The sequence below is a fragment of the Cajanus cajan genome, chromosome 5 (genome assembly GCF_000230855.2).
Source record: "Cajanus cajan strain Asha chromosome 5, NIPB_CcT2T_4, whole genome shotgun sequence".
NCBI lineage: Eukaryota > Viridiplantae > Streptophyta > Magnoliopsida > Fabales > Fabaceae > Cajanus > Cajanus cajan.
The window spans coordinates 17,281,572-17,353,660 of record NC_138521.1 but is presented as its reverse complement, the minus strand read 5'-3'; the positions used below and the strand labels follow the sequence as shown (position 1 = coordinate 17,353,660).

At 35.2% G+C, this 72,089-nt stretch overlaps 1 protein-coding gene across 1 annotated transcript; it reads left to right on the top strand.

The window, feature by feature from the left end:
- Window positions 1-18,501: 18,501 nt before the first annotated feature.
- Window positions 18,502-36,347, top strand: LOC109810798 (ABC transporter B family member 2). The gene is made up of 12 exons (XM_020374356.3): window positions 18,502-18,893; window positions 20,064-20,118; window positions 20,226-20,401; window positions 28,813-29,013; window positions 29,751-30,010; window positions 30,937-31,477; window positions 32,051-32,430; window positions 32,905-33,317; window positions 33,631-33,872; window positions 33,949-34,196; window positions 34,357-34,769; window positions 35,592-36,347. Exons 1-12 carry the CDS (start codon window positions 18,645-18,647, stop codon window positions 36,137-36,139), a joined length of 3,726 nt encoding a protein of 1,241 aa, XP_020229945.1. The 5' UTR covers window positions 18,502-18,644; the 3' UTR covers window positions 36,140-36,347.
- The last annotated feature ends 35,742 nt before the right edge of the window (window positions 36,348-72,089 follow it).

The following is a 72,089-nucleotide window of genomic DNA, read 5'->3' as shown; positions in this document are numbered from 1 at the left end:
AATGAAATCATAGCACTTATCAATACCCCAAACTTAAGATCTTGCTTGTCCTCAAGCAAAGAAAAATAAATCAACTAAGTTAATACACAACTTAATCTCCTAATTGAACACGATTTAAACACTAGTAATCACACAAAACAGGCATACATGTCTTCTAATAGTTGAACACTAGAAAATGTTTACACTTGATCAGCCAATTAATGTGGTGCCTACAAAATTTGATGTCAGAAGTGTATTGCAACAGTTCCCAAAGGGATTAACAAGCATGGCAATGATACTAATGAAAATTAGTGAACAACCTCTTCCTCACCAAGATTAGTGTTTCTCTCATCACACAAGTGTATTTAGGTGGGAATCTCTCAAATTTACACAAATGAATCACACAAATCAACTTTGCTTTTCATCTCAATCAAATTCAAACAGTCACATAATCATGCATAGATCACAAGGTCTTTCATGGGTTGTAATGTGGCTGGGCTAACAAAAGAAATTGGTTTTTCTAGGTAAACAAATGACACCATAGGAGTAGAAGAGCAAGTCTTAATGATCACCATGTATAATTCTTCTTCCTTTTTCTATCCCTAGAAGTCCCAAGATAATACCTTCAGCCAAAGCATATAGATCATACAACACACTTATTCACACAATTTAATCACTTTTTGATGTTTAATTTTTTTTTCTTTTGCTTTTTCTTTTGAATTTTTTTTTTAATTTCTGATTTGAAACTGAATAATAGCTGACTAATAGCCACAGTGGTACAACCATAACATGTACATTCATCAATATGCTCAGCAACAATGATCACCCTAAAATATCCCAAACTTAAGACTTTTCTCCCCTTATGATCAATTTGACTGCTCTCATATTCCTAAGGTGTGGGAGAATTTTGTTTTTCTTAAGGGCTTCAAGGTTTTCAATGAATTCACTGTTTGGCTCAAAGTAGGGTGCAATGGATTCACTTTTTTGTTAGGTTGGCTTTTTGGTCAAGTGGCTCAAATTTACAAGAAAAATTGCCTTGATCATCTCTAAACAACATATGCTATGCAAACTCAAAAGAGACTCAAGCAAAATCAACCGCATGAAATCAAATGGTAACACTCTTACAGCAAGGGGCCCAAAACTCACATGGGCTAATAAAGGTGCTCAAAACTTTTCAAAAGTATCATGCCACAGTCATTAACCACAAAAGTAATTGTCACACTATCACTAATCATCCCTAGAGTGCAACCACAAACATATTTGATCTTATGTCTTAAAATACCTTTGTTCACTAAGGGATACATGCACACCTGATTTTTGATATTCCAGTTTCCAAAATGCATTAAAACCACACAGTCAGAAGCATTGAAATATGTACACATGCAAAGTTTACTACTAATTGACATCCATACCACTCACAGTACGCAACAAAAGGTAAAAGGTTAATAAAACAGTACACAACAAGATAATCAAAACAAAATAACAGAGCAAAATAACAAAATAAAATAACAAAACAGTTTTCCAAAGTGAAACAGCTTAGTCTTCCTCCTCATCATCTTCAGCCTCGTCCAACTCTTCTTCATCGTCATCCTCCTCACTTGCTTCCTCTTCCTCATATTCCTCCTCAAACTCCTCATCATCATCAACTGCATCACCTCCCCCCTACTCTTGATCATGGCCTCCTGACCATGCTACAAAAGCAGAATAAGTGAATGTAATTAGGAAGACACAAAATCAGGCAAAACAATGAACAACCAAGCTGGTTTTTTTTTGTTGTCTACATAGCCACGCTGAGCGCCCAACCCACGCTGAGCGTGAGGGTTGCAGCAGTGTGCTCCCCTTTTGTCCCAAAAAGGCTTCACCCACCACCAAGAATACTAAAATAACTTGAATCTTGTCCTGGGCATTCATAAAAATAAGGTTTCCAAGGGTTTTAAGAAGACCCATGCACAAATATACCACCACAAATGTGCAAATATCATCAAGGAACATCAACCATGAAAATAAGCTCAAGAACACCATGGATACAGGGGTTTGCACGAAAAATGGGTAAGGGGATTAGATGAGTGGGGAAAAATAGGAATGGAGCCAAGAAACATACAATGGAGGGAACCACACAAGATTAGGGAAAGAGACTTACCTTCACGCCTTTGATGAACAAGAAGAGAGAAAATGGAGCCTAACCACACCAAGAGCAAGACGACCAAAGAATGAAAAGAAAGGAACCTAGGGTTTTTGAGAGAGTTTGTGAAAGGTTAAATAGGGGTAGAAGAAAAGAATGGGCTTCTGGAAAGAGAGTGAGAACATTTATTGAAAAAGTGACTCCTAGGCTAAGCGTGGGTTCTGGGGCTTAGCCTGGGAGCTCCAGGTGCCCCATTTTGCTGCCACGTCCACACTGAGTGTGGATTTTAAGCTAAGCGTGGGAGTTCCAGAGAGAACTCCCAATTTTCAAGTTCAAATTTGAGGCTCAGCGTGGGACTGAGGCTTAGCGTGGAACCTCCAGAGAGCTATTCTTCTACCTCTGCACTGATATAGCTTAGCTTGGAACTTCATGCTGAGCTTGAATTTCTATTTTTCTGCAAATTTTCAAAATTTTCAAGCATAGCTCAACATGAAGTTCCTCAAGCCCTCACAATCACAATGCTTTATCGACTAAGAAGCAAACACAATGATTAACCATGCACCTACACCTAGAACACACTAACACAAAATAATTGAATTCAAAGGCATCCTAATTGGTTTTTGGATTAAGAATGATAGGTTGCCTCCCATAAAGCGCTCGTTTTATGTCACTAGTTTGACAAGCCAAGGCTTCAAGGGTTGTCCAATGCAACGGTGGAATAAGCTCGCTTAATTTCACCGCCTAGGTAGAGTTTGAGTCTTTGGCCATTTACCACCCAGCTCTCTTTGAAGGCAAGATCCTCCACTTGTATTGCTCCATGAGGCTTAACTTGCTTAACTCTGAATGGCCCTGACCAATTTGACTTCAGCTTCCCTGGAAAGAGTCTCAACCAGGAGTTGTAAAGGAGCACAAGTTGTCCTGGTTGAAACTCTCGTTTTAAGATCTTTTGTTCATGATACAACTTCACCCTTTCCTTGTAATGCTTAACTGACTCATAAACATTAAGCCACAATTTAGCTTTCCCAAGCAGTGAGAATGGAAGCGGCTTCAAGCGGATTACATCATCTGGAACTAATTTTTTTAGCTTCTTTGTAGCCTCACACACTACCTCATCCAGCACATCCATTCGGAAACAAGCACCCTTATCATTCGGATGGGTTGTGGCTTCAAATACATTGAAAGTGATCACCTCATCTTGGACCCTCAATTTTAATTCACCATCCCTAACATCAATGATTGCTCGTGTAGTCTTCATAAATGGCCTCCCCAAGATAATAGGAACAGTAGAGTCCTCTTCCATGTCCAAAATCACAAAATCAACTGGAAATGTGAATTTGTCAACTTTGACTAGCATGTTTTCAATGACACCATAAGGATACTTGATGGACCGGTCTACTAGCTACAAAGTTATGCGGGTTAGTTTTACTACCACCTGTCCAACTCTATCCAACATAGACAAGGGCATGAGGTTAATGCTTGCACCCAAGTCTAGCAGTGCTCTTCCAACAGATAGGTCCCCAATAGTGATTGGAATGTAAAGCTTCCAGGGTCCTTGAACTTGGGAGGTAAGTTCTTTTGAATTATGGCACTACACCTCGCTTCCAACTCAATAATCTTTTGCTCAATAAACTTTTTCTTCTTGGTCAAGAGGTCTTTCATGAATTTCGCATAAGTGGTATCTGCTCCAATGCCTCTGAGAATAGAATATTGATCTGAAGCTTCTTAAAAAGCTCCATGAAGCGTGCAAATTGCTTCTCTTTATCCTTTTTGCTTGGGGTTGGGGGATATGGCATATCCTTGGTACTAGACACCTTGGATTTCATCTTCAATTCTCTTGCTAGTTGGTTTTTTGATTTTTTAACAACAACTTCCTCAACCAACTTTTCTCCCTCTATGACATTCTCTTTTACATTTTCTCCTTTTTTTTTTTTATTTTTTTTCATTATTTTCTCCACTTCCCTCTCTCACTTTTGCCTCGTTTTCCTGTTGCTCTTCCTCGTCCTCCAAAACACCCACTCTCTTACCACCTCTTGTTGTAATTGCACTACAATTCTCCTTTGGATTAGTATGAGTATTGGCTGAAAAATTTCCACCAGAATTTTCAGCTAATTATTTAGCCAGCTGCCCCACTTGAATCTCCAAATTCTTTATAGATGCTTCAGTACTCTTGTGGTTAGAGATTGAAACCTGCATGAACTGGTTCAATGTTTCTTCTAATTTAGACTGTCTATCATACAAGTTGGGCCTTTGCATAGAAGGTTTACTAGACTGAGCAATATCATTCTGGTTCCACCCTGTGCTAGGGTGTGATTGCCAATTCTTTCCATAATTACCACCAAAATTTCCTCCTTGTCAAGCTTGATTCCCCATGTAATTCACCTCTTCTCCATGAGATGGGAAAATATCAATGCACTGCCCGTGAGGATGATTCAACCCACAAAGATCACATCTTAGAACTTGATGTTGAGAGAATTGTAGTTGTTGTGGAATCCGAGCAACTTGCTTGGTGAGAGCCTCAATTTGCTGGGACAAGAGCTTATTTTGAGCTAATAAAGCATCTTGAGATACCAACTCTAGAATTCCTGTTTTCTGTCTTTACTCCCTTTCAACCGGTAGATCATAATCATTTGCTGCCATAGCATCAATCAACTCTATAGCCTCTTCTAGTGTTTTAAAACGCATGCTACCTCCAGCTGAGGCATTCAATAGAATTTTCACCCGTGGCTGCAATCCACCCAGAAAAATATTAACCTGAGTAAGGTCATCAAATCCATGACTTGAACATCTTCTCAACAAGGATTTTTATCTCTCCCAAGCCTCAGAAAGAAGTTCATCTTGCTTCTGAGAGAATGTGACAATGTCACTCTTTGCTTGATTGATCTTAGCAAGAGGGAAGAATCTTGCCAAGAACTTTGTCTCTATGTCAGACCACCTGGTTAAGCTTTGATGTGGTAGAGCATTGAGCCACATCTTAGCTTTCCCAAGTAGTGAGAAAGGAAACAGCTTCATCCGAATCACATCTTCAGGAACTTGATGTATCTTCACTGTGCCACAAAGCTCAATAAAAGTATGGAGATGCAGATATGGGTCCTCATGATCAAGGCCCGCAAATTGATTGTTCTGAATTAGATTCAACAGTTCTGGCTTCATCTCAAAATTAGTGGCAGCGATTGCAGGAGTGGCAATGCTAGAAAAATGAGTAGTACTAGTGGCAACTGCATGATCACCAAGAGTAATTCTTGGTCTTTCCTCTGCCATTTCAACTTCCTCTAAGATTTCAGATAAAGAAGGATTGAGAGAGGATGAAGTAGACTCTCTGTGCTGTGCCTGCTTGGATAGTAACCTTTGCTTCCTTACTTCTCCCCTGTTCCTCCTAACTGTTTTCTCAATTTCCAAGTCGTAAGCTAAATCACTAGCAGGAACAGTACCTCGCATAAACCAGAATCACAAAGCTACAACAAACAGTCAGCAACACAGATACAATGAATTAAAAGAAAAGGAATATAATAACTGCAAAATGTAAAAGAATAAATGAATCAAAGCCTAGATTAGTAATCCAAGTGACTTTTCCTAAGTATTGAGATGCAAGTCCCCGGCAACGGCGCCAAAAACTTGTTATCTCCTTTGGCAAGTGTACCAAATCGTATAAGTAGTTCAATGAAAGTATAAGTATCATCTCCCAAGGGACTTGCGCAACACTTTGCAATTTCACTTTTTATACTAACTAAGCTACCAGAAAGCAATAAGAGTTTGATTTGCTGCAATAAATAATGTAAATAAGCAATAACAATTCTTTTTGGTATTTTGGTAAATACTTAGAGTGCAAAACTTGATTCTAATGCAATATTAATAAATTGTTGGGGTTTGACTTCACTAAACCTTCCTCTCATGTTTATCACTTATTTCACAATAGTTATTATTCAAAATTTATCAATCACTCTCAAAAGTAACCAACCCTAATCTCTTACAAGTTGGCATATAAGTTGCTAACTTAAACTATCAATCTCTTGCATAGTTTAACCAAGAAACCAGCTTTAAAAACAAGAGCTTAAGAAAGACCAATGGCATTTACTCTATCTCTAGCAATAAGCATCATTAGCTACTCTATTTCAAGTCAAAGGTTTAAAATAATTTCTCAATCTCTTAAAAACCTTAAGTTCAAGTTAAGGGTGATCAAGCCATAACAAGCATTATGCACAGAAAAAGAGAAATAAAACTGAATAACAACTTAGATTGATAGCTTAGAGTTTACACATGAGAATGGGTTTAGTTACATCAAATCCCAACAAGGGTGAGTTTAGCTACACATAGACATGTAGAACTCTACAAATGATGAAGAAAGGAAGAAGCTTGATCTTGAAGGTTCCAGAGCTCTCCAACCACCACACAAACTCCAAGAATGATCCTCCTTGCTTCCCTCCTCGAAAATCCAACTTTTAGGTCATAAAAGCTTTTGTCTTATGTGAATAATGACATGTCAGCACAATCCACGCTAAGCGTGAAAAGCCACGCTAAGCTTGAGGTTAGGTTTGGAGTGAGAAATGAGGTTCTGGGACTCCCACGATCAGCCTCAGTTCCACGCTCAGCGTGAGGATTGAATTTTTGTTCCAGGGACTCTCTGCCAAGCTGAGGCTAAGCCTGGATTTGGGGCTTAGCCTGGGGACTTAAACCAAAAATTTCTTCAACTTCAAAATCACCACTTTGTGCTTGACTTCCTTCCTTCTTTCCTAGCTTTCTCCAAAACTACAAAACAACAACCAAATACTTGTAAGTTGCCTAAAAACATGATTCAAAGACAAAATATGATCACCTAATAATTTAGATATGTTTTGAGTTAAAAACAAGGTCTAAAGCAAGGAAAATTTATATAAGTGCTTCAAACTAGGCCATAAACTTAATGAAATCATAACACTTATCAATGTTGGATTTTTGAAGAACATCAACCTTTCTTCAACAACTTCCATCAGGTCTTCCTTGGCGGTGTATTTCATATTATACCCTTAAAAACACTTTTATGCACATGATTCATCTTAAACAAAATCTATGCATAACATTTCACATGATCTCATTAATTCACATATCACATGTCTTATCATATCATATCATTTCATCATATGACCTTCACAAGATCCATACACATCAATTGAATCAATGTCAAAACACATCAATCAATTCATATATAGCTCACAATATATCATATCAATGGTATACTCATATGTTGTAACCAGTTATCAACATTAAGTAGTATAATGATTACACAACATCATCCAATACACCTCAAGATAAAATTATTATAAGATCGTCTAATCATATCACTAGTGGAAAAAAGGCTTTTAAAATCGGTTATTTTCAACTTTTAAAATTGGTTTCGTAACCGATTTTAAAAGAGCCAATTTTAAAAGTTAGACTTTTAAAATCGGTTAAATAACCAATTTTAAAAGTTAACTTTTAAGATCGATTGTTTTATAATAGATCTTAAAAGTCTTGGCTTTGAAAAAATTAAACTGGAACGGGCCGTTCCAGGTTGTTAAAAAGGCCTAAAATTATACTTTGGAACAGACCGCTCTAGCATAGTTTGGCATGAGTTAAAACCAATCCAGAACAGGTCGTTCTCCTTACAAAACGGGTCGTTCTCCTTACAGAACGAGTCTTTCTCCTTTCAGAACGGGACGTTCTCCATGTAGAACGGGCCGTTCTCCTTGTAGAACGGGCCGTTCTCCTTGTAGAACGGGCCGTTCTCCTTGTAGAACGGGCCGTTCCAGATTCAAAATTTACCCAAAATGAACCTACAACGAAAATAGAGACATGAGAAGACAAAAAGAGACACGAGAAGAGCATGAGAAAACAAAAACGAAAACGACAACAAAATTTACCTTATGGGAGACTTTAGAAAATGAGAGCGCGAGAGTGTAAAAAAAGAAATGGAGGGAAAGATTAAAGAGAATGAGAATGGAGGGAAATATAAAAGGTTTCTGACATACTTTTAAAATCGATTATTTAAGAACCGATTTTGTATGTAGTATATAAAATCGGTTCTTAAATAACCGATTTTAAACGTAACATTTTTAAAATCGGTTCCTAAATAACCGATTTTAAAAGTACTACTTTTAAAATCGGTCATAAAATAACCGATTTTAAAAGTACTTTTAAGATCGGTTATTTTATGACGGATCTTAAAAGTTATGTCTGATACAACTTTTAAGATCAGTTGTTTTGTAACCGATCTTAAAAGTTGTGTCAGACATACCTTTTAAGATCGGTTAAAATTTAACCAATCTTAAAAGTTTTCATATTATTTACAAAATTGTCACCGCGTCACTTTTAAGATCGGTTACCTTTTAACCGATCTTAAAACTCCAATTTTAAATCCAATTTTTGCACTAGTGTATGTTAACACCTTAAGAGTTTAATCAATAGCTTAATTAATCTAACATTTTATCACTACCACACTTTAAGACCTTAGGCATTGGTATCACCAATACACTTCAAGTTGTTAATAGTTAACTCATATCATAAATTATTCCCAATTGTCCTTTCTCATGACTTCTCTTTCCCAAGTACTAATATAGATATCTCAAAGCATTCATAAGATCAAACACCTACGGGTAAACCATTCCATCCTAACACTATGAATCATAGTCCCAAGGCACACTAATAAAACATTCCAATTATAATTATTATAAGAACATTTTCCACCCCCACATCTTTTTGGATATTAACTCAATTACTTTCTTATACTTACTACATCTTATCCTTAAGCTAATCATCCTTAAGTTATCTCAAACTCATAAGTATAACTTATCCTAAGTAGTAGAAGTGATAAAGAAAAGAAAAGAAAAGACAAGAAAAGAATGAGAAAAATGAACATCAATATGAATGACAATCGTGACTCACAGATCATAGTCGTGATTGGCTTGACAAAAACCAAAAAGGGATCAATATCAAAATGTGTCATGGCCGTGACTCATCGATCACACTCGTGATGGAACCTAACATATGCAATTTTCAATTCTTTGTACCTCATAACTTGTCCCATCATCAAAATTCATCAAAATTGATCATCAATTACATAAATTCAAATGTTCATACCATCTCTTTGTACAAACACCAAAATGCATTCCCTTAGGATTCTCATAGGATCTCATGTCATATGCAAATTTTGATTCTTTGTACCTCGTAACTCATCCTATCACCAAAATTCCTCAAAATTCACCAAAAGTGACTATCTAATCAATAGAAAAGTTATAAAGAACATGTTATATGAAAAAAATGCCCAAGTTATACATACCTATTACATACTCATACTATCCATTCACATAATAACGATTTAGGATTTTCATGGGAACCCGTAGACAATACAAAACATACAATTACAGCCCAAATCACAAAATGAAAGGCCCATACATATCAATAACAACAATTAGAACATTAAAGATTAACAAAGAAGACAAAGACAGATTTTAGGAAAACTCCTCACAAGCTAGACATACAATAGAGACAAGATTGAGGGTCAATCTCATTACCTATTATACATCTCACACCTAGAGAGAGATTAATCACTCCCTCCTTACCTTGATGAATGTTAGAAGATGGATGTAGATTTCTGAGGTGTTCTCCTATAAGCTCTAGTTCTCCTAAACCTTGAGAGTATAAATGCACGATAAGAAAAATTGAGAAGTGTAAAATATAATTGTTTAGAAAACCTTTTTTTTAAAAAAAAAAAAAAACTCAACTCCCTCTTAACCCAATAGTTAAATAATTAACTATAGTTACCAAAAACCCTTCCCTCAATTAATTAATAAATATATAAATAATGAAATACTTAATTATAAAACCTTATTATATATATATATATATATCCATATAAAAATAACTAAAATAATTTTTTAAACCAACTCAGTTAATTATAAAAAAATATAATAATTAATAATTATGCAAATATTTGTAATAGGAAAAACGAGGTGTTACAACGTTTCTTCTCAACTAGCCTTAGTGTGTGCCCAATCTTCTTCCATGGATCATAAAACTTAATAGAATTTTTCAAATGATGGAGGAGAAAGGAGGTATGTGCCACTTCAAGTGAAGATAAACAAGAATGTGAAAAACATGATAAAAGTTCAAAATGAGAGAATTTTTCTAAGAGAGAGAACTAGACTTTTGGAAGAAAAAACTCAATGTTATTTCTCATATATAGCTCAAATATGGCATGTACGTAGAGAAGAAAAGAATATATAGAGTTTGGTTAGCTTATGGTGCAAGAGGATTTGCTACCTCATGTACCAAAGTACTACAAGAAAAATCAGTGTTATCTATAGAAGAAATCCGTAAATAAGCATGAAAATCTGTAGCTAAGTGTTAATTATCTATGGATTATCTACAAAAAAAAAATCGTAGGTAAAAAGGTTGTAGATAACGTTACCTACGGAAAATTTTCTACGGATTTTATCTGTAGATAATCTTCAGAAAATTTTTGTTTAATTTTAATAAATTTATGACACTTCACTTTTCAACGTGTTTTGTCCTTACTGTACATTTTCTAAGAAACTTCCCAGAAGGTCACCCATCCCTATATTATTCCAAGTCAAGCACGCTTAACTGTGGAGTTCTAATGAGATAAGCTACCGAAAAGCAAATGCATGTTGTCAGTATAAGTAGTACAAACTAATTCGTTTAAGTCATCCTCAACTATACAAATCATACTTATACTATTTTTGGATTCCTCTCATTTTGGTGTGTCTAGACCGCTATAAAAATATAAAAATATATATTATAATTATATTACTGATAATTATATTATATTTAACTAATATTTATATATATATATATATGTATATATATATATATATATATATATATATATATATATATATATATATATACTTACTTGTATAATTAACAATCTACTTATTTCTATTTAAAATTAATATTATGATACAATTTAAATTATTTATTATAAATTTAAAAGTTTAAATAATAATTTATATATTTTAAAATGATAAGGGTTAAAATAACACTGGTATAACTTTTATTAAGTATTACACTCAATAACTTTATATTAAATGTAAATTTTGTAAATCCAACCGTTAGATTGAAAGTTCATATCACTTTATATGTTTATATCAAATTTTGTTAAAATTGAACAACAACTTGAAGGTAAACAAAGTGTTCATATTTTAGTATATTTTGAAATGTATATATTACGTCAATTTTGTTTTACAAGACTAAAGTATCAAATCATCTTGAATTAATATAAAATTTTGTATATATGAGCTAAGAGTAAAAATCTTTCAATATAACGGTTGAATTTATAAAATTCACATTTAATATAAAGTTATTGAGCGGTGTAATACTTAGTAAAAGTTACATCAGTGTTATTATAACCCTTCTCTTTTAAAATAATATTTTATAAATTAAATTTTAACATTTTAAATAAATTATATTAATTAACTTAATATATTTATTCATCTTAAATCTATGATATAAAATTCAAAAAATGTATTTATTCTTGTTTTATTTTCTAATTATCAATCATTAATAAAATACTAATTTAAAATCTTATTTAATTATATCATAATATTTTCATACCAAATTTAAAACCAAATATTAGTATGTTATTTTTTATCATCATTAATTTATAAAAATAAAAAATTTAAAATGAAAATTTTTAATAATATTTATATAGGTAATATTCCGTAGATAAGTAATTCCATAGGTAATATTCCATAGATAACTAAACATTGTCTACGAAAAAAATTCTGTAGGTAATATTCCGTAGATAACTAATTCCGTAAGTAATATTCTGTAGATAACTAAACATTATATACGAAAAAAAATTACGTAGGTAATATTCCATAGATAACTAATTTCGTAGGTAATATTCTGTAGATAACTAAACATTATCTACCGAAAAAATTTCATAGGTAATATTCCGTAGATAACTAAACATTATCTATAGAAAAAATTCCGTAGGTAATATTCCATAAATAATAACAATTTTTCTTGTAGTGAAGGATCTTAAGTTTAAGACCCCAAGTGTGAGTAGCTTTTTGTCAGATCCATGTATTAATGGAATAGCTGACTTTTATAATGTTCAACAAGAGCTATCTAGTTTTACTCCCTCTGCCCAACAAGATTTCAAGATCCTTGCAAAGAGTAGATATATGTGGAAGGAAGTTAATCAACCCTCTCAAAAGGCTAAATCTCAAAGTCACAAGAAACCTTCAGTGTCTAGACCAAGAACTAGATTAAGGGCTACAAAATCATCTAAATATTCCTGAATTAGAGTTGCTTCTTCTTAACTACTTTCGATTCCTAATTTCTAGTTTAGTCTTGATGTAAAGTCTATGAGTAGGTGGCTATTATGTATGTGCAATTTTGTTGTTTCAGTTTTATCTTTGGTTAATGTTCTTTGCATTTTTTGTTTGTTTTGTGAGTCGTTTTGGTTTGGTACCCCTGCTATGTACTTTTAATTTTTCTTTTAATATTAGAACTATTGATGTGAAGCATATGATTGATGGGAAGCAGGGTGCTAGCCTAGTTAGGATCCCCCTTCTCATAGTGATACTATACCACATCTACCCTTTTTCAAAAAAAAAAGTGCAACCAAGGTTAGTCAACTTGTACATAAGATAATCAACTCTAGTTACATTTTGGAATTTGAATTTTCCTTCTAAAAATATGACTATCCTAAAACTAAAAAAGACCAATGGGAGCTTGCCACATGACAAGATATCAAAGGTGTGTCTAGACAAAGTCATGTGATTTGTTAGAGTCTTGAATAGACCATGAGATGTCTTATCTCCCCTCTAATGTTGACATCTAACCAGTTGTTTCCCACACAATTGGAAGCCTACCACTTGTCTCTGACACAAGTGGGTGTCTGTTAAGTCTCAATTATACATCTTTTTGGACAAGACTTAATGAACAATTCTACTCATTCTTTGAACCACTGCAATATAATTGTTCTCTTTTTGATCCATTCTGTGTGCAGATATAACTAACCCAAATTTAGCTAACAATACCTTAATACACCTCATTTTTGTGCAGGTATTGAGCTAAAGACTTGAGGATTGAAGACCCATAGGATTGGAAACCTAAGAAGCTAAGGAGCAGAGAAGAGTGACTACGCCGGGCGCAAGATGACCCGTGCCGGGCTTGAGAAGAACAGAGTGCCTTATCTCTACAAGCCATATATGCACCAGGCGCGAGACTACCTGCGCCGGGCGTGATCGAGACAGAGAGTACCTGAAACTCTCTAGAAGACATTGCGCCGGGCGTAAAAGGAATTGCGCTGGGTGTGTACTGAGGCAGAAAATGCTTACCTTTCCTGGAAGGCCCTGCGCCGGATGTGAAGACTTATGCGCCGGGCGCGAAACCCTAATCTAACTCCCCAGGCTCGTATTTGAAGACATTTTCGAGGGTTTCTCCTCATTCACACATTGGGCGCGTTTTAGGAGCTATGGAAGGGATTCCCGGAGCTTGGAGTCGTTCGTGTGTGGGTCTTTCCTTCGGTTCTTCATTTCTCTCTTCATCTCTATTTTGTATTTACCCTCATTGTTTTGAGTGGTTCTACCCATTGTTTTGTGGGGTTAGATGTAACCAACGAATTCTATTGTAATCCTTACGTTTTCAATGATATATATATATATGTTGTTCATTCATTGTTGTGTTGTTTCTATTCTTAATGCTTGCTTTGGATTGATTCTCCTTTGCATGATATAGGTTCCATTGGGTGTTAGAAAATAACCATTGAAACTAGCTCTGAAACAAATGCTTAGTGGGAAATGTATCTAGGAATGGAGCTTGGCCCATTAGTAGTCTTAAACCCTAGCCCGTAATGCGGGTGTAGATATTGGGTACTCAAGGAATTGATATTCAATATCCGCACCTAGGCTCTTGCTCTAAGGGATTAGGCTTGAGTAAACTTATGGGTTGACTAAGCAATGTATGTAACAAAAGATTAAGGATTTATTAGTCTGACGTTTGGTGAAATCTGACCCCACAATCTCACAAAAACCATAATACCATTTCTACCCTTTTCCACACAAAAACCAATATTTTATAGTTTTAACATTCCAATAGTCATGCTTTTCAAGTCACATTTACATGACAAACTACAAAAATGGAATTATTCTTTAGTCACGAATAGTTAATAAATGCTTATGTTACCTTCTAATCCCTGTGGATACGATAATTTTACTACTTGAACGGCCAGTATACTTGCCGTGTTTGAGACCGTTGATAGAATTAAACTGATTTACAATTATAACAAAAGTATTTCAAAGGAAATCTCAACAGTGCCTAACATCAAAGGTTATGCATCCAAGAGATGCTCTTATAGGTCATTCAAACATAATAAGTTCAAAACTCATTTTCTAGTTATACCTTTCCTAAAACACTAATTACAACCCCTAAAAATACTAATTACAAGGAAATAAATTACTACACTACACTACACTACAAAAAATATGCAATTTAGCGACCACCAAAATCGGTCGCTAAATTATAAAAATCGGTCGTTATTTACCTTAGTGACCGAATTTAATCAGTCACTAAAACCCTGGTTGCTGAGCTATTTAGCGACGGAAAAATTTTTGGTCGCTATTTAGCGACCAAAAATTTCGGTCGCTAAATGATTGAAATGATTTTGGTCGCTGAAGCGACCAAATAAATCGGTCGCTAAATATTTATTTTTATTTTATTAAATTTTATAAACGTCGCAAATTTGGTTGTTACGAACCACACATATTTGGCCTCTTAAGGATTTTATTTCACAATACTTAAGTTTTCAGCATGTTTTGCCCTTAATTACACAATTTTTTGGAAACTTCCCAAAAGGTCACCCATCCCTATATTACTCCAAGTCAAGCACACTTAACTGTGAAGTTCTTATGAGATAAGCTACCGTAAAACAAATGCATGTTGTTAGTATAAGTAGTACAAATTAATTCATTTAAGTCATCCTTAACTATCCAATCTCATACTTATATTATTTTTGGATCCTTATCATTTCGGTATATTCGGACCGTTATAAATATATAATAATATATAATAATTATATTACTAATAATTATTATTATATTATATTTAATTAATCTTTATTTATATATATACTTACTTTTATAATTAACAATCTACTTATTTCTATTTAAAATTAATTTTATGATACAATTTAAATTATTTATTATAAATTTAAAAGTTTAAGTAATAATTTATATATTTTAAAATGAGAAGGGTTATAATAACACTGGTATATAACTTTTATTAAGTATTACACCACTCAATAAATTTATATTAAATATGAATTTTGTAAATCCAACCGATAGATTGAAAGTTCATATCAATTTATATGTTTATATCAATTTTTGTTAAAATTGAACAACAACTTAAAAGTAATCAAAGTGTTCATATTTTATTTGAAATGTATATATTACGTCAATTTTGTTTTACAAGAATGAAGTATCAAATCATCTTGAATTCATATAAGATTTCTATATATATGATCTAAGAGTAAAAAACTTTCAATCTAACGGTTGAATTTATAAAATTCACATTTAATATAAAGTTATTGAGCGATATATAATACGTAGTAAAAGTTACACTGATGTTATTATAACCCTTCTCTTTAAAAATATTATTTTATAAATTAAATTTTAACATTTTAAATAAATTATTAATTAACTTAATATATTTATTCATCTTAAATCTAAGATATAAAATTCAAAAAATGTATTTATCCTTGTTTTATTTTTTAATTATCAACAATTAATAAAATACTAATTTAAAATTTAAATATAAAAATTTATTTAAAAATAAAGTTATCATAAGTTAGAAATATATATTATAAATATGGATCAAAATAAATAAGAAATTTTAAAATTCATATACTCTAATTAAAAAATTGCCTAAAAATCCAATCGTAAAAAAAAACTTCTAAATATTTTTCACATAAATAACTATTGGTATTAATTATGTAAGAGTGCATATAAATATTTTTTTATATTATAAATTAATGTCTTGCTCTTACAAAAAAAAAGAAAATAGGATTGATACTCAACAATATTATCATCACTTTTAAGCAATTTATAAATTTTTTTTAAGTTTTACTTAGTGACCAAATAGAATTCCGTCGCTAATTTTAACTAATATTTAGCAATCGAATAGAATTTCGTTGCTAATTTGAACTAATATATAGCGACCGAATAGAATTACATCGTAAATTGTAATTAATATTTAGCGATCGAATTTAATTTTGTCGCTAAAAAAATTAAAATTTCTAATTTAGAGACCGAATTCAATTCCGTCACTAATTTTAACTAATATTTAGCAACTGAATTTAATTCCGTCGCTAATTTTAACTAATATTTAGCGACCGAATTAAATTTTGTCGCTTAAAAAAATCAAAATTTATAATTTAGCAACAGAAATAGCGACCGAATTCAATTCCTTCACTAAATTTAACTACTATTTAGTGATTGAATTCAATTTCGTCGCTAATTTTAACTACTCTTTAGCGACCGAATTAAATCTCGTCTCTAAAAAAATCAAAATTTATAACTTAGCGACTGAAATAGCGACCGAATTCAATTTTGTCGCTAAATTTAACTACTATTTAGCGACCAAATTCAATTTCGTCGCTAATTTTAACTAATATTTAGCGACCGAATTAAATTCTATCGCTAAAAAAAATCAAATTTTATAATTTAACGACCGAAATAGAGACCGAATTTAATTTCGTCGCTAAAAAAAATTAAAATTTATAATTTAGCGACTGAATTTAATTTTATCGCTAAAAAATCAAAAATTCTTATTTAGCGAGCAAAATAGCACCGATTTTCTAGCGACGACTTATTTTAATCGCTAAATCGGTCACTATTTTGATTATTCATAATGGCCGCTAAATCAGTCGCTAATTTCGGTCGCTATTTTGCAATTTTCTAGTAGTACTACTTGACAAAAAATAGAAGGTCACAAAAAGAAAAATATTTACAAAGAAGAAAAAGTAAACGTTAAAAGTGACTCAAAACTCATTAAGAATTTGGACCTTCTTCTTTTAACCTTAACTTACTCCTATTGCCTCATTTAGGACTTGACCATTGACACGATGTTATCACAATTGATGATAAGCTAATTAATTAATGGTTAAAATTCACAAAAAAAAATTATAGTAGAAAACAAAATGAGTAATAAGAAAAAAAACATTGATAAGCTAATTAATTAATGGTTAAAATTCACAAAAAAAAATTATAGTAGAAAACAAAATGAGTAATAAGAAAAAAAACATTGTTGGACCAATTGTGAAAAATTATGAAAGTAATAAAGATATAAATTTTTTTTAAAAAAAAACTACTAATTATTATCCTAAAGAAAAATGGTTAAAAAATTAAAAGTAACTTTTTATTACCTCTAATCCTTAATATACCCAAATAATTAATTTACTAAGATAAAAAAAATATTTTTTTACTAAGATTAATAAATATATCGTTTTTTATATACTTTTTTTTTCCAAACTTACTTCTAAATTAATGAAACTGTTTATATTTTAAAATACACAAATTAAATAAATTTTCTTATCTTTCCAACTCAATAAATACATTTATTAAAAATATTGTGGAAAAAAAAATTGCTTAAAACATAATAGTCTGAATCTTATAAAAAAAAGGATAAAATTGACTTAAATTTTTGGATCTTATAATAAAGATTGAAGGATTGTAATAGGCATATATCACTAGCTAGTACTTAAAAAAACAAAGTCACTAATATATATTTTTTACTACAATGCCAATTTATAATAAAGTTATGTTATTTATTAACTGTTTTATCATGAGTCTAATGATTGTGTCTTAGCATAAAAATCAATCAATTAATTAAAAATATTAATTTGTATAACTTATTATTATCATAAGAGTCAATAAACTGATTATGAAAAATTATAATTGGATAATTATATAAAACTATTTTACATTATCAATGCATATTTATTAAATCTTTTAATTATTATTGGTATAAGATACTTAACATAGTTAGCTAGTAATGAGGTTAGGTATATAAATATATTTAATTTTAATCTTTTTCTTTTTTTAACTAAATTAATAGATGACTATGACATTTTTTTGACTATCGAATAAAAAATTAATAATTATCCAAAATTCAATAGTAACAAAATTTTATTCAACATATGGCCATAAAAAAATTCTTTAAAGCTAAAATTTTCTTTTGTATAACCCAGAATTTTACTTCTGGATCTTTGTAACCATGGTCAAAAAATTTTCTAATGTTAAAAGAAAAAAAAATTTATGAGGTACTCATAAATAACCAAATTCAATTGAACATTTACGGCATAATAATTGTCCCATCATTTTCAGCCTGTGTTATAAATTTATGACTCATCCCCCACCCACCTAGCTCTAACTCCTGTTCCTGCTGCTATCTTTCTCTCATCTCCATCTTCATCTTCACGTTTTAAGTACATTCCTTATTTTCCTTAATCTGCTACAACGTTAACTCGTCGCATGTTTCTTCCCTCGTTTTGAGGCCAATTAATATGTCAGAACAGGGTTCGTTTTCCGGTGTCACGGGCTCAGAACCCAAAGAGATGAAAAAGAAGGTTCCTTTGCTGAAGCTCTTCTCCTTTGCCGACTTCTACGATTGGGTTTTGATGGGTGTTGGATCTGTTGGGGCATGCGTTCATGGTGCTTCTGTGCCTGTTTTCTTTATCTACTTCGGAAAGATAATCAACGTCATAGGCTTCGCTTACCTTTTTCCCCAAGAAGCTTCCCACAAAGTTGCCAAGGTTCGTGTTTCCTTTGTTTTTTAGTTAGACCTAGCTTCATGTATTGTCCACTTCCCATGCATAATTCGGTACCTTTCCAGTTTCCATCCTTTTCCTCTTTAAAATTTGTGAGTTAACTAGCTTGTCGGAAATCACGTTACTGTCCATATATATATATCAAATTCTCTATGTAATTATGTCAAAAAATATTGTTAACCAAATCACACTGAACAATTTATATATATCCTACAATATTTCTATACTTATATATAAAATAATTTTCTATTTTTGTACATAATTTTTTAGAGTATTTTATTCTTAAATTTTTAAATAATAAAAATAACAAATTAATTATTTTTACAAACTTAAGATTTTAAAATTTAAAAATTAGACATAATATTAGTTGATTTAATAAATATTAATGATTTTTAAATAAATATAGAAACATGAAATATCTTAACTCTATTAATATATAATTATGTTAGTTAATTTTATTAAGTTTATAAAATACAATTTTGATATACCAATTTTATCATTTTTTTCGTTTAAGGTTTAGAAATTATTAAATAGTGTCCTTACACCAAGGGTTAAGGAATTAAAAGTAGAATTTTTTCATTCAAAAATGTATATATTCACATTCTCTTGTGTTATTTATTGATTCTCATTTTTTATGGAAAAAATAAAAATATTACTCAATATCAAAACTCGTATATTAATACCAATATTGATAAATGATAATTAAAAAATTTGAATAATAAGAGGGAGGATATATATTTATCAAATTCTCTTTTCATTATAAAAAAAATATATTCTCATAATCTTTAATAAGAAAAAGATGAAAAATAAAATTAATAATTTATAGAAATTACAAACTGTCTTAAATGACAATTTCTTTCTAATTTATAATAAAGACACGAGAGATTAATATGATAAAGTTCACAATTAAAGGGAGTGATGGTCTTTGCTCCCCATAATTGCAACCAAGCAATTCTCTCTTCCTCTCCTATACGTACAAAATTTAATGAAAAGAAAATTATTTTTGCTTTCTCAATTTGTTAGAAATAAAGACTTTTAAATCGATTATTAAATAATTGATGAATAATTATATGATAATCTAATATTTTTATAATATGTGTATATGTGTATTTTAAATAAATTCAATCTTAACCTTGTTTCTTTGCAATTTTGCAGTATTCGTTGGATTTTGTGTATCTAAGCATTGTAATATTGTTTTCAGCTTGGATAGGTATGCATTTATTATACTTGACTTATGGATTTTTTATTCTGGTAAAAAAAAATCTTATGAAACAATGTTGTCAATTCATTGACTATTTGGGTGGTACCATACCATAGAGGTGGCTTGTTGGATGCATACTGGGGAACGTCAAGCTGCAAAGATGAGGATGGCATATTTAAGGGCAATGTTGAATCAAGATATAACTCTTTTTGATACCGAGGCATCAACTGGAGAGGTTATTTCTTCTATTACTAGTAACATCATCGTTGTTCAAGATGCACTGTCTGAGAAGGTATATATATATTCATCGTTTTAATTTTGAAGAAATTATGGTTTCTATAATATTGCTTGCCAGTTTTGTTGTGTTTCTTCATTCAAAACGTGCTGCATTTACAACTTCTGGTAAAATTATTGCTATATTCTGCATAGTCAATATTTTTTCTGGGTGCTGACCAATTTCAGTTTTCACCCCCACTATGTTTTCAAAGGGCCCAATGATAGTAATTCATTCTTTTTTTAAATTAAAATCTTTTATCATAAAATATATTATTTGAATAAGAACTTTGACAAATATTAAAATTTAATAATTTATCAAAATATTTTGATTATTCAAATTGTAGGATATTAAATTTTAAAGTTTTTCATGTGCTCATTTATTTTCTCTCAGTATCTCTCTCTGTTAAATATATATATATATATATAAAGAATATTTCTATTTCATAATTTATTCAATATATATTTAAGATTAAGATTTAAAATTTAAATAATTTTATTAAATTAAGAGATATAAATTATTTATTTATAATTAAGGTTAGGATTGAAACTCTAAATAATTTTATTAAGATTAAGATATATAAATTTTGCTTACTACTTATACCAACCTTGATTCATTTAATTTTGTCTGAGTTTTTTTTTCTCTCTCTCTCTGTGGTCCTCTGTTCTCTCTTTCATTTTCTTTCTTTCTTCTCTTCCCTCTACTCTTGGTTCTCTCCATCTTTTCTTATCTCTGTGACTATCTCCATCTCTTCTTATCTCTCTAACTCTTTCTTTATTTCTATTCTGTCCATCATTAATATTTTTCCTAAAAATTACCAATATAATTTTTTAATTCGAGATTCAAAAACTAACCAATTTTTATTTTTATTTTTTTATAATTTTCAAGATTAAATTTTTTATTTTTAAACACATTTTAAAAATAAATTTTTTATATGGTAAAATTTAAACTGTCTTGTCCAAATTAATAATTTAAAATTTAGAAATTTAAATTTATTTATTCAAAGAAAATATTTTAAAAATTAAAATTTTAAATCAAATTCACATATGAATATTTCAAATTTCTTAAATTTTTCATCCCAACATATACATAACCAAGGATTTTGCTAAATCACTTGCTTGAAACGGTTGAGATAATTATTTCTAAATTTAACTGAGTTTGTACAATATATTGTATACATTTCTTTTATAGTAAATAAAATTTTTAGAATATATAAATTATGTTTTCATTAAAATAAATTATACTTTAGATTTAAGATAAATAATTTATAATACAATATAATATTATTTTAATGGTTATCAGTTATTTTTAAAATATATTAAAATTTAAATTAAAAATAGATATAAAAATAATGAATAGAGAAAGATAAGATGTTAAAAAATTATTAAAATATAATTCTCACCATAGTGATACATGCATAACTACAACACTAAACAACATCATATACACAACTAGTATATCACACAACTTATATCTATGAGCCTCAATACTCACAAAATCAACAACAATTTCACAACCAAGATTCATGCATAACCATATCTTCATACAACACCGTATGCCACAACTTGCATACATCACAGCATCGTGCCTACTTGCACCATGTGTTGTCATACACAAGCAATAGAGATCTCCTATAGAAGAGATTTACTCAAATCAACCTTACCAAACAATACCAACCTTAGTCAATTAGGTATCATTGACATAGACTCAAAAGGTCTTATATCACCATCAAGATAGGACAGTTGGGATGAGCCTCACCACAACATTGGTTTGTAATAATCAAACCCTTTATGGAATCAACTCATTACCTAACCCCAAGATATAGTGCACCCTTCTAGCACTAGGTCGAGGTGAACCCCAGGTGACCACCCTTGGCTTACGTGACAACTCAACATCCAAGTTCATAGGATCTAGACACGACCATTCAACAACTAGTATAAAGTGACTCACTTTATATTATCTTCATAGCACCGTTTAAAAGAGAAACACATATTTTAAAAAACTCGTCCCCATTTGGAACTACGAAAACACTAGGCTCTTAAACATTTAATCATCTAAAATCTGCCATTGAACAACTCAGCAAAATAACGCAACTCATCACTCCCTTTTAAAATGCCAAAGGCCCATTTCAAAACAACATGGATGAGAGGATCAAACCTCCTCAACATCCACTAAATAACGCAACTCATCACTCCCTTTTAAAATGCCAAAGGCCCATTTCAAAACAACATGGATGAGAGGATCAAACCTCCTCAACATCCACTTACAACTGTGAGCTAGGGGCTCAAGCCTTCCCTACACTCACCCTTAAAACATGCATAAAGCATACAATAATTAATGACAACCACTACCGGCTCATGCCAACATCTAGGCACTCAACATTATACATGCATTCTTACATATATAAATAAATAACATAATCAACATCAACATAATCACCATCAACATCATTGACATATGCACCATCAATATCATCAACATAAGTATCATTAATAATTATCATATCATCATTTATATAACACTCATCAAATATACATCACACCATGAATTAGGGGTTCAACCTTCTTTTACATTCACCTTTAACATCATGCACAAGGCATAAACAACTCACCATAGCATATCACCACCCAATATAACTACAAACACTACTAGTTCATGCCCATAACAAGACAAACAACACACAAACATAAAAACATATGTAACTACATATTTTATTATCCTCCACAACATCTCAAAATAGAAACATCATCATTCACACCATACAACACTTTTCAAAACAACTACGATCCTAACATATCATAGGACCTAAGATAGAAGCCTTCTACTCCTAGTCCTTTAGGTTATCTGGAACTCAACACTTATTCTAAGCTAAGACAAGCTTAACATAAACCTTTTAGGGACAACAACATCACTTCCTTGTCCACCTTGGACATAGGAAAACTAGAATTTCTCTCAATAGGCTTTAGCTCACTAAGCAACCATAACTTTTATGGCTTCTTGCTAAACAAGAATAGACTCATTATGCCCCAAGCCCTTCATGGATCCTCCCTAAGTGAGCTTTGGTTCATTGAGTGACCCTGGCCCTCTAGGGGTTCTCTCATGTAGCAAGCCCATCTCACTTAGTGATCACCACCCTCTATGGCAATTCTCATTGGGTGAGCCTTCATTAACCAACCCAGATCACTAACCAAGACTAAACTTGCTGAGTGAAAACACGGTTTCTGGGTTTCCAACCTTTATACCATGAAGGCTTGCCTAGTGTGGACCATTTTTCGTAGCGAGAATGCCCAATATCCCCGTGGTGTTGGCACTCTTCAACCATCTACAATCCTCCAAACTTACATCCAAACCTTACAATCTTACTAATTCAACAACTAGACACTAGTACAAAAGAGGTAATTTACGTCGGTTATTTTAAGTTTTTACGTCAGAAAAAAGTCTGACGTTAAAGCGGGAGACGTAAATTTATGTCGGTTATGAAATCTGACATAAATTTACACCGGACATTGCCAAGATCCGACGTAAAAAAGTTGTAAACAAAAAAAATATAACGAGTGCAAGCAGAACAGGTCATTCTACTTGCAGAACGGGTCGTTCTGCTTGATAGAACAACCCAGCAGAAAAAGTCAACAACCCAAACAAATAGAACAACATAAAGACCAAATAGAACACATAGCCACAATAGCAATGCGAAGCAAAAAGGTGTTAGCGATTCATACTTGAGCTGCAACAATGTGCGAACGAGTAACGAAGAGTTCACCCCACTCTACAGAAGATAGAAAAAACGATTTAGCAACAAAGGAGAGGGCGAAAGTTTATACAGAGAAGAATCTAGAAAAGTGATGAGATCCGAGTGAATGCGTGCGTGCATGTGCCTCCCATGCACTCTTTTGTCCGACGTAGATTGTACATTTTACGTCGGACCCTACCAGGTTCGACGTAAAAAAGTTTACAAAAATTACAAAAATACTACCACATCTTTTTTACGTCGATTTTTCTTAAGTTCGATGAGAAAGAGGTGACGTAAAAGGTTCGTTTTCCACTAATGACAACACGAATTCAGTAACAAACAACACATGGAACTATAATTCAACACAACAACATTTCCCACTTCATCTTCATGAACACCCAAAACCCCAACATGCACAACTTCAAATTCTCAACAAATAATTTATCAATTCAACACAAAACAACGACAACAACATTTATGCAATGTATATAAGTTATCATCAAGCTTCTCTTACCTTAATCATATGAGAAAGAATCAAGGTAGATGAAAACTTCCTTTACATCTCTCACCAGAGATTCTCATGACTTTGACCCTCAAGAATCTCAACACTACAATCTTTTTTAGGCTTCAAGATTTACCAAATCTCTAGCTTCAAGGAGATCACAACCTTAAAGTCACTTAGAAGCTTGAACAACAGCTCAAAGTTCCCAGAGACCTATTCCCAAACTTCTCTCTTGAAATCTTAAGTTATAAACTTATGAAGTTTACTTTTCAAAAACTGCATTATACATTTTAGCCCTCCTCGGACCCACTCTCACACATTTAAGCTATCTTGTTTATAATTAGTCTAGAGTCATCTCAATTATAACTCCCCCACTCCAACATAGGCAAAAACAATGTATAACATTACTAGTAATTACATATGTCACCAATACATAATTAAGAAAACGTAGTGTTACAAATGTAACTAACAATTAGAGGAGAAGCTTATAAAAAGGTACAAGTAAAAAAGTGAAAAATGTCATATATAAGGATGAGCGTATTATTAGTATATTAAAGTTAAACTTTTGGTTAACCATAGGTTTAGTCTAATGATGAGAATTTAGATAACATGTACAAGATCCTAAGTAAAAATCTTGTTGTCATCGTTATAATTTATATTGATAAAAAAAAAAAGATAAATTAAGCTCTTTGTGTCTTAAATTTTAACGCTTCGCAATGTTAATCACATGATGTAATTTTTTAATTATATATTATTGGAGTATTTGCAAACTTCTTAACGCATAAAATTATCTGTTTTGAAAAATTAAGCTACAATTTAGTTTGATAATTTTTTTTTAATTATAAAAGTATCACCTTAAATATTTTTATTTTGTTTCTATTTTCAAAAGTAAACGCTAAAAATAGTGTGACACTTTTTATAATTAATTTTTTTTTTAAATTGAATACATGTGGTAAAAGAAAATAAAAAGATAAAATGAAAAATTAAGGTATATAAGTTAATTTTGATTTATAAAATAGTAATTTTTTTTTCCTTTTATGCTACGAAAGTATAAGTTACTTAATTTATTTTACCTAAAGGCAAAAGTATATATTAACTATTTTTCCTTAAACGAAGAACAAATATGATTTTTCTTTGTCATTTCCGTGTCTTATTATTATTATTATTATTATTATTTTAATTCAAATAGTCTAAAACTTTATTCATCTTCATTTTATATTTGTTTTTCTCAATAATTATATATACTTCGTTCTTTCATATTTTGTCTCACCATCGAGTCCACGAAAATGAAGTGATTTCTCACTGACCTCATCTATCATATCTCTTGCGACAATCCCAATGATACCGATTTAGTGCGTGTTTGCTTTAGTTTTTGAATGTAAAAATTTACGTTTGTGAGAAGTAAAAAATTGTAACTTCTACGTAAATTAGCTTGTAAACATGGAGAGAAAGTGAAAAATCACGTTTCTAAATCTAAAGCAAACATGCATTTAATGAATTGGTTAGTATTAATATACTATGGTTGGTGATAGTTACGTTGTTTTGGAGATTGGACATTTTGCTTGACATTTGGTTGTTTTCATATGAATGTGATTATGAGAAAGCAAATAACTGAAGACGAACGGGACTAGGAATAGATCAACGGGAGAAACCGCCTTATAAGACACAACACAAAAGCTAATTAATATTTGCAGATAGATAAAATACATCACCCCATCTTAATATATGCTCATAAATACGACGCAGGTTTGCCTGTATTGTGGGGTATAGTGCACTAATGCTTTCTTTGACTTTGATTTTTTAAAGAAAGAAAAGAAAGAAAGTGAAAAAGAAGAAAGTGAGAAGATGTGAAAAATAAGTAGAAAATGAGATAATTATTTAGTTGTTTAGTAGAAGAGGAAAGTAAAAGAAAAATTGAAAAAGAAAAGAGAGTAAAGAAATATATGTTTAAAAACATAAATAATTATGTTATGTTTTGTAAAAATTATAATTAATAAATATATATTTTTATATAATTTTATTAAAATAATTCACTCTATTAATAAATATATTATTTTTAAATTATAGTTGAATATTTTACGAAATGAAAAATTAGAAAATAGTTAATTAATATTATATTTAAAAGTGAGAAAATAATTTATTTTAAAATATTTTTTAAATGTTAAATCTACAATTATTGTGAGACAAAGATATTTTATTTTTTATTCGATTAATTTTTATTTTTTTTAAATATTAGTAGTTAAAGTTAGTCATTATTATTTTTTCTTTTTATTAAATATTTTTTCACCTAACATTCATTCTTGGTTTCATACTTAAGAGCATCTCCAATGAGGATTGTTTATAAGTAACTCCCATTACAGATGCTCTAATACGAACCTACGTGTATCACACAATCAAAACGTGTAGTGTGATAATTATAGTTGGTTGATAGTTGATACCGTTCATCATATAAGATTCTTTTCAAATGTTAGGAATATGTTTGATATAAAACTAATATTTTAACATATAATTGAAATTAAATATTTTAAATATATAAATAATATTATTATTAAATTTATAATAAATGATTTTTAATTAAGAGTGTAAATGGATTGTGATATATATAGTTATAAATTCAACCCAAGCTAATTATATTTATGTAAGTCATGAGTTAATTTCAACTTAATCCAACCCTAAATCCTAATAACCCCTTCTCATATGCATAATAAAAATGATTTATAATAAATAATTTTATTAAATGTCAACGTTTATTACAAGAGTAAAATTATAATTATGATTAAAGAAGAGTAACAACACTACCTATGATATTATTCTAAGTTTTATCTTTCAAATAATTGTTAGTGTTGTTTGAGACATTATTATATTTTTCTTATTAGTATTGTTTGGGGTCTTTTGCGACATGTGTTATGTCATTTGTATTTTTTCTAGTATTTTTTTGGGATATGTATTAAAACTTGAAAATTTATGCAATTTATTTTTATGATTTTTTAATATATTTTAAAAACTTAGGTATATTAATATGTTAGCTTAAATTCACTTTTGATCCCTATAGTTTAATGAATGTGCAATTTTGATCCTCCAAAAAATTTTATTGTAAATTTGGTCTTGATAGTTTTCAACATTAAGTAATGTTAGTCCTCCTAGTAACATGTTATAAAAAAATAAAATAGAAAATGCTAACGTGCTTGTGAATGATGTTATAGACAATTAGTTGGACATATAAAAAACTAAAAATATTAAAAATTTTGAAAAAATATTTTAATACATTATAAATTTTAATTGAAATTAATAAAAAAGAAACATAACATATATGTATTAAAAAATAATATTATTCTTTACATGGTAGTCAACATGACTAAATAACTACTAGGCAATGTCATTCACAGGTACATTAGCATTTTTTATTTAAAGGAGCTAAATTTTTAATAAATATCTTTATACGTCAAAGTTGCACAATCACAAAATTATAAATGCAAAAGTGAATTTAAACCTAATATTTAAATAAATCAACCCAATTATCCAATCTAACCAACTCAAATAAAGTTAAGTTAGGTTACTTGACTAAAATAAAGTTTACACACTTGACTCAATCCAAACTGATTATATTTAATTAGGTTGGATTCTCTAATTTTATAGCAAAAGTTGATCTAACTTAACCCTTTTATAATTTTATTTTTTAAATACATAAATTATATTTTAGATTTTTAATAAATAATTTATATTATGATATATAAAGGTAGTTGTAAATTCGATAATTTCTTTTAAAATATCAGAATTTATTTTATTTAAAAAAAATAAAAAAAAAGATATATGGAAGGTGATAATGGATAAAGAAAAATCTTAACAATGCTCATGTTAAAGTCTCTCAAAACATGCTAGCATATCACAAAGAACATCTCTTTTCATGTTATGATGCATGAGTTCCCATAGACAATGCATATGATGAGCTTACTAGCATATCACACATGGAGGATTCTACCTCTTATGGTGTTACGTAAATCATCCATTTAACAAGAAAAAAAAAATCATCGGGAAAGAGAATGCACAATTGTTAGTTGAACTTAAATCATCCATTTTTTTTAATCACTTTATTTTATACTTCAAAAATTTGTATACCAATCATAACATAATGTTACTTTTTCATTTCACTACTTTTATAGCTTAGCATAAACTTACAATAGATGTGTGTAAATACAGGTTGGGAACTTCATGCACTACATAAGCCGATTTATTGTGGGCTTTACCGTTGGTTTTGTGAGAGTGTGGCAAATCAGTTTAGTGACACTTGCCATTGTACCCTTAATTGCCCTGGCTGGAGGCCTTTACGCATACGTGACAATTGGTCTTATTGGAAAAGTTCGAACAGCGTATGTGAGGGCAGGTGAAATTGCTGAAGAGGTAAGTAACATTATGTTTTATACCTCCCAAATGACAAAATTGAGTATTTGATCTTCCAAGTAATAGAAACCATTTTAAAAACTTTTAAAATTAATAACCTTTTGTGATGAACTATAGTCAAAATTCATGGTGCTAGTAACTAATAAACATATTAAACTTTATAGGTTAAAGGTTATTGGAGTATACAATTATTTTTGTTTTAAATTTTAGTTCTTACAAGAAAATAATAAGTTTTTATCTCAATACATGTATAAAAATTAAATTTTGTTCCATATTGCAAATATCATGATTTTTATTTATTAAATATGTTTTTAGTCGTGAACTTTTTAAAATTTTATTTTTAGTTCTTTAACATATTTTATTTAGTTTTAGTTTTTAAATTTTTTTCTCATAAATAAAAAATGTTGACATTAAAGACTAAAATGTTAATAGAAAAATACAGCTCAAGGAGTATAAATAAAAATCAGCAAAAGTTCATAGATTAAAATTAGTAAAAGATTTGTTCAGGTATTAAAAGCATATATAATTGAATATCATAAGGACTAAAAAAAATTTGTGGTATAAACTTAAATTTTTAAAATGAGGACAATTATTATAAGGAAAAAGTGTATATTTTAACCCACGTTACATTATTTTTACAAGAACCATTTGCAGGTAGTATAGTAGGTATTATCATTGAATGTTTATATTAGATGTACAGTGAGTCGATGACCATATATATTCTTTGTGGATTTAAGGTGATAGGCAATGTGAGAACAGTACAAGCATTTGCAGGAGAAGAAAGAGCAGTGATATCATACAAAGCGGCTCTGTTGAAAACATATAAAAATGGTCGAAAAGCAGGTTTAGCAAAGGGTCTGGGACTAGGCTTTATGCATTGTGTGCTTTTCCTATCATGGGCACTTCTTGTTTGGTTCACTAGTATTGTTGTTCATAAGAATATTGCCAATGGTGGCGATGCTTTCACTACCATGCTCAATGTAGTCATCTCTGGCCTGTAAGCAAGCCTTTCTCACCTTTTGTTATATATGCATTGTGACACTGCAACTTATCACTAGACATTCTATATCGGTAGTGTCAAATATGGTGTTTTAATTACATTGGCATCTATTTTGTTTGTCGGTACAACCAAATATGTCATATAATGTGCGCATTCTAGTACTTGATAAAAATAATTAGTTTACTCAACCATACTTAAAAGCCACATTATTTTTTTTTATTGCATAAATGGTATAGAAGCCAAGGCTTAAGCTGAAAAGAGTTTGCAACTATACTTGTTTCGAGGGAGGTAAGGAGAACTAGAAGATATTAAAATAATGAACACGATGGAAGCTAATGCCAAATAAGAACATCAAAAATCTATATTATAGACTTATATTTTTTGGTTTGATAATGAGATATAACTCCTTTCTATTAATCCATTCCTATAATGATAAAGTGGTACTTCTAATCATGATTTGATGTGTCCAAGATGGATTCCGGTGTTTAGTCAAGTAACAGAAATGTCGAATTACTTGATCCAACGACTTTTGGTGAATTAGACTTACATGAATCTGAAAGCAATGAGCATATATAAATAATTTCATTGCAACTGATGGTTCGGTTAGGTTGATGCGCTACAATTCAATGATAATATTTAACTCTATACTACTTACTACATTCATCCAAATTACATGAAGTACTGATAGAATCATGCTTCTTAATTTCACTATGGTCCTTCTTTGGGAAAATGCACGATATTTACCTTGCAAAATGTAAATTCACCAATACTTAATGGACATTGTTTAATGCATTAGTTATAGCATAAGCAAGCTAACGAATATCCTACTATAACTTTTCATTAGTTTTGTTTTATGTTAACTTGCTTTTCTTGGTTAAAGATCATTTTCAAAATTATATGATATACGATGTTTTGCATCTCAGGTCACTTGGGCAGGCAGCACCAGATATTTCTGCATTTATCAAAGCAAAGGCAGCAGCTTATCCCATTTTTGAGATGATAGAGAGGGACACAGTGAGCAAAGTCACCCCAGAAAATGGTCAAAAATTAAGCAAATTAGAAGGTCACATCAAATTTATGGATGTCAGTTTTAGTTATCCATCTCGTCCTGATGTGATTATCTTCAACAATTTTTGTCTTGAGATTCCTTCAGGGAAAATTTTAGCCCTTGTGGGAGGAAGTGGTTCTGGAAAGAGCACAGTTATATCATTGATGGAGCGCTTCTATGAACCACTTTCTGGCCAAATACTAATAGATGGGCACAATATCAGGGAACTTGATCTCAAATGGCTTAGACAGCAAATTGGACTGGTTAACCAAGAACCTGCACTTTTTGCTACAAGCATCAGGGAGAACATACTGTATGGAAAAGATGATGCCACTCCGGAAGAAATAAATAAAGCTGTGAGGCTTTCTGATGCTTACACTTTCATTAACAATCTTCCTGATGGATTAGATACTCAGGTAAGAATGCACCTTTAGCATTTTAATATACAACAAAGGTCCAACTATGTTTTTTCTTAGTCATGGGCAACCATCTATGAATCTTTGGTCTTTAACTGAGCCGAATGGCGTCATGTGATCCATGTAGACAAGCTCACCTAGTGGAATAAGGCTTTGTTAAATGTTGTAATCATGTGCAACCATGTTTCCAGGAAATTTTATTCTTTGTCCCTGCATAAAGTAAATTATTTTCCCTCTTTAAGAATGTTGTCTAGTAGGAAGATGAAACTAGGGAAATTAAGATATGTTGATCATAGTGGATAGCAAATAGGAGAAGGTAAAAATGTTAGCATGTTATCTATTTGAAGAAACTGTTACCGGTAACAGCTATATCTAGGAAATTTTCACTTCTTTAAGAGTATTTCCAGGGCTACAAAATAAACATTGGAACTATAAATATTATATGGGGGAAAACCGGTAAAGAGTGTCAATTTCATACTTTGTTAAGCAAGGGCAAAGAAATGGTTTTTGTAACTCAAGTAAAATTGATGGATGATTTTTTCCTTAGGAGATGATACTAAATTCCCTTTGCAGGTTGGTGAGAGAGGGATACAATTATCAGGGGGACAAAAACAAAGGATTGCAATATCTCGTGCTATAGTTAAGAATCCATCAATCCTTTTACTAGATGAAGCAACTAGTGCTTTGGATGCAGAGTCCGAGAAAAGTGTACAGGAGGCTCTTGATCGTGTCATGGTTGGTAGAACAACAGTGATAGTTGCACACAGACTTTCTACCATTAGGAATGCAGATATGATTGTTGTTATTGAGAAAGGGAAGGTGGTCGAAATTGGCAATCATGAGGAACTCATATCCAACCCAAATAGTGTATATGCATCTCTTGTTCAAATCCAACAAACAACCTCTTCTCAAGGCCACCTTTCTGTAGATCCTTACATTGGAGGGTCATCAAGGTACTCAACCTAAATTGAAATTAACAGAATAGAGAATAATCTTATCTTTTTTTATAGTTGTCACAAAGTTTGGTCTTTGTCTAACTTTTGAGCTTAGTCTTGTGATTCCCTTTGATTATGATACTGAAAAGCTTCTTGCTGTAATTGAAATAGAAAATTGAATGAGATAGTTCATCTATAATCCTTTCTATTACCTGTTGAGGAGTGTTAGCAACACACTCTTTAATATATTTTTCTTAGCACATCCACTCTTATCGGTTAGAATTTATTGAAAACTACAAAATTAAGATAGAGTCATTAAAGAGGGTGTGGGACCCACCAAAATTTGTGTTTTCCAATAAATTTTAACCAATTAGAAAAAGTGTTTTAAAGAGTGTGTTATTAGCATTTCTCGTCACCTTTTTATGGATACTAGGATAACATATCATTAACATCATACTTATGTTTATATGTTTATTTTGATTGGAACATTAGGCGCCTAGGAGAGTCATCATCACGTGGAACAAGCTTTCGTGGTAGTTTTCGTTCTGATAAAGAATCTATTAACCGGGCTTTTGCTGATGGAGAAGAAAGTGTTGGAAGTTCAAGGCGTGTCTCAAATAGAAAACTATATTCCATGATTGGTCCTGACTGGTTTTATGGTGTTTTTGGAACCTTGTGTGCATTTGTTGCTGGAGCACAAATGCCACTTTTTGCTCTTGGAATCTCTCAAGCTCTCGTATCTTATTACATGGACTGGGATACAACACGCCATGAAGTGAAAAAAATTTCTCTCCTCTTCTGTGCGGCTGCAGTTTTAACTGTCATTGCCCATGCCATTGAACATCTTTCCTTTGGAATCATGGGGGAACGACTTACCCTTCGTGTGAGAGAAAAAATGTTTTCTGGTAATTTTGATCAACCAATTATGACTTGTCATTCCACTTGTGTGCTTCTATTTCTAAGAAATTCTTCCTTTTAATTTTCATATTGAAATAATAATGTTTGCTGAAAGTCATATCAAGAGTGATTTGTAACTGTTACACTGATAGTGTATCAAAATAAAATTATTTTGTTTTAAAGATGAGTATCTGCATTTTTAAGTGTTCACAAATTTTTCTACTAATTCTAAAATATACTTGGCTAAATAATTATATAGCTATTATAAGTCATGACTTGATGATCTTTCTTTCACTAACTTCCCTGTTCACATGGGTGCAGCTATTTTGAAGAGTGAAATTGGCTGGTTTGATGAATTAAACAACACAAGTTCTATGCTTTCGTCACGTTTAGAGACTGATGCAACATTCTTAAGAACTGTTGTTGTTGATCGTTCAACCATTCTTCTGCAAAATGTTGGTCTGGTTGTTACTTCATTCATTATTGCCTTCATGTTGAATTGGAGGATCACGCTTGTTGTATTGGCCACATACCCTTTGATCATTAGTGGTCACCTTAGCGAGGTTTCCTCTTGCTCCATATTTCAACATTACCCAACTAGTACATTTTATTTTTAACAACTTGGTGCCAACATTTCAGAAACTATTCATGGGAGGATTTGGTGGCAACCTTAGCAAAGCATATCTTAAAGCCAACATGTTGGCTGGGGAGGCTGTGAGTAATATCCGCACTGTGGCTGCATTTTGTGCTGAACAAAAGGTCCTTGACCTTTATGCCAATGAGCTTGTGGAGCCTTCAAAGCGTTCATTCAATCGTGGCCAAATTGCTGGCATATTCTATGGCATTTCCCAGTTCTTTATTTTCTCATCTTATGGCCTTGCCTTGTGGTATGCTCTTGCTTCTGTTTGGTTTAAAAGTATATCTGTCTTACCCAATGCTAGGGACCAAAAAAGTAAACAAACTTCAACACACAGAATTAGATTAATAAATTACAAGTCTACGTGATTGCTTTTGTTATTGAGAGTGAGACTTGTGCACCCTTTGTAGGTATGGATCTGTGTTGATGAAAAAGGAGCTTTCTGGCTTCAAATCAATTATGAAGTCATTTATGGTTTTAATCATAACAGCATTAGCTATGGGGGAGACTTTGGCACTGGCACCTGACCTTTTGAAAGGAAATCAAATGGTTGCATCAATTTTCGAATTGATGGATAGAAAGACAGAAATATTGGGTGATGTTGGAGAAGAGCTAAAGACAGTGGAAGGGACAATTGAGCTAAAAAGAATCCATTTCAGCTACCCTTCAAGGCCACATGTGGTTATTTTTAATGATTTCAATCTTACAGTGCCCGCAGGAAAGAATATTGCCTTAGTGGGACATAGTGGTTGTGGTAAAAGCTCAATTATCTCCCTTATACTCAGATTTTATGACCCAACATCTGGGAAGGTGATGATTGATGGTAAGATGTTTGAACAGCTTATTCTCTAACCACTCATTCTATTAGCAGTACAAAACACATAGAAATATAAGATAACTTATTCACTAAGTAAAATGCAAAGTTGGACAAATGCTCAAGTTACAAAATAACTTTGTTTTTATAAAGACAAACAAAATAATAGTCCAGACAAACAAAATAATATTAAATTTATTATAATACCTTTTAAATTAATTATCATAATAAATTATTTGTATAATTTTAATAAAAATAATGGTAGTAAAAATTATAATAACTATAATAATAATAATGTTGGTAGTAATAATAATAGTGATGTCAACAGCGACAATGATAAAAACAAGGTAACGGTGGAGTAGCTGCAACGGCGATAGTAGATAATAACAGTAGTAGTATTAAGTGATAATGGATAAGAGTTGAGATGATATAAGTACAGTAACATGGTACATTAGTAAGTATTTCTGGACTTTGGACAAAAGATTATCCTAAAGTTTCTTGAGTTACAAAAAATAAGATTTTGTCATGTCTTTCTTCCTTTTTTTATAATATAAACTCCGTAATCCTGTATAAATCAAATGTGTAACAATTATTTTTGTCTAGAACAATACCAGAAATTTTAGCAAATTAAAGTGCCCTCATAACAAACACATATTGGCATGCACAAGACAATCATATTTTAGCAAATTAAACGTGCCCTCATAACAGACACATTGGCATGCACGAGACAATCATTAAAAATGCTCTACATGTGTAACAATGTAATCTCAATTTCAATTTATCATAAATGTGAAAACATTCTTCTAACACTGACTGATCAAATTCTTGCAGGAAAAGACATCAAGAAACTCAATTTGAAATCCCTTAGGAAACATATTGGTCTAGTGCAACAAGAACCTACTCTTTTTTCAACATCAATTTATGAAAACATTCTTTATGGAAAGGAAGGAGGCTCGGAATCAGAAGTGATTGAAGCTGCTAAACTTGCCAATGCTCATAACTTTATCAGTGCTCTTCCTGAGGGCTACTCCACCAAAGTAGGTGAGAGAGGGGTTCAACTTTCTGGTGGCCAGAAACAAAGGGTAGCTATTGCCAGGGCTATTTTGAAAAACCCTGAAATTTTGCTGCTAGATGAAGCCACTAGTGCACTGGATTTGGATTCGGAGCGTGTGGTGCAACAAGCTCTAGATAAATTGATGCAGAACAGAACAACAATTATAGTGGCACACAGGCTATCCACAATAAGAAATGCTGACCAAATAGCAGTTTTAGAGGATGGAAAGATAATTGAGCGAGGGACTCATTCAAGACTTGTGGAGAACACAGCGGGAGCATACTACAAATTAGTCAACCTTCAACAACAACAACATAATGAATGACATAACCAAAAATAACAACGAATTATTTTATCTTGAATCAATTTGAACATTTACCCTTTTTTATGTTTTTATTATTATTTTTAAACAAAGCAAAAGAGAAAGTACATAATATTAGTTGATAACGCCCCAATAAAAAGAAGAGACTAGAACACATTTATTCATCCACCTGGATGCCCATAAATGTTATTCACCCATTTTTATTTTATAAGTTCTTTTATTTATTTGTTATTATAGTCACTCTTACAGAGAATGATGACGTGGATTTGGGGATACTGTTTGGACAGAAAAATATCGCACATATTGGTAACTATGGTAAAAATATAAAATGGCTTTAAATAATCAGGTTTAGTTACACTTTTATTTATCCGTTTTACAATTGTGAAATTTTAGTATTTCAAAATAGTTTTCTGTAAATTAAAATAATTTTACTAATATTTTTTTTTTATTTTCATAAATGTACTTAGATGGTATAAATATTTTCAAACAAAATCAACTTTTTAGTTATTTTTTACCAAACAATTTTCATCTAAAAGGTGGTTTTAGCTAAAAGACTTACTAAAAACTTACTAAACGATGAACTATTTTTTAAGCTCTTATTTTTAACTTTAAAATAAAAATAGCTTTTCAACTAAAAGAAAAGTTGAGTCAAGATAGTTAGTTTAAGTGGTTCGATATTTGTATTCTTTAATCAAGAACCAGATTCATCCCTTGCTTTAGACATGATGTCGCAATGAAGGTAATACTATATTCTTATATGGACGAACTTGGTAAAAAGAAGTCATACTTCCTTATCAGATTATATATATATATATATATATATATATATATATATATATATATATATATATATATATATATATAGAGAGAGAGAGAGAGAGAGAGAGAGAGAGAGAGAGAGAGTGAGAGAGAGAGAAAGAAAGAAAGAGAAAGAGAGAGGGGGGGGAGATACTACAACTTTGTTTACAAAGAAAATTTTAACAATGTACTATTGTTGCATTACAATGTAACAACTATGTACAAAATGTTTAATTTTGATATAAAATGTAACATTGAGCGCAAATTAGGCAGATAGGTCCCTAACCTCTTCATGCCAAACGTGAGCACTACCACTCTGGGTGTAAACATGATCTCTCCACACTGAACATGAGTTTGACCTCGTCGAGGGCCATGCATTTTTCATAATTAACTTTGAAAATAAGGATAATTTAGTAAAGGAGAAGCTTGTAAAGAGTGATTAGTGTTAGAATTGAAAGAAAATAATAAGAAAGTTATCAATTGTGATAAACACTTATGTAAAAAGAAAAATATGAGGAAGAACTATAGGTGTGTGAAATCAAGTATAAGTTGTAATGTAATGTGAATGAATTGTAATGATGTTATGATATTGATGTGGTAAGGATGGACGTGTGATGTTGATTATAACATGGTATATGAGATGATGTACAATGAGGAGATATGATGATGTTGTTGAGCATGTAAGTTTAAATTGTGACTAACTATGATGAAACCCAAGTAAGGCTTGGTGTGTTGTGGAATGGTCCAAGGTTGCGCTTTTGCAAGAATCACCATATAGTTTTTGCATTTGTTATGGTGTTGATGTTGTTTGATTGAGTCCATGAATTCATGATTTTATTACGAGGTAGTGTGATTTTATGTAGGAGGGTCTTAAAGGTCATCTACCAAGACCTTGGGAGTGTTTTGGTAGGGAGCCTCTAATGTGGGTGTGAGGTAACTATGGCCGACTATAATGCTTTGATTAGATCTTGATAGACATTCCCTTGTTAAGAGTGGATTGGGGGCTTACCTAGTGTGTGGTGATTTCATTCCATGGCTTTTAGGTTGCCTGTTGAGTAGATGAGGAGGAGGAGATTGGTGTTAGATGCATATAAGTCAAGTACATGCATTTGCATGAGTCTTATTTTATGATTGAGATAAATGGTTGTCATTGATGATGGATGAGAATGTAAAGGGATTGTTGTACTAAATTAGGTATTGTATTACATGACAAAGATGGAAATAAGTGTGTGTGGTGCGTGTGTGTGTGTATCTCTCTCTCTCTATGTTGTTGTTGTGTGTGTGTGGGCTACTCACCACTTGTAGGATTAGATAAGGTACATGAAGAGGAATTTGATGGAGAGTTCCCTCATTATTTTGGATTTTTCTATGATAGTGTGATATTTGGGCAAATAATTTATGTTTTTGCATTTGTAATTAGAGTTAGCTTTATTTTATGGTGTTATTGGCTTTCTGTTGAGTTTATGTGAGTAGGTAATTTGTGTCTCCTTTTTAACTATGTTGAGTTTTATTTATGTTTTGACTAAAGTTTTTTTTTTTTAAGTTTTGTGAATAGATGAGATGTATTCTCTCTCTCTCTCTCTCTCTCTCTCTTTATATATATATATATGTTGTGTGTGTGTGGGCTACTCACCACTTGTAGGATTAGATAAGGTACATGAAGAGGAATTTGATGGAGAGTTCCCTCTATTATTTTGGATTTTGCTATGATAGTGTGATATTTGGGCAAATAATTTATGTTTTTGCATTTGTAGTTAGAGTTAGCTATATTTTATGGTTTTATTGGCTTTCTGTTGAATTTATGTGATTAGGTAATTTGTGCCTCTTTTTGAACTATGTTATGTTTTGACTAAAGTTTTTTTTTTTAAGTTATGTGAACCCTTTTAACTATAAGTTAAAGTTAAAGTATTTTATAATGCTTTTAATTTTAATTACTTTTATTTATAATTTTTTTCATTATTCTTTGAGGTAAAAGGGTGTCACATAAAATATTAAATTTATTTTTAAAAATATACAAGTTATTTTTTCATTTTCTCAAAAGACTAGATCTCAACAAACACTCGCCACTTAAATTTAAGATTCACACAAGAAACAAGTCCTAAGAATATGCAAGCATCATATAGATATTGTAATACAATTAGAATATCAACATTTTGCCTTACAACCCATATACATAACATAGTCAAATATGTGAAAAAAAAAGTGAGTAGAAATGTATGTCAACATCAGTACGTAAATACAATATGAAAAAAAAGGAGGAAGGGGGAAAGGGAGTGTCTACTACATAAACTATTTAGTTGGCCATTCAACTATACTTTACTCTTAAGGACGTAAATAAGATTCTAGTATGAACATACCGTGATATTTATGTGATTTTTGTGTATGTGATTAATAAAACTGAGTTTCAATTGTTGGATTAGAAAGTAGATATTCGGGGCTATAGTTTAGACTTAAGAATCACATAAAAATGTTAAATAATGATCGAGTTATGTGAGTTAAAAGATGAACCTCATATTTTGTGTACAAAATGTAACATGTGTACGTTATAAGCCTTTCAAGTATACTTAAATGGACAAATTAGGTTTTGTAATCTTCATGAAATTTGTATCCCTAGATGTTAACTTTCAAATTCCATTCAAATAACTTAAAAAGGAGGTTAAGGAGGTTTAGAACTTGAGTTATGCTTAAATTAGTGAGAAAATGCCAAGTTGTTAAATTTAGGCTGAAATGATGCATTTTTTGTAATTTTTAAAAATAGTAAATGGAAAAAATAGTTCTTGAGGTCAACATATAAGTTGTATATAATTGTGTTATCTTTCTAAAAAAAATTAAGATAAACTTGATATCATATGTATAGCTTTTGATAAGATGTTTGGACAACACGATGTCTTAGAAGATTAAATATAGAAATGTAGTTTGTGAGTAATGATAATGAATAACTTTACTCTTTAAGTATTTGATCTTATGAATGATTTGAGATACTTATATCAATATTTAGGAAATAGAAATTATGAAGGAGAACAATTGTGAATAAGTTATAACATGAGTTGATTGTTAATGACTTGAGGTGTATCAAGTTAAATTGTGTAAATGTGTGTTTGAACTGTGAACATGTGACTCTTGTGTGATACAATGTGTTGTGTGTGTGTTGGTTATCTTGTCCAAGGAATAAGTCTTGTTCTAATTGATGGATATGATTGAATATGAAATTGTGAAGTTCTGAGAATTGGATGTTATAAATGAAATGTGTATGGAAAATCGTGAAATGATAAATTGTTTGAGCATGTACATTGATATCTTGATAAAGTGAATGAGGTGTTGTATTATTATATTGATGAGACTATTGTGACAAGTAAATTGACATACATTGGTGATGCGTATTGTTATAATATGATAATATGATAATGCATTGAGTCTTGTTTGACATGCATCATACGCATAATTGAGAATTCGCCTTCAAGCAATAGTGATAGTGCCTTTGGGCAACAGTTGACAATGCCTTCGAGTTGTGACCTTCGCATAGTGACCCTTTGGGAAATAGTTAACAATTGACAATTGATTTTGACTGGTGCCACAAGCATGATTAATTGTAGTTGTGTCCATTGTATAGTGCATGTAAATGAATTCATTTATTAGCTTGTGATGGTTATGAGAACTAATGTTGCGTTATCAATTGGATTATACCATGTTGTATTCAGGATTATTGCATCATTGTTCTATAGTTACCATATTTATATTTAATTTATTATTGTTTGCATTTGGCTATTGACTATATTCGATGTCGTGAGCTAGAGTGAGATGTATCTCACTCCCTTTGTTTATGTTTGTCCCTATTGTATGTTCTTGTATATGGTTTACATCATGAGGTTAAGGATGTTGCCAATAAGGCCTAGTCCTTGTAGTTGGGTTTACACTCTGTGAAGTGACATCAAGGCTTAGTTAGAATTTGTATGTCTTTTAGTTATGTTTTTGGACAATTGTTATTTTATTGTATTAGATTTCATTTGGATATTAATTGATTTTGTTTTGTTAAAATGAGGTGCTCCCTATGTTGAACACAATGGATTTTTATTATGATAAACTTCTTAATTCAGTTTTATTTATTTCATGTATTATGGTATGTAGGGTAGAGGGTGTCACTGGGAGGAGGTCATATGCATGATGAACATTGCTCAATTGAAAATCATTGTCTTCTATAACCATCTTTCCTTTTAAAGCTTTTGCGAAGCTATTGCTGCACTGGTTTAATTTCACAACCCATACTTATCTAAATTGAAACAACAAATAGAACCACAAAAATTCTTTTGCGGAAAGACATACATGCATCCCCCACCTCACGCCAACATATAGGATAGACATACAAACTATCAACCATGCCATACTAGATGATGAAACTAGTAAGAAGATGGAATCGGTTTCTTCTTAACAAGCTCCATTAATGGTCCAATCTTTATCCATTGACTCAAATTCTTGAAAGACAATCCAAAAATGGTGGAAGAGGAAGAAGAATGGTGCACCACTTCCTAGGAAAATAATCAAGAGATGGAAGAACTTGCCACAAGGAGAGATCCTTAATAAAAGTTCATAAGGAGAAAAATTCTCTAAAGTGAGAGCTAAGCTTTTGAAGAGAAATTTGAACAATTCAATTCTCATTTCATTCAAAAGGGATGCCCAAACAAGGGGGAGAATGAATACATACAATTTGGTATCTTGTGGTGCAAGTTAAGCTAAACATGGTTAAGTGTATCCAAGGTTCGATTAACTTGTACTCAAGACAATTAACTTTAGTTACATTTTTGAATTTGAATTTCCCTCCTAAAAATGTCACTATCTTAGATCAAAAAAGGGTTAATGAGAGCATGCCACATGACAAGGTACTAAAAATGTGACTAGTGTGTAGAACACGTGACTTGTTGGAGTTTGAATGAACCATTAGAGCTAGTGGACTTAAAGTGGACATCCACTTGGAGTCTCCCAAGCTTTTCACTCTCTCATAGGTCAAACAAGTCCAATAAAGCACATATTCCATTACTAGTTGTACCCTTTTAAAATACTACACACCTAAAAGGAAAATTATAAGAAAATAAATTTCTAAATTATTTGACCCAAAAATATATGGATAAAAATAAGAAAATATTAACAAGGAAAAATATATTAAAAAAAGAGAAAGTAAACTACTAAAAATGACGCAAAGTTCAATAAAAGTTTAAGCCTTGTTTATTCAAGCCTAGCCCACTCCTCTTGTTTTATTTTGGACTTGGCCCCTTAGCATGATTTCATCATCAAAGATATGAGGATTTTTCCATTATGCATGGTTCAAATCTTAAAATAAAAATGATATCTTAAAGTGAGTTGAACTATGACATTGAAGCTTTCAATTACAACTTCTATCTTAATAGCACATATTGATAGCAGAACAATGTAACACTCTTTTCAATAATTTATAACATGTGAAAGCATACATCTCATGTGACCATAACATGTGAAGGCCATGTGATAACCACCCTAGAAAAACAAAATTCGCATTCTTCGGTTGAATAAAATATCAAAAACATTAGATAAAACTTTTATGTCAAACTGCTACCTAAATTACAATATAAATAACATAACAATATAAAAATATTTTCCAAAGATCACTTTTTAAATTTAATAGAAAAATGTTAGTTGAATTTACAAAATCTTTCTACTATGTCATCTAAAGCTTATTTTCCAAGTATACTAATTAGTTCAATGTCTATCTTGTCATCTTCTTCTTAGAGGTATCCAATTGTAATTACAAGATGAACTTCTAGTTGAAAGCATAATTAATTTCAATGGGAGATAATGCAACATTGTGTGTTTTATGCTTTTATGCATATTATGTGTTGTTTGATGATATATGATGTTTGGAAGGTGTAGGTTTGGATTGATGGATTTGATGTTCAACGGGTGACTTTGCACAAAGGGAAAAAGATGTGTTATACCCATTTTTCTCAATATAGTCATTGAGACCTCCCTTACATTAGGACCAATAGAGAAAAATATAGTGTTCCCTACATGTTGAATGGTCCTAGAGAAGAATATTCCATAGGGTATGGGGGCTCTCTTGATCCTCTTATGGTCACGCTGTGAGAGACAAGTCTTCCAATGGTTGTAGATCATCTCTAGAAAATTAATCTTGTTATCTAACATAAGGTAGTAGAGATAGAAGTGGTCCACACCAGAGACATAATCTCTTGAGCCTAACCTTGGAAAAAAAGGTGTTGAATAAGAGGTTGTGGAACATCCTGCTTAGTGGAGTCAGGTTTACCTATTGGAGAAATTTCTTCAAGGCATTCCTCTTTAATGATCGTGGACCATTTGAGTAGATGAAAGCATCTACTGTCTCCTGGGTGATGGTCTCCTCCCAGTCACCCTTATATGTCTCTCTTTCCTCTTTGCAACTTGAGACTATTATAATGGTTAGAGGATTGATGTAGATGGTGATTTGGTCGATGTGGTTGGTGATGGAGTTTGCTTCTTAAATGGTAGATGCCTAGAAGATGGCATAGGGAGCATGGTGTCAATCACACTTGAGTTCAGTGAATGAGGTCCACCCAACTTGGTCAATATAGGTTTTCACAAGGTAGCCCTCATCCTGCATCTTTTGCATAGCAATAATCTTTCCAAGTAAGAATGTAGATTTTGGGTACTCCTCCATGGGTACCTTGTGGCTAGATGGAGTAGCTTTGGGTTCCATTGGTGATTTTGGGAATTAGGGTCTGTGTTTGCAGAGAGTGCTTTTGGGGAAGAAGATGAACAATTGAGTATATCGAATAGAGGGAAAAACGGTTACGTTTTGTTGGTAGAGGGTGACCAGGCCTATGCAAATGTGGTTGGTAGATTAAGGGGATAAGAGGTAGATACTAATATGACTTGTAACACCCTAATTTTCAAAAAAGTTATTATTATTATTATTATTATTATTATTATTATTATTATATGGTATTTGGTCATAATTATTTTAATAATTATAGAGGAATATTATTTTATAAGTTTTAAATAATTATTTTTTTGGACAATTATTTTGTACGTATTAAATAAGTATTTTTATTAGCATTTTTAAATAAATATTTATATTTTTTAAGAGAATGTTGATTTTATATGATATTTGTTTATTGAAATTATATTATTATATTTTGGGTCAAAAATATATTATTATTATAGAGGAAAATATTTTATAATATACATGTATTTATTTTATTTAATTATTTTGAGGAAAAAGAGAAGTGGGTTAGAAGAGAAGGAAAATGGGTTGGGTTGAGCCATCCCAATGGATTAATTTTAAGAAAGGAGTCAGGTAGCGTTAACCCTATCTGCCTCATTTGCGTTCTGAAGGGTTAGGAAAAAAAAGGAGAAACAAAGAGCTTTAAGGAAGAGTACTCAGGAACGATCTTAGATCACACCAAGACGATTCGTCTTCTGCTCATCCAGGTAAGGAGAGAGTGAGAAACCTCGCTCGGGGTGTGGGAATAATTATTGGGTAGTCAAATTGGCCCCCAATCCCTTGCCTGATGCATGATTCTAGGAACATGCAAAGTATGAATATTTATGTTTTGCCTTCTAATTGTTTTGTTGTATTCCTTGTTGGATGTGATGCATGAGTATGTGGTTAATTTTGAAAATGAATATGTTTTTATATGAATTAGAGTGCTCTGTGGGTTCTTACGGAAACCCTATGAGAAAACGGGCAACATACGAATGTTTTCTGTTTTGCCTTCTGATTGTTCTGTTGTGTTCTTTGTTGGATGTGATGTATGAGTATGTGATTAATTTTGAAAATGAATATATTTTGATATGAATTAGAATGCTCTGTGGGTTCCTACGGGAAACCCTATGAGAAAATAGACAAAATATGAATGTTTTCTATTTTATTTTCTGAATGTTTTGTTGCGTTTCCTTGTGTGATGTAGAGAGTAAATATGTATTTGATTTCAAAATTATATATGTTTTGATATAAATTAGAGTGTTCTATGGGTTCTTGTGCGAAACCCTATAAGGAACAATTTTGAGTATAACTATGTGAAATATGAACAAATGACATAATTCATGATGTGAATGAGAATGTGCTAATGTGAACACTAGGACTATGAGGATGTGAAATATGATGAGATGAGATAATCCATGACTATGAGAATGTGAAATGTGATAAGACATGAAATTCCATGACAAGTGAAGTGATGAGTCCATGAGGTTGTGAACGTGTGACATGCATCATGTGCATATATGAGCTAACTAGGTGTACCTTTTGGTCATCAAGTGATGTAACGAGCTAATCAGGTGTACCTTTTGGTCACCAAGTGATGTAACAAGCTAATTAGGTGTATCTTTTGGTCACCAAGCGATATAACAAACTAATCAGGAGTACCTTTTGGTCACCAAGTGATGTAACAGGTGTACCTTGTGTCACCAAGTGATGTAACAAGTTAACAAGGTGTACCTTGAGTCACCAGTGATGAAATGATGAGAAATGTGATTATGAGACATGTGACTAGCATCACATGCATTTATGAGTTGAGTCCATGAAATCATTTCATGATGAATGACTGTGCATGTGTTACTATTGTATGTATAATTTGAATTTGCACTTGAATATTGTGTAGCTATGGTTGTGATTGTTATGATTCGCATGTGTGTTGCCTAATTGTTATTTCTACACCTGGAACCGAGTGAGATGTTTCTCACTCCCTTGTTATTCTTTGTACATGTTTAAATTGTGTTGAAGATGATCATTAGCACAAGGATTTTGGTGACGAGGCTTAAGCTTCAGTTGGGCATGCTCTGATGGGATATGTGACAATCGAGGCATAACTAGATTTAGTTTAGGATTCCTTATTGTTATTCTGTTTTGGAAAAGATTCATTTTGCTATAAATTATGCATTTGACTATATTTGAAGTATACGAATGTGAATCCTCTACTCTTATATTAATGGATTTATTGTTTTAATTATAAAGATTTTATTTAAACCAAGAATATGTTTCATATATATGTCGGGGTAGAAGGTGTCACATGACGTGCCTTTGTTGTTCTACTTCTACACGCATTACTTTCCCGAAAATCAATGTATCTCATGATTCCTCACATTAATGAGCTTTAAATGCAACTAAAACTATCAAACACTTAAACAGTAGGTTAATGTAGATATCAAGTCAAATTAATGTAGTGATACATAAGCATAAGATAATATGAATTAGATGATACATATTGTAATGTAAGATGATGCGAATAATGTTCAATCTAACACACACTTTAGATGTGAAAAACTTCTAATGAATTTAAAACGCTCTTCAGCTGAAGCCTTAGTAATTGATGGAAATCTTCCTAGCACTGATGGGTGAAGAATTATCAAAGGGAGGTCTCCTTGACTCCAAGGATCATGATCCTTCAAGTAGTTTAGTCTTGGATGATGAAGATGTTTGAGAATGATGATGGAGATAAGGTGTTTGATGGAATGTTTAAGAAACAATCTAGGGTTTGGCTCACTTCATGGTGGATGAAGGCCACTCCTAGGGTTAATTCACTCAAGGTGCCCTCCTTTTGGGCCTAAGCCTCTCCAAGTCCAAAAATAACTCCAATAATCACCAAAAACACGTCTAGGCCATTCCTCCCACCTTATCATAATTCTTGAGCTATAAAATAAAATCCTATAATCTAAGGCACCCCAAAATACAAGGTAAAATGAGAAATACAAGTAAAAATAAATCCTATGTCTAAGGTACCCCAAAATACAAAGGTAAAATGGGAAATATAAGTAAAATAAATCTTATGTTTAAGGTACCCTAAATACAAGGTAAAATAGAAAATTAAAGACAAGGGCAAAATAGGAATAAAAATAAATCCTATACTAACAAGGCTTAGGAGAATGATCAATACTCTATAATCATGAGGAGCATGTCTTTATGAATGTTAGCTCCCTTATCCTCTTCCATTATCCTAGCCATAGATCTAGTGATGAGTCTCATATGTAACTCCAAGGATGGTCCTCCATCAATAACGATACTCTCTAGGACCAAATTTAGACCTAGTATAGAGATAGATTGTAACGACCCGCCATGGTCTCTACACTTAGTGGAATCGCACTACTACTAGTGAACTAAGAGAAATATTAAGTTGGATAACTCATACATACAGGTATAGATAAGAATAAAAATAACTAAGTTTCTTAAATACAAAATAGAACACCATATATGTACAATCATCCCAAAAATAATATTCCCTAGTGCCGGTCAAGCACAGACAAAACCGTTACCCAAAATGGTAACTCTAACACGAGGATCAAACTCAGTGTCTCGCAGCAGTCAGCTCAACTCCAAGCTAGCCCTGACTTGCTCCCATACCAAGTATGATCATCGCAGTCCCACCACATGGAAACAAAAGGGTAAGCTAGAGTTCAAAACCAATCATACAAGTACATAATAAAATCTATACTACACATCATCCAACTATCAATCATGTTCATAGAGTCACACCATACACTCTATCCAATACTACTCATGCATAAAATACAATCCACAAATCATGAAGTCAAACACCACACTTCATCATATTAATAATCATGCAATAAATGCATCTCATGATAAATATCAATGCATATCAATCATCTAATGCATCGTCACGCATACACCTAGGAGATCTCCCTAACAATAGAGTTGTATAAGTGACATTCCATCTTACCGAAACCACCCCAACCGTCTTCACGCCCAATGCGCCTGCTTGGTCACAACTAAACAGGATATAATCCTCACTCAGGTTTACTCGGATGATGTCACTTACACAATTGGAAGTCCAGATCCACCGTCAAGTATAGCTAGGGATGGCAACTATACCCGTACCCGCGGGTAATACCCGAACCCGTCCTGACTTTGACGGGGAATACTCGGTTTGACCGGGTACGGGTACGGGTAAAACCCGATATATTAAATCAGGTATGGTACGGGTATGTACTTACCCACCCCGTACCCATACCCGTACCCGTACCCGTCCCCGTTCTCATTTTTAATTTAATACTCACTTTCAATTTAATTATATTAAAAAAATTTAATATTTTTTTATGTGTGATTATTTATTATAATATGAGATAAAGAAATAACCTAATTATAATTATAATATAATAAAAAAATAATTTAAAAATATCATTTTTTTACAAAAAATAAAAAATAAAAAAATTGACGGGTACGGGTACGGGTATACCTGATACCCGACGGGGACGGGGATGGGGATGAAAATCTATACCCGACGGGTATGGGGACGGGGACGAGGATGAGTTTAACTCGTGAGGACGGGGACGGGTATCATGAAACCCGTACCCGACCCGCCCCGTTGCCATCCCTAGGTATAGCACAGCTGGGTATGAGCTTACCAGGACCTTGGCATGCATAACCAAGTCAATTGTGGAGTTCGCCCACTGACTATCCGCAAGGATCCACGCACCTTCCCGAGTACTTGGTTAAGGGAATAACCCTCGACCTCATACCCCGCTCCAACACTAGCTAAGGACTTAGAGGAGACTCACCCAACCCCAGTGGCCTACCTGAGCACCACTCCCAAATCCAGTGGCCTACCTGAGCACCACTCTCATATATCAGTAATCTATCCAAGCACCACTCTCAAGAGACTCTATATGAACTCTTCTAGTTCGAAAATATTTTTTCTCTCCTCAAGTCCTGGGCTAGACTCATGCCATAAGGCATCACATGCAATTATGCATCATACATCATACATGGTCTACCCACCATCATGATCAACAATCATACACATGTCATAAGACATCACATGCAATAATGCATCATACATCATACATAGTCTACCCACCATTATGATCAATAATCATACACATATGAACATATACTCATGCCATATCATATTCAAACATTCATACGTATCATCACAAAGCATACATATGAATCACACCTCACCATACACTATATATCATACATAAATGATATAAAACTTCAACTTTAAACATGCATTAGCATCATTTCATTCATAAACATATTCACGCCCGGCGCAGCCTGAGCTCGCCCAGCCTAATCCCAACTTGAGAGTCCTAAAACTCATCCACACCCGGCGTGTTCAACTCACCCTCGGTGTCCTTGAGACAGAGATTCCTAAGAGTCTCCACGCCTGACGCAACTAAATAACGCCTGGCCCAACATCCAACCCGAGAGTCCTAAGCTCTTCTACGCCTAGTGCACTAAACCTGCGCCTAGCCTAATCCCGGTCAGAGAGTTCAAAAACTCTCATCCAACCACATGCAAACACAAAAACACAATGCATAGGCTCCATACGACTCAAAATAAACTTAAATCTCACATGCATCCAACCTATGCATCAAAATCATCAAAATCCTTCTTTTTCTCAAAACCCTTCTTTTTCTCAAAACCCAAAAAAAATGAGATTTTCTTCAATCCATCTATGGGTTCTCAACATTCATGCATCAATTGAGTTTCTAAACTCACATGCAACCTAAAAAACAAACATTCTAGCTTCCCTCACCTGAAGATTGGCTCAAAATAGCCAATAACTGAGAATAAGTAGAATTCCCTTCCGAAGCTCAACCTAGAACTTCAATCGTCCCAAAGCAAGCCTCCTAATCTGAATTTCAAGAAAAGACAGAAGACATTAGTGATCTAGAGGAGAAAAGGAATCATACAGAGAAATTTATGAGAGAAAAAAGCTCACAGACCCAGAGTCCTTCTCTTTAAAAACTTCACTTTTTCCTCAAGTGGCAACCCCTATTTATAGAAGTTCCGGAGTGGCCAGAACGGCCTGTTCCGAATCTGAAACAGCCCGTTCTGCACCTCTTCAACACATACAAAAATCACATGCAGAACGGCCCGTTCTAAAATCAGAACGGCCCGTACTCCAACCAGAACGGCCCGTTCTAGGGTTTGGAATGCCCCGTTCTCAAATACATTTTATAGGTTAATTCAGTAGTTTGGAACAACCCGTTCCATTTTGGGAACGGCCCGTTCTGGGCTACTGAATCACCCATACTGGGCTTTTGGGCCTTCTAAAACAACTTGCTACGTTACACAGACACCGATTCTTCTTTTGACAAACTTATAGACCGATGAATGGGTGTGGGCATTTGCATTTATTTATTCCAAACTTCTAAAGAAGTTTTTTCAGTATATTTTTGTTAATAAATGAAGATACCTTTGTTTGGTTGCTTGATCATTTCCAAAAGAGACTAATCCTTCATGTGGTTGGAGGTCTAGGAACATAGACCTTTCTCTCATCTTGTGTCATGAACAGCTGTTATCCAAGTACCAACTTGAATCCTTCCATCTTCCCATCTAGGATATCTACAACAAAGATTATTTGGAATTTTGGTACCTAGATTTTCTTGGGTCATTTTATGTTAGTCCCCATACCTTTGGTATTATTCTTTCGTATACCTAGAGATCTATCTCCATTTCTATTGGCTTTACAAAGAGAGACCTTGGGTTTGGTTTGAGGTTTTCCTGAATTAGGGTCAAGGCCAAAACCACTTTTGTCAAATGGAAGTCTTTTATTCTTTAAAAATATGTTTAACTTAGAAGGTCGGTCAACAAACTTGGCCAAGTCTTTCTTGAGTTGTAGGTTTTCAACTTATAATGTTGTAACCTCAAGTAGGAACAAGCTAGTGATCTTGTCTTTGAGATACCTTATCTCTCCTATAGCATCTGACATTTTCTCCTTGAGTTCAAGATTTTCTTTTTCAAAAATCATTTGTTTTTCTTTATATTTTTTGTACTTAAGAGAGATCATGTGAGAGTTTGTTAGGAGAGTCTCATAAGACATCTCATCATCATTTGATTCAGATGAATAAATACTGGAGACAAATTTTACCTCTATATTTGTGGTGTCTAACTTAGCGTCTGCCATGAGGCACATATTGGCCTTAACATCTTTTGAACTGCTGCTTCCACTGTTATCCAAATCCTCCTAGGTATCCATTAGGCTCTTCTTCTTAACCTTCTTTTTGGAAGACCATTTCTTCCTTTGTGAAGGGCAATCAACCTTCTTGTGTATGAATTTCTTGCATTTATAGCAAACAACTTCTTTGTTGTCAATCTAACTAAGCTTTTCTGAACCTATCCTTCTTTATGTAGAAGTTTCTCAATCTTCCTTTCTTATTTATCATGTCCTTGAACTTCTTAGACATGAGAGATATTTCATTATTTGTGGAGTCCTTGAAACTATTATCTAAGCTTATGGGCTTAGATTCTTCCTTCAAAGTTTTTCCTTTTTCTTTCCTCTTGATGGTCTCACCACCCTTTAAAGCAATAGTGTCATTTGCTTTAAGGTGATCCCTATTGTTCAGTGAACTTTATGAACTTGTAAAGCATCAAGAAGTTCATCTAAGGTTAGAGCCTTCAAGTCATGAGCTTTAGAGATAGTTGTGGCTTTGGGCTCTTATATCTTGGGTAGCTTGTCCAAGATCTTCAAATTATTCTAAGCATTTGAAAACTCGGTTCCTAGGAATTTTAACCCTTGAGAATTGTTTGGAAACTTCCAAACATCTTGTCAATGGTCTCGTTCTCCTTCATGGAGAACAACTCATAGTGCCTCTAAAGAGTGGTTATTCTCCTGAGCCTCACATCTTCAGTGCTTTCATGTGTTATCCTGATTGCATCCCACATTTCCTTAGTAGTCAAGTAACTGCATAACTCGTTGTACTCAATTTGAGACAATGAGCATGCAATGAGGTAGTATGACTTCTTGTTGTTTGGTAGGATGTTGTAGTCTTCCTGAGTGTATTGTATCTCAAGTTTTGATGAACATCTCCATTCAATCCTTCCAATATGGGTAGTCTTCTCCATTAAAGGTTGGGAGCCTTGTATGAGAAGCTTCTTTTGGTAGATACTGACCTTCACTACTTCCCATCTAGATCATTTTCCTTTAGCACAATTAGATAAACAACCTTGTCAAAGGTTGAGCTCTAGTACCAAACCGTGGAGAAAAGATAGTCACTAGAATAGGGGTTAAATAGTGAATATTAAAAACTCACACTTTTTGCAAGAGAGTGAGCTAGTATCTATAACAAATGAAGTGTTGGAAGAGTAATCAAAAGAATAGATGGAACATTGAGTGATTTTATACTGGTTTATCTCACCCAAAAAGATTACGTGTAGTTCTCAATCTAATTAGATTGAGTTCTACTAACTTTCTCAAAATTACAAGTATTCTTTCACAAGCCACTTCTAGCTCCTCAACAAGTGTTCTTTGATTAGCCTCTTCAAGTCACTACCCAAGTATTCTTTTAATAGCAAGCCTTTCTAGGCTCAATAACAAGTGTTCTTTGATTAGTCTCTTCAAATCGCTACCCAAGTATTCTTTTACAAACAAGTATCTCTAAGCTCAACCCTATAACAATGATTATAAAAGTTACTCAAATGTTGTGTTTGTCTCACTTAGACGTTATAAAATCAATTACAGAGTAGTGAATTCATACAAGAAATAATAGATTTTCAAAGAGTGTTTTTGTACAAATGTATATGTATGAAATACAAATAGTGTCTCTGGTGTAAAAATTATATCTTTGAATTTTTCTTTAGCTTTGAATCTTCTTATGTAGTAGCCCAGACAGTATGACCGTTGCAATACTTTGAGTCCAGCTCACAAATTTGCTTTGTCTATCTTCATCATCTTCTTTGTGGTGGCAAATAATCGTTTGACACATTTAATTTGAGCATTAAATGTATTTCACCAAATAGTACCTCTTACTTGATCAAGGAGATTACTTATTAACTTTTCATACCAAACGAAGCTTGTAGAAGCAATGTCAGCGTATAATAGCTATTATAATGACTTTATCTACCTTTCTTTATGATTTCTAGGATTTAGTTTTGGCAAAAAGCATGATTTTCCTTTTTAATAGATTTGTGAGTTCCGAGACCATTTTTTGATTCGATCTATTAAGGAATGAAACATTCAAAGCAAGCTTTATCATTAGTCTCAATAAATGATAAATATTTAGTATATATGAAACAGATTGTATACTTCGTCTAGTTAGCAATCATTTTACAAATAATTTGTATCTTACACTTCATCCGATGAGCCTTTTAAAAATACATTTGAAAGATGTTTTTGTAGACATTTCTTTTATATAAAAATAATTTATTTGCTAGTACTAAAACTCAAAGATTACAAAATTGTCTATTTACTTAAAAATGTTTCCCTTTTTAATGTTGCTTTGGTAAAATGAAGAGATTTTTGAAATATATCTTTCCTTTGTTCAGACGATTTATCATCTTTCAAAGGGATTTTTCTTTAGAAATTTTGACTTAACAGGCGGCAATGGGAACTCCAAGAGGTGTTGATGGAAACCTTTCAAAAGAGACAATATGCGGATAGGAATAATTTGGAAGCTTTTTCAGAGGAACCTAGGAGTCGTGAGACGAACGCCCAAAAATGGGACAGAAGGGAAAGAAAGATACTTTAGGCTTGTTACACTAAATTTTTTTATTTCCTTTTTTTTATTTCTATTTTTAATAGTTGATGAGTTGTCATTTATTTAGCGGTTGTGTGTAAGAGTAATGTGTTAGGGACGTGTGCATACAAGATTATTCCTAACATAAGTAAAGATACAATAAAGTACATAGTTTTACATGATTGAAAGAGATTATTTATCTAGTTGACGGAATAGTATATAATGCACTTTCCAAAGTGAGAAGAAAAAAAGTGTTAAAATAAAAAACTCCATAAGGTAACAATTCTAATTTATGAATATACTTTTATATTACATATATATTAAAGTTTCTTATAAAAATAATTATTAAAAATAGCTACAAAAAAAAGTCGTGTCTTTAGGACATTATTTCACCATCAACTAGTATTACACACATATACTACTTTTTTTTTTGTATTTTTTGTTTTTTTTACTCATACACATATAATACCTAGTCATAACATTTTGTGATATTTATGTTCGGGGTGAAACTTGTACTATCCGTACTGCAAAGCCGAGCTCCCGGCTCGGCATCGCAGCGCGTGGCAACCTCGATACGCGCTATGTGACGTTAGCTCGTCACTTAACTAGATCATAACTGATCTCAGGAGATCTCGGTCCAGACGAGATCCGCTATCTAATTAGATCACAACTGATCTCAGGCCCAAGGCCCAACGCAACCCTAATTTACACTAAGGTACGTGCATTACTTATACGAGACATATACTCATACAAACCCTAACTTTAGCATCGGAGTCTCTTTTGCAGGTACCACCCCCATCTTGGAACACCAACGTACCAGCGAAGGAGGCTCACCAATCTTACTCGGCGGATCATGTCCACAACAGATCTCCGGTAAGAACATTTGGCGCTCACCGTAGGGCCGATCGAGACAGCTCTTATCGGCCACGCTTATGGTATTCACCAGAAGCCATAGTAGACGCGCAACGGACGACGCAGATCACTCAACTACCATGGATAACGAAGCCACATTGAGGAGATTGATCGACCAGGTCGAACAGATGCGGCAACAACACGACGCCGATCTGCGCAACATGTGTGCCAAGCACGAAACCGACCTAGTGGCAATGCGGACCGCTAATGAAGCTGGCCTAGCGGCGTTGCGCGCTGAGAACGAGCGTATTCGCGCTCAACTCCCTCGGCGTCCCTCTGATCAACCCCCTCAGTCAAGTCATCTACACGAGGAGGAAGGCAATTCGGTTTCTTAACCGCTAGCCGCAACTAGGGTACCAACCCCCAGACCTGCTTCACATCGATCTCATGTACCGAAGCACAGGTCAGCACAGGATGTCAGCAGCGTCCCTGCTCACGGCACGGGACATCAGGCGACCTTCCGCCGTCATCCTTTCGTGGATGGCATCATGGAGACACCTCTCCCCTTTAGATGGAAGCACATCGACCTGTACACCAACCTGGATGAGCACATCGACCTGTACACCACACAGGTAAACCTCTATATTAATGAGGATGTTATACTGTGCAGGGTCTTTCCAACATCATTGAAGGGGGCTGAGCTCAACTGGTACACCCAGCTTCCTACTGAGTCTATCGACAGCTTCAGCACTCTGGTCAGGCGGTTCACGGTGCAATATGCAACAAGCCGGCCTCATCACATCACTTCCGCCGCCCTGGCCAGTCTCAGACAGAACGACGACGAACCACTCCGGGCGTTCATGGAGCGATTTGTTGCCACCTCGGTCAAGATCAGAAATCTTAACCCCGAGGTCGCCCTGCATGCCATGCTCATGGCACTCAAGCCTGGGCCATTCGTCGACAGCCTATGTCGTGAGGCTCCTCGCGACATGGACAAGCTCCGCGCCCGTGCTGCAGGCTACATCCAGATGGAGGAACACTTCGCATTCCGTGACCAGGTTCGTGGAAAGGGGCCAATGAAGCCAGAACAGGGTCACAAGGACAAGGTCAAAGTCAACAATGATAGCCAGTTCAAGAAGTCGGCTAGGGCAAATAGAGGGGGGAGATATGACTTCTATACTCCCCTGAACATGCCTAGAGTATATATCCTGGAGGAGGCCAGTAACAACAATCTGCTCACCCTGCCACCGCCAGGTCACACCCCCAACAGTGCCGACAAATTCAAGCACTATCGGTACCACAGGAATCACGGTCACACCACTAAGGAGTGCCGCACACTCCGAGACCGTATTGAAGAACTCATCCAGGAAGGCCACCTCGGCCAATATGTCCAGCGACAACAGGGTCACCGAGGAGGCTACGGTGGACGGGGACGAGGCAGAGGTCGTGGTTCAGGAGCTCGCACAGACCAACCCTCTAGCTCTCAGCAAAATGCCGGCGGAGCAGTGCAAGCCGAGGTAAGCCAAGAAACAGGATTAGCTCCCCTACGGGGAGTAATCAATACAATTACAGGTGGTTTCGCAGGGGGAGGTGCCACCAGCTCGGCCCGGAAGAGACACCTGCGCAATATCAACAGTGTCCATTCTGCTACCTCAGCTTCGCACCAAAGTTCACCGCCAATCACATTCAATGACAGCGAATATGCTGGCGTCAGTCCCAACCAGGATGACCCCATGGTCATAGCCTTGGAGGTGGCCAATTGGGAGGTTCACAAGACACTGATAGACCAGGGGAGCTCGGCAAATGTCCTGTATTGGCCGACCTTCCTCAGGTTAGACATCCCCCACTCTCTCATCTAACCTCACACAGAACCCCTAGTCGGTTTTGCAGGAGAACGAGTGCACACTCGGGGATACGTGGACCTGCTGACCACCTTCAGAACCTCTCCGGACACAAGGAGAATCATGGTCCGATACCTCCTGGTGGAAGCCAACACCTCCTATAACATCATCATTGGGAGGCCGACGTTGAATCAGCTTGGAGTAGTGGTGTCCACTCTACACCTCACTATGAAGTTCCCGGAAAACGACGGTAAAATCATCTCCGTCAAAGCAAATCAGAAGACAGCTCGGCAGTGCTACACCGAGAGTTTGAGGATTTCCTTGTCCGGTGAGCAAAGCAAGAAGGATCTCCCCACCATGGCTCACATCACCCACGTGGAAATCGCTGACCTCGATCCGAGGTCCGACTCCCATGACAAGCGGCCAAGCCCCATTGACGAGCTGGACGACCTTTAGATCGGGAAACTCCCTAGGCAGTGCACGAAAATTAGCAGGCAGTTAAGCCCGGATTTGCGACAGCAGCTCGAAGCTGAGATTCTCCAGAATGCCGACCTCTTCGCCTGGTCCAGCGCAGACATGCCAGGTATAGACGCTGACTTCATCTGTCATAGGTTAGCGATACACAAGGAGGCAAGGCCAGTGGCCCAGAGGAAGAGGAAGGTCGGCGGTGAAAGGCGGGAGGCCATCATCACCGAAACACAGAAGTTGCTAAACGCTGGCTTCATCCGTGAGGTCAGATACACCACATGGCTGGCAAATGTGGTCCTGGTGAAGAAGAGCTTGGGGAAGTGGCGCATGTGCGTCGACTACACCGATTTGAACAAAGTATGCCCCAAGGACTCATACCCCTTGCCGAGCATCGACAGGCTGGTTGACGGGGCGTCCGGGCACGCCCTCCTCAGTTTCCTCGACGCCTACTCCGGGTACAACCAGATAATGGTGTACCCACCCGACGAGGTGCACACGTCCTTCATCATCGACCACGCCAGCTACTGCTACCGGGTGATGCCCTTCGGTCTCAAAAACGCAGGGCAACTTACCAGCGACTGATGGATAAGGTTTTCCACCAGCAGATCGGGTGGAACATGGAAGTCTACGTCGACGACATGGTGGTCAAGACCACCTCGACAACATACCACACTACCGACCTCGCTGAGGTGTTCGCCTAGATCTGGAGACACAACATGCGTCTTAACCCGGAGAAGTGCGTCTTCGGTGTCCAGGGAGGCAAGTTCCTCAGCTTCATGATCACTAGCAAAGGAATCGAGGCCAACCCCGAGAAGTGTAAAACCATCATCCAGATGTAAAGCCCGCAAACGGTGAAAGAGGTCCAACGCCTGGCCGGACGATTAGTCTCACTGTCTTGTTTCATCCCCAGACTCGCGGAGAAGGCAGGGCCGATCTTCACTCTGCTACGGAAGCCAAAAGACTTTCAGTGGACGGACTAGTGCGAGGAGGCTTTCAAGAGCTTCAAAACTTTTCTCACGACTCCGCCAATCCTACAGAGGCCGGATCACAAAACCGACCTCCTCCTCTACTTGGCCGTAGCAGAAAGTGCCATCAGCGCAGTCATAGTACAAGAGCACCAAAAAGTGCAAACACCGATCTACTTCATCAGCCGAGTCCTCCAAGACGCGGAGAAGCGGTACCAAATGATCGAGAAGCTTGCACTGGCACTTGTCACCGCAGCTCGGCGCCTCCGACCCTACTTCCAAAGTCACCAAGTGGTAGTCAAAACCGACTACCCCATCAAGCAAATTCTGCGAAAGCCCAAGCTCGCCGGACGGATGATTGCGTGGTCAGTAGAACTATCTGAGTTCAACACCCAGTACGAAAGTCGCGGACCCCTGAAAGCTCAATGCCTGACCGACTTCGTAGCCGAGCTCACGCCTACTACTGCCGAGGAACCCCAGGTATGGACTTTACACATTGACGGGTCCTCCAACTCTAAGGGTGGTGGTGCAGGTATCATATTGGAAGGGCCAAACCAAGTCACTTTGGAGCAATCCCTCAAGTTTAGCTTCAAGGTGAACAAAAATCAAGCGGAATATGAGGCACTCCTCGTAGGACTAAGGCTAGCCCGCGACCTCGGAGCTCGAAGAGTGAGCTGCAACAGCGACTTGAAGCTCATGGTGGAGCAACTCAGTGGAACGTACCAGGCAAAGGATACTCTCCTACAGCGGTACTTCCATGTCGCATCCCACCAGATCTCGTCCTTTGACGAGTTCACCACACAACATGTGCCTCGAGAGCAAAACACCCGAGCTGACCTCCTATCCAAACTCACCAGCACCAAAAGGCCTGGACAGCACCAAACCATCATCCAGGAAACCTTGCACTCACCCAGCTTGGACGATAAAGTCGTCAATGTCAATGATAGTGAAGACCTGAGGTGGATGACAGGCATCTGGGGTTACTTGAAAGAAGGAATCCTGCCCGAGGATAAGGACGAAGCTCGGAAGATGAGGATGAGATCGGCTAAGTTCGTCATTATTGGGGATGAGTTATTCAAACGTGGCGTTTCCACTCCACTGCTAAAGTGCTTGACTACGCCTCAGGCGACCTACGTCATCGAGGAAATTCACCGGAGCATATGTGGCATACATTCCGGAGCACGCTCAATGGCGACCAGAGTACTCCGAGCTGGGTACTACTAGCCCACTCTGAAGTCGGATTGTCAAGACTACATCCAAAAATGCAAAGAGTGCCAGCAGTTCGTCAACACACACTGGCAACCGCCCGAAGCTCTCCACCATATGATGTCAGCGTGGCCTTTATCCCAGTGGGGAATGGACATCCTCGGGCCATTCCCCCCTGCGAAAGGTCAACTGAAGTTCCTCCTAGTGCCGATCGATTACTTCACCAAGTGGATCGAGGCATGCCCACTCGCCAAAATCACCACTGAGAACGTGCAAAGATTCACCTAGAGGAATATCATTTGCAGATTCGGAATCCTTCACACCCTCGTTACTGACAACGGCCGACAATTCATCGCACAGGGATTCAAGGACTTCCTCCGCGAGCTCGGTATCAAGCATCTTCCGACCTCGGTGGAACACCCCCAAACCAATGGCCAAGCCGAAGCAGCCAACAAGGTCATCCTCTGGGAACTTAAGAAGCGGCTAGGGAACGCCAAAGGACAGTAGCCCGACGAACTTCCCAGCATCCTCTGGGCGTATCATTGCACCCCCCAGTCAACCACGCAAGAGACGCCTTACAGGCTGACCTACGGAGCTGACGCAATGATCCCAGTGGAAGTCAGAGAGACGTCCCATCGACGCCAAGTTTTCAACAGTGAGCAGAACGCTCGAGAGTTGGCAGCTGACCTCGACTTGGTTGACGAGCTTAGAGACGAAGCTCAAATCCACGAAGAAGCCTGCAAGCTTCGAGCTTCCCGAAGATACAACACCCGAGTGAGACCTCGCTCTTTCCGAGTTGGTAACTTGGTGTGGCGATTGCTGGGCGAAGCACGGAAAGACACATCAGATGGGAAACTTACACCCACTTGGGGAGCCCCATTCCGAGTTACAGAAGACTTGGAAAATGGAGCGTACCGATTAGAAGAGCTCAACGGAAAACCTATACCGCAAACTTGGAATGTTACGCATCTCAAGTTCTACTTCAGCTAAATTTTGTACGAATGAGCTGTGCACTCTTTTCCTGCCTCAGTCTTTTATCCCAAAAAATAGAAAAATGGGTTTTGGCTGAGAGGGTTTTTAACGAGGCACATTTACATAATCAATAAAATGACTCATTCTGTTCAATTCATATTTTTAGTTCTGCGTCACTTTATGTTTTATGATGAATAGAGGTCGAGTTCGAACCAACTTCTTTCGCTCTCACTTAAGGTCGAGTTCGAACCTTCACAAAGAATTACTTAACAAAAATATAAGGTCGAATTCGAACCTTCGTACAATTCACTCTACTTTAATCTAAGGTCGAGTTCGAACCTCGGTATGACCAATTCGAGGTCGAGTTCGAACCTTCACAAAGAATTACTTAACAAAAATACAAGGTCGAATTTGAACCTTCGTACAATTCACTCTACTTTAATCTGAGGTCGAGTTCGAACCTCGGTATGACCAATTCGAGGTCGAGTTCGAACCTTCACAAAGAATTACTTAACGAAAATATGAGGTCGAATTTGAACCTCGGCATGATTAACTTAAGGTCGAGTTCGAACCTTCACAAGAATCATGTAGCAAAAATCTGAGGTCGAATTCGAACCCTGGCATGACCTAGGTCGAGTTCGAACCTTAACAAAAATCACTTAACGAAAATACGAGGTCGAATTCGAACCCCGGCATGATTAACTTAAGGTTGAGTTCGAACCAACACTTAACCAAAATCCAAGGTCGCATTCGAACCCCGAAATGGTTAACTCGAGGTCGAGTATCACAAAAGATAGAAACACACAACAGACATTGAACGTGTGTCTCAAAACGCGCAGATAGCAAAAAATAAAGTCTAAACACAAAGGCAAAGAAAAGTGCAAATGGACAAAAAATACACATATATACAACAATGTTTTCAAAGTTCCACAATTGAATTCAGAGGAGAAAAATAAAGCAGGGAAAATTAAACTAGGCTATTACAAAATTTGGCCTATGTGGAGGCATTCTCACTAGAGCTATCCTCGAGGTTGTCCTCCTTTACCAGCTTCCCAAAGCGAACTACTTTCTCCACGTGCATGGCAGAGAAGTCGAACCCCGGGGCAAGAAGCCTTGCCTGGCAAGCTGCCTTGAGGAAACCCCACTTATGCTCAACCATAATAGCCCGTTCGGTTTCCTCCAGCTTCTTCTCCAGCACCGCCCTCTCCGCCTCCTGCTTCGCCAGCTCCACTCTCAAAGCGGCGACCTCCTCCTCCTTGCCGCCAAGGACAACCTCATCACAGAGGCACTTCTCAGCCGCAGCCACCAGGTCACTCTTCAGGGAGGTCACCTCATCCTCCAAGGAGCGGACTCGACCACGGGAAGACGTCACCTCATCTTCCAAGAAATGCACCCGACCTCGGGACGCGACGGCAAGTCCCTGCAGCTCGTTCACCTGGGAGGCATAGTTCTCATTGGAGCGCAGGGCGATCTCCAGCGACTTCTGAACCCTCGCAAGGTCCCCCCTCGCAGCTCGAAGCTCGGCACCCTGCAATTTCGCTTCACCAAGGGCAGCACTAAGAACCTTGTTCTCCTCCTTCAGGACTTTGTTTTCGTCCCTCAAGGGTTGAACTCGGCCCCTCAGTCAGACCAGATCCTCCTGCTACTTGGACCACCTATGCTTCTAGTGGTCCACAATGGCCATAGCCCTCTACAGAAGGACTTGAGCAGCATCAAAGCTCTCCACGGGCCCGGCCCCTTCAATCATCTCCTGATCCTCCGAGCTCAGCGAACCCTTGGGAAAGAACTTCTCGGCGGTCACCCCCGCGCTCCATAGCGAATCCATGTCAGCCGAGGCACTCACATGGTCCAATCGCACAACAGGGCGGTCCTTCCCGAAGCGGTGGGCAATGTATTGACTCTAGGAGGCCCCCTGCGATGGACCTGACGATGGCGCAGAAGCTGCAGGCGTAGCTGTCGGGACCTCAAAACTTGGCCCCTTGCCCCGAACCTCGGCAGCATCAGAAGCGGCAGCAGACATCCCCTGCTCTACACCAAAGACACCCGCTCCTGGCACCTCGGAGCTCGGGGTCGCCAGGACCTCGGCGGCCTTACTCGCCTACAAAAAAGAAAACAGTGGCAACTTAAATAAAACCTCAACCAGAACGCAGCATAAAAAGGAAAAGAGAAGCCACAAGGCAAGACACATACCTTGGCAGTCGAGATGACCTGCTCAGCACCCTGGGACACCTCCTTGGTAGCTAGAGAAACCTGCTCGACAGTCTGTGTCGTCTCCGCAGTAGCCATTTGAGGAGCCTCCCCAAGCGGAGGACTCCCAGTCAGGTCGATTACGTCGGCATCAGTAGCCTTGGAGGTCACCTCCTCCATGCCACGAGGGGCAGAGGTCCCCCCAACCTCTTTCTCGCCCCTCTTTCTTTTTCGGTTGACCTTCAGGGGGGAAATCTCCTCCTCTTGAGGCTCAGGAACCTCGAGCTCGGCAACGTTGTAGCGGTGCTTCAGCTCGCGCCACTTACTCTTGCCCATTATGCCTACAAGCACAAAAAACGAAGCACATCAGAAAATGGAGTTTTCACAAACCCTAACACTCTAAAGAGGACGAGATACTCACTCTCCAGGCCCCTCTCCTTGTACGCCGAATTCGCAAGCGACAGGACGAGCTTGCAATCCAGCGGGCGAGGAAGCGCAGTAAGATTCTCGATGGCGGCCGCCTCCGAAGCCGTCAATTTCACTTGGCCTACCCCGTGAAACCTAGACGGTTTGGGGCACCAATAGAAAGGGAACTTCGAAAAACCACCGAAATAGAACGCCCCATCCTCCAAGGGATCGACATCCACAAGGGCGCCCCGGAAGAACTCTTGTTTATAATTTTTGAATGACTGGGAGTAGAGAGTAAACAAACCCCCATCCCTACTCCCACTCAGGGACAGCACGCCATAAGGCGGAACGCCTATTTTCAATTGGTAGAAATGAAGAAAGACAGGAAGAGACACCTCTATTCCTAGGGCCGAACACAGGACTTGAAAAGCCCTCAAAAAACCCCAACCGTTGGGGTGCAACTGGCAAGGAGCCGAGTTGACAAAATTCAAGAAGTCACACTCGAATTGTGTGAAGGGAAGGCAAATGCCCAAATCCCTGAAGAAGCATTGATAAACATAGAAATGGGGAGGGTCAGTAGACTTCCCCATATACACGCCCTCACCAGCCTGACAAGGTTCAAGCCGGATCATCCGGGAGATGGAAGGGTCACAAACCCTGTACGATCTCAAGATCGCATTAACTTCAAGAAAGGACCGGAATACGCTTTGGGCCTCCGCCATCTCGCGCCGAACCCAGTTGTACCCAGGAATGCCTGGAACGAGGTCCGTTGGCGGCTCCACCTCCTTCTTTTTCCCGGCAGTGGCCGTTCCGGTAGCCGTCGCCTTGCCCCGCGCCTTGCCTTTACCCTTGGCAGGTGCGGAGGAACCAGCACCACTCCCTCCAGCCATGGAGAAAACAAGAAAGACTCGAAGAAGATTGGGAAAGAAGGAAAAAGAAAACTGTAGAAAGGAAGTACCTGGTACTCTTCCTCAGAAAATAACCCTAATAATGACTGGGTTACCGGAAACGACGGCGAAAACGGAGAAAATGAAGATGGAGGATAAGCAGAAACGAGAGAAACAGCGTGCGCAAGAAGTTGAAAGAGCGAAAATGAGTAAAGTGAAAAGGGAAGAGGCGCGAGGGAGAGAAAAAGGTTTTTTCCAAATTCAAAACGGTCACGGCACGTGTCAGCCTAGGGGCACGTCTGACGGAACATTAATTGAGAACCATTATGACAAATGCAAACCATCATTACATAACTGTCACTCCCGTTAACGCGCCACTTGCACGTTTTTGGAAATGACCAGTTATGACACACGACATCTCAACAAGCAGGCGTACACAAAGGGTCACAGCCACTTGACGAGCTCGGTCTTAACTCCTCGACCCACGGTCTTCGGAGCTCGGGGGGCTAGTGTACTATCCGTACTGCAAAGCCGAGCTCCCGGCTCGGCATCACAGCGCGTGGCGACCTCGGATACGCGCTATGTGACGTCAGCTCATCACTTAACCAAATCATAACTGATCTCAGGAGATCTCGGTCCAGACGAGATCCGCTATCTAATTAGATCACAACTGATCTCAAGCCCAAAGCCCAACGCAACCCTAATTTACACTAAGGTACGTGCATTACTTATACGAGACATATACTCATACAAACCCTAACTTTAGCATCAGAGTCTCTTTTGCAGGTACCACCCCCATCTTGGAACACCAACGTACCAGCGAAGGAGTCTCACCAATCTTACTCGGCGGATCATCTCCACAGCAGATCTCCGGTAAGAACAAAACCAAAGCTTTTTTTGAACCTCTAATAAGATATAATTTTGTATTAATTTTTTTATACAATAATTTTGCATTAATTGATATCCGTAAATGTAGATTATATATATGACAATCCTTTTTCGACCCTTTTCATAAAATTCAAATCAAAAGATCTACTAAGGAAAGTTATGAGAGTTAGCAGCTTGCATATTAGAATTTGGACTTGATGTTATTCAATTTTATAAATTAGTTAATTAAATAAATATTATTTTCACTTATATACTATATTTTAATTCATATATATATATATATATATATATAAAGGATGGATCTGTCAATTTGAATTAATGTAATAAAGTATTAAATAATTTTTAAATTTTCTAAAAATTTACAGACTTGATTTATGTATTAAGAACTTTAAATTCAACAGTTGAATCGTTAAAATTTGATGTAGAACACGAGTTATTGAACGAAGTAAGTTTACCTAAACTTACTAGGTAACCTTACTCATAGACTATGGCCAAGGCCAAGGAATCCACGAGGTGATATACTGAAAGAACCAAGAGGAATGGGATGATATTAAAGACCTTTTTCATATATTTTGTAAATAGTCTCTTGTATAAGTTATTTTTGCCTTTGTATTTGTGAGGCACTTTACTTGCTTTTTCCTAGTGATTGTATATTGTTTTTAAGGTAGGTTACTTGGAGAGTTTAGCTCCATTTAACCTCCCTAGTTGATACATTCATTTTATATTTTTTCAGTAGGGAAAAGGGGGGTGACATTTAGCAATGTTTGAGGGTGTAACAAGTAATTGGGCCAGAACTGGGCCTAGGCAAAATTTTGCATATTGGACTCATTTTGCTCCTAATTTTTCATAGATTTGATTTAGCTAGGTCTCATCATCATATGATGAACCTAACTAAACCAAATCAAATTTTTTTGAATTAATTCAAGGAGCAAACATGAACCAAGGCCGCCTAGCTCTCCTCCTTGTTCTTTGGTCGAAATTAGCTTGTTGCTCTTCAAGGTTTGAAGCTTGCCTTGCAAGCTTCTAAACCTTGGAAGGTTAAGACAACCTTACCATGGTTCTTAAGTGAACCATGGTCAAGGTTGGCTTCTCCTACAAGCTACCTAAACCGTGGGAGTTTAAGCTTACCCTACCATGGTTCCTAGTGAACCATGGTTAAGGATAGCTTCTCCTACAAGCTACCTTTCCCTATATATTTCTAATTACTTCATTTGTAATCACTTTTGACATTAATGAGAATTGAAATCAGATTTTCTCTCAACTCAAGAGTCCCTAAAACCGTAGAGAACCTCCACTCTAGGTTTTCCCTCAAAGTTTCTTCAAACTTTGTTTTGGTTCATCAAGCTTCTACTCCAAGCTTGAAGTAACCGAACCTCCTTCCAAGGCTTCTCCTCCATTGAAGACTTCTTCAAGGAGAATTCGGACTTATCATAAGGTCAACCTCAAGGCATTTTGGTCCTAAGCATGGAGGAGTTGAAGTTCATCAATCTTCTTCAACTTAGCTCCATCATTTTTGGTATCTAGAGCCTAGTTCTCTTGAGGTTTTTTGTTCTAACTTTTTCTACTTGAATCCGTGTTGTTTCTTCCTTGTCTATGTCTAAATCTATGTTTGCTGCAAGGATCTAGTTCTAATATGATTTTTGATGGATCCTATATGTCATATATGAAGTGATTGATTCTTGTTTGCTTGTTCCTATTCTTCTTGAATGAATTGTTGTTGTGCGCCTAGGTTCTTGTACTTGTGCATTTTATTTTGCTTGAGTCTCTCCATTCTATAACATGTGTCCATGATTGGACAAAATTCATATTGCATAGATTTTGTTTTTGAATCACTTGTTTTGTCCTAGAAAGTCATGTGTAGTCCTTTGTATGTTAAAACTTCCTAGACTAGCTTGTTTGACCTAATTTTGTTTTGTGTTTTTGTGTCCGAAATCTTTGTGTATTTTTCTTATTAAATCTGAACCTTCTTATATGTGCTTTTACTTTACATGTTTCAGTTCCTAATTTGCTATTAGTTCTAGCAAATTTCCTAGAGTTAGGTTTCTATTATGTCATATTAAAAAGTTTTGTCAAGAAAAGTATATAAACACTTTCCTATTAGGTTTTTCCTTGAGTCTTCTTGTGGCTGAAACCTAATACACTTTTATAAGCATTAAAACAGAGCCAAAACAGAGGTGTGAGTGTCCTAATTGCATGAGAAAAACAAAGGAAAAAGTGCTTAAAAAATTTGACCTAAAAATACTACAAAATTGTGAAGCACTAGTGAAAACATGTTTGTGAACACCTCTTGTTTTGTGTAAAATTTTTGCTGCAGTTTTTCTACATTAAAACCGAGACATATTCTTGTTCAAAAGGCATTAAAACTCCTGAACATTAAAAGAAAAACAAGTGAAAAATATTTTGCAAAAGAAAAAGAAAGAAAATAGCAAAAGAAAAAGCCAAAAAGGAGTGAAAATATTGTTAAGTGTTGCTCTCGGTTTTGGTGTGTAATTGCCTACATATTTTGTTGGTCCAGCCACATCTTTGTGTCTTATTTTTGTTTTCTAATCTTAGCTTTTAATTTGGTAATCAATTCTAGTGCCTTTCCTAGGTTAATCTTTATGTGCTAGCCTTCAAAATTTCCTTTAATTGTTGCTTGTCATTTTGTGGAATTCTTTCTAGTCTTGTCTCATTTGTTTTCCACCAATTGGTGTAGCCATTCTAAATTGTTCATTTTCAGTTTTAGCACTAATATTCAGTCTTGAAGGTGGTTGAGTGCTTCTTGAAAGGTGTAGGAGGCCAAGGCAAAGGACATCCACTTGAAGGCTTTGGTGGTTGCTTAGGGAGTTTGTTCTCTCTTGGTGGCTAGGCTCTTGGAAACACCTAGAAGTCACTAACCTCAAGGTTAATTCTAAAAAGAGGAGTGAAACACCTTTGTGAGGATGCAGTTGGTGGCTGAATTGGAGCAAGGAGTGAAGCTAATTGTGAAAATTTTTGTGAAAATCTAGAACTAAATTTAGTGACGGAAATTTTGGTTACTAAAACTAGTTTTTCCTTACAAAAATCCGTCTCTAAATTTGTTCTAAATTAGTGGCTAATTTGTTTGCCTTGAAATTAGGTGCAGCCACTAAATTCATTTGATTGTGAATTTACATTTCATTTTGAGTGTGAATTTGCATTTCATTTGAAGAAAATTTGAATTTCATTTTCTTGTAATTTTTGATTTCCAAATTTTTGTACAAGGCCTTTATTAAGGAGTGTCTTGGAGTGCCTTTGGTGTATCTCCATCTCTCCTTAAGAGTTCTCATAGTAAATTTCGTTTAGCACTTGTGAGAGGGTCCTTGAAGGTTTTTGGTACCTCTCAAGCTCTCACTTAGGTTTAAATTGCTTACCACGCCTAGTTTATGTTTTCAGTCATTTAAGTTTTCAAGCAATTTATGTTTTAAGCAATTTATGTTTTCAGTCATTTAAGTTTTCAAGCAATTTATGTTTTCTTGCTCTTTATGTTTTCAAGCATCTTATAAACTGTACACATAGGCACTTGTTTGTTATTTTTCTTTAAGAAAAGTTCTTTGTGAAAATTGTTTTGTGCAAGACAAAAGTACAAGGGGGTTTAGAGATTTTTACTTGAAGAGGCTTGGTTATTAAGTGGCTCTTTAGTAGCTCACCTCCCTCCAAAGTTCAATTTGTACTCTTAGACCTCCAAGTGCCAAGTCTAAAGCACTCCATAAAAATCTTATTTTCATAAAAACTATTTTTGTGTGAAAAAAAATCTCTTGAATTAAAATGTCTCAAAATTCCTCCAATAGTGAAAGTGATGGCTCTCCAAAAAGTCTTTCTTACATCACTAAAGAGCTTAAATCACTTAAACTATGGAAAAAGCAAGAGTCCATTCAAAGAGAGAAGGAAAGAATTGAAAGAGAATGACAACTTGTTTATCTTGAGGAACAATTGAGAATTTTAAGGCAAGAGGAAGAAAAATTAAAAGAAGATATGAAGAAACATAGGAAAAAGAGTAGGAGCTCACATTCCCAATACACATCCCCTAATGAAAGCATGAATCAAGGGGATCACTACCAACATACTTCTAGGAGGACCACAAGGCCAAGGGAAGTCAAAGTTGACCTTCCCCAATTTTTTGGCAAAGATGATGTGGAGTTATACCTAGATTGGGAAATGAAGGTTGAGCAACTCTTTGCTTGCCATAGGGTGAGTGAAGAGAGAAAAGTCCCTCTGGCTACCCTTAGCTTCCAAGGGCATGCCATGTATTGGTGGACAGCCCTAGAAAGAGAGAGACGCCTCCACAATGATCCTCCAATTCAATATTGGAATGATCTTAAAAGTGCAATGAGGAGGAGGCACATTCCCACCTATTATGGAAGGGAGCTTATGAATAAGCTCCAAAGGCTCCAACAAAGGGATTTGTCTGTTAAACAGTACAGGCAACAAATGGAGCTTTTAATGATGAGGGCTTGTATTAGGGAAGAAGAAGCCACCACTGTAGCTAGATTCCTAAGTGGTCTTGACTTAGAGATTAGAGACCAAGTGGAGCTATTACCCTACAGGGACTTAAATGATTTAGTCCAACTTTGTGTAAGGGTAGAACAACAAATGATGAGAAAATCTTCTTTTAAAAGAGAAGGCTCCCACTCTAGATCTCTTAAGAAAGACTACATGGAGGAGGAAAAATCTTTTGAAAAGAAAAATATTTTAGAACCCTCCAAGGAATCAGCTAAGAATAAGGATAAGAACAAAGAGAAGGGTAAAGGTACCCACACTCCACACACTAGCACAAAGACTAGTGATATTAAATGTTTCAAGTGTCTAGGGAGAGGCCATATTGCTTCTCAATGCCCTACAAAGAAAGTCATGATCTTAAGGGGGCATGACACTTATAGTAGTCAAGAAGAGACTACTACCTCCTCTTCTAGTGAAAGTGAGGTTGAAACAAAGCTTCAAAAGACCAAAGTGGAGCCAGTTTATCCTTATGAAGGAAAGCTCCTAATGCTTAGGAGAATCCTTCATAATCAACCTAGTGGTACCCTATCACAAAGAGAGAACATCTTTCACACAAGATGTAATATTTTAAATAATGCTTGTTCCCTCATTGTTGATAGTGGTTCATGGTGCAATTGTTGTAGCACTAGGTTAGTTAAAAAGATGAGTTTAATTACTATGCCACATCCTCAACCTTATCATTTGCAATGGCTTAATAAGGATGGCGACATAGTAGTTGACCAACAAGTGAAGGTCAAGTTTTCCATTGGGAAGTATGAGGACCAAGTTTTATGTGATATAGTACCAATAGAAGCTTGTCATATTTTGTTAGGAAGATCATGGCAATTTGAAAAGAAAACTATACATAATGGTCTTACTAATGAAATTTCCTTCACTCACAAGGAAAAGAAATTTGTACTTTATCCTCTTTCACCTCAACAAGTGGCTGAGGATCAAGCACAAATGAAAAAGAGAAAAGGTAGGGAAGAGTAAAGAGGAAGAAATATCCTCTAAGAGAATTATGTCTAAAGAGAATTTCTTTATCACTAAAGAATCTATGAAAACTATTCTCTTTATTCATAAAGACCTTAACTCTTACCCTCACGCTGCCACTAGTCTTGAAGAAGAGATTCACAAATCCATTATTTTTAAAGAAAAAGAATCTCAACTTCAAGATTTTGTGAAGGAGAAGTGGACTTCATTTAGTTCTACTTCTCATGCTACTTCCTTGGTGGTGCCCAAGGTAGATAACCTTCCTTTTTGTAGGACTTGTCCTACCTTAGTTGTGTCAATAATGCACCCAATTTATGGAATATATTATTTGTTGGATATAACATATGAACCTTCAAGGTTCCTTGTGACAAATTCTTTTCATAACCATCCAACAAATAATATAATCCAAAATTGTTTAGGAAATTTCTTAGTAGTATTTTCCTTATTTTCTAGGAAATGCCTAGGTTACCACATAGGGTACTTTAGGCAAGATATTTTAGTTTTTAGGATTAAGTCTTTAGTGTGCTATAGTTTTAGTTTTAGCACATTCTTAGGATTTAATAATATATCTAGTCTATGTTTAGGAGAGGATCCTATTCATTATATTAGTAGGTCTAGTGTCATTGATTTCTTTAGGTTCCATGAAAGGATTCCTTCTAGGATATTTCTTTCACATTCATTTGTTGAAAATATCACCTCTAATGAATTTTATTATATATTTGTAGGTATGGCCAATAATCATGAGGACCCTCGAGATTTGAGGTCAAATCCTTTTCAAGAGGGAGGGGATGATAGACTATGGCCAAGGCCACGGAATCCACGAGGTGATATACTGAAAGAACCAAGAGGAATGGGATGATATTAAAGACCTTTTTCATATATTTTGTAAATAGTCTCTTGTATAGGTTATTTTTGCCTTTGTATTTGTGATGCACTTTACTTGCTTTTTCCTAGTGATTGTATATTGTTTTTAAGGTAGGTTACTTGGAGAGTTTAGCTCCATTTAACCTCCCTAGTTGATACATTCATTTTATATTTTTTCAGTAGGGAAAAGGGGGTGACATTTAGCAATGCTTGAGGGTGTAACAAGTAATTGGGCCAGAACTGGGCCTAGGCAAAATTTTGCATATTGGACTCATTTTGCTCCTAATTTTTCATAGATTTGATTTAGCTAGGTCTCATCATCATATGATGAACCTAACTAAACCAAATCAAACATTTTTGAATTAATTCAAGGAGCAAACATGAACCAAGGCCGCCTAGCTCTCCTCCTTGTTCTTTGGCCGAAATTAGCTTGTTGCTCTTCAAGGTTTGAAGCTTGCCTTGCAAGCTTCTAAACCTTGGAAGGTTAAGACAACCTTACCATGGTTCTTAAGTGAACCATGGTCAAGGTTGGCTTCTCCTACAAGCTACCTAAATCGTGGGAGTTAAAGCTTACCCTACCATGGTTCCTAGTGAACCATGGTTAAGGATAGCTTCTCCTACAAGCTACCTTTCCCTATATGTTTCTAATTACTTCATTTGTAATCACTTTTGACATTAATGAGAATTGAAATCAGATTTTCTCTCAACTCAAGAGTCCCTAAAACCGTAGAGAACCTCCACTCTAGGTTTTCCCTCAAAGTTTCTTCAAACTTTGTTTTGGTTCATCAAGCTTCTACTCCAAGCTTGAAGTAACCGAACCTCCTTCCAAGGCTTCTCCTCCATTGAAGACTTCTTCAAGGAGAATTCGAACTTATCATAAGGTCAACCTCAAGGCATTTCGGTCCTAAGCATGGAGGAGTTGAAGTTCATCAATCTTGTTCAACTTAGCTCCATCACTTACTCCTAGAGTAAACGGATCCCTCCTCATATAATTTACTAGTGTGAAATTTTTGAAACGGGCGTTGCTGGCTCCATTCCTCTGTTGTTGGTTGCTATATTCAATCCATCGATCTCCTGCTGAGATAACAAATAATTTCCGAAGTAAAAGGTTCAGAGAAGAACTTTTTAATTAATTTGACTTTTGCATGTAAGAACTGAGAATATGAAAAGATTAAAATATCATAATCCTTTCTAAGCTAGGATGTTTCCGATTTTCCTTCATGCGTAATTCTCGAGTTGTTTCATCATGAGTGTGGTAATCTATTTTTTGTCATTTTCTCATCATTTGAAACTAAGTCTCGCAATGTGAGCTATATTTATAATTTTCAAGCATGCAGCAGCCTCCAACTGCATCTCAATGTCCTCATTATACACTTTATCGCCTTTTCAACTAAAATGAATTCAAATTCCACTAAGACGACGGAACAACGCCGTCCAAGGTGGGCTACTGGTTCATTATGTGATATATAAGAAAGATTATAATAACATTAATTATTAAGTATTACACTGTTCAATAACTTTATATTAAATGTGAATTTTATAAATTTAACTGTTAGATTGAAAGTTTTTTTATTTTTTGATTATATATACAAATTTCTATATTAATCCTAGATATTTTGATACTTCATTCTTATAAGATAAAATTGATGTAATATATACATTTCAAAATATACTAAAATATGAACACTTTAATTACTTTCAAGTTGTTGTT

Bases quoted from the DNA above. Each gene is read 5' to 3' on its own strand.
- LOC109810798 (XM_020374356.3), top strand. From the start codon at position 18,645: ATGTCAGAACAGGGTTCGTTTTCCGGTGTCACGGGCTCAGAACCCAAA. The intron at 18,894-20,063 runs GTTCGTGTTTCC...GCAATTTTGCAG, and splicing joins CTTCCCACAAAGTTGCCAAG to TATTCGTTGGATTTTGTGTA. The intron at 33,318-33,630 runs GTAATTTTGATC...ACATGGGTGCAG, and splicing joins GAGAGAAAAAATGTTTTCTG to CTATTTTGAAGAGTGAAATT.